This window comes from Podarcis vaucheri (genome assembly GCF_965113315.1).
Source record: "Podarcis vaucheri genome assembly, chromosome: 16".
NCBI lineage: Eukaryota > Metazoa > Chordata > Lepidosauria > Squamata > Lacertidae > Podarcis > Podarcis vaucheri.
Genome location: NC_138754.1, coordinates 11,097,040 through 11,168,066, shown reverse-complemented (window position 1 = coordinate 11,168,066; position 71,027 = coordinate 11,097,040). Strand labels below are relative to the sequence as shown.

Sequence of the window (71,027 nt, the reverse complement as noted above, 5' to 3'; positions counted from 1 at the left end):
TTCAAGTTTAATTCGCCTGTCACCTCAATGCATATGTGTATTTTTTTAAAACAAAATCTGTGGTGCTTTATGTTTTAACAGTGAATGCTGCTCAAATATTCTACAATACAGCTGTACAGTGGTACCTCGGGTTACATATGCTTCAGGTTACAGACGCTTCAGGTTACAGACTCCGCTAACCCAGAAATAGTGCTTCAGGTTAAGAACTTTGCTTCAGGATGAGAACAGAAATCGTGCAGCAGGAGGCTCCATTAGCTAAAGTGGTGCTTCAGGTTAAGAACAGTTTCAGGTTAAGAACGGACCTCCGGAACGAATTAAGTACTTAACCCCCGAGGTACCACTGGACAGGAAAATAAAAATAAAATATCTGCGCTTTTCCCACCTCATCTTCAGTGCCATTTGAGAACAAATGTGAACCCCCCTTTAAAAAAATAATAATAGTGTTTTGAAACAGGTTTTGGGCAGCCAGCTCTCACCTGTGCCTATTATTGTTCCTCTACAGAACTGGGAAGTCCGCTACCACAGAGATGTCCCCCTCACGCCTCGGCAGGACATCAACGCTCCAGACCTCTACATTCCTAGTGAGTGGAGGCCCTCTCTTGAACATAGGAGGGTTTCTTTATTTATTCCTTATTTTACCGTTAGTAACAACCCAAAAGTACAGTAGCACAGTGTTTCATTGTACCCTATTCAAAGCAAACAAGCAATCAGTAACAATAGAAAGAAATGGTAGCACACCAATATAAATCAGACCATCCTTATTTCCTGAGCTGGCGTGGAGGGTGAATGTTTAGCACTAGAGTACGAAGCACAGGAAATAAAATCTCACCTGATGACAAGAAAGCATTCTGGATCCACCGCCAGCTTTCTGTACCCCCAGAAACACAGTTTATTTTTTTCTGTGGTAGCCAAGGTCCACAAGTTTTTTTGGGTTGTTTTTTTTTACCACAAATGCATATTTTTTTCCAAGGTTTTCCATTACTGGGCTGCTGAAATCCTAGCTAATGTCCATGCCAAACTTTTTTTATAGTGTCAGAGTTTTATGTTGCCTGTCTACATACAGTGGTACCTCAGGTTACAGACACTTCAGGTTACAGACGCTTCAGGTTACAGACTCTGCTAACCCAGAAATAGTACCTTGGGTTAAGAACTTTGCTTCAGGATGAGAACAGAAATTGCGTGGCGGCAGCGGGAGGCTCCATTAGCTAAAGTGGTACCTCAGGTTAAGAACAGTTTCAGGTTAAGAACGGACCTCCAGAACGAATTAAGTTCTTAACCTGAGGTACCACTGTATTGATAGTTTTTGGGAAAACTGAACATGTGATTCATAGCAGTGTTTCTTGATGTTCACCTCCGCCCTGGCCTAATACCCAGGGTTTTTTTAGTTTTAAAAAGCACTTTCTAAAGCAGAGGAGGGGAGTGGTTTTCAGACTGAGGGCCACATTTCTATGTACGCAGCCTCCTGGGGGCCACATTCAATTTGTGGGCAGGGCCAGAGGAATAAGTGTATTAGGAGACATCACTATTCCTCTCACGGAGCTCCCAAAGTAGCTTAACAATGAATCCCTTTTCACAGGGAGCGCTGGATATTGCAGCTCTGTGAGGGGAAATTGGGGGCGGTGTCTTCTAACAGCTCTCAGTACCCTTTACAAACTAGGTTTTCCAGGATTTGCTGGGGGACTCCCATCACTGTTTAAAGTGCTGTGGTCCTGCGGAGCGGCCGCCGAGACCACATAACGCCGGTCTCGAAAGACCTACATTGGCTCCCAGGACGTTTCCGAGCACAATTCAGAGTGTTGGTGCTGACCTTTAAAGCCCTAAACGGCCTCGGTCCAGTATACCTGAAGGAGTGTCTCCACCCCTATCGTTCTACCTGGACACTGAGGTCCAGCACCGAGGGCCTTCTGGCGGTTCCCTCACTGCGAGAAGCCAAGTTACAGGGAACCAAGAGAATAGCAACTACCAGACTTTTAGAAGGCATCTGAAGGCAGCCCTGTTTAGGGAAGCTTTTAATGTTTGATGTATCTGAAGAAAGCTCATACCAAGAACTAACTTAGTTGGTCTTTAAGGTGCTACTGGAAGGAATTTTTTTATTTTGATGTATTACAGCATTTTAATATTTTTTTTGGGAAGCTGCCAAGAGTGGCTGGGGAAGCCCAGTCAGATGGGCGGGGTATAAACAACAACAACAACAACAACAATAATAATATATTGTTGTTGTTGTTGTTAAATGTGCAGCACAGATGGGACCCAGTTTCCAAAGCAACAGAGTTAAAGAAATCGTAGGTCTTGCTTCGAATTTTTAGTCTCTCTCTTAGAGCAGGGATGAGGAGACTGTCTCTCTGTGGCTGTCATTGGACTCCAGCCCCCATCATCCCAAACCTTTCGTCACCTGGGCTGATGAGAATTACAGGTTCCCTGTTCTTGTTTAAGAGTTAAGCTAGACAGGATAGCTAATTATAGTAGAAGCTAACTCTCCCCTTTCCATCCCTGCCACCCTGGAAAACTGCAGTTTGTTCCATCAAAGTGGCTAGTTCTCATGAGTGTGATTCTTATTCTTCCCCTCTCTCCAGGTATGGCTTTCATTACCTATATCTTACTTGCTGGGATGGCACTTGGTTTACAGAAAAGGTAAGCGACGAGGTTTCCTCCCCCCCAAAAAACCTCTTAATTCCCACATCTGGAGTCACAGATTCCTTATTCCTGCTTCATTTCATAAATTGCCCTCTGTAGTAATGGTGCTAAATAATCATAGAGTTGGGAGGGACTAGATGGCCCTTCCAACTCTATGATTACAAGTAGGCAGAGATGCTCTTGTAAAACTCGACTTCCTTCCTCCTCTTTCTGTGGTTCCTTACTTTTATTTTTATCATATCCTGCATATTACAATTTAACTTATTCTTTTCTTCATCTACTTTGAAACTGCATGTTATTGCAATAATCCTGCCAATGTCCGCATCTGTTTACAATTTGTTTTTTTAAATATTCAATAAACCATTTCCATGCTTTTATAAAAAGTTTGTTATCTTGATTTCTTATTTTTCCGGTAAGTTTCACCGTTTCTGCATAGTCCACAAGTTTTTGTATCCATTCTTCTTTCATTGGGACTTATTTCCATTTTCGGGTAGATAACATTCTTGCCGCTGAATAAATTTATATACTGTTTAGGTAGTTCTACCCCTATAATTCCCAGAAGAAAAGCTTCTGTTTTTTTTCTGGGGTTTTTTACAAATGTTATTTTAAACATCTTTTTCAGTTCATCATATATCATTTCCCAGGAAGCTTTAACCTTGCCACAAGACCACATAGGATAAAAAGTACCTTCCTTCTCTTTGCATTTCCAACACTTATTCGATTTTGATTTATACATTTTTGCCAGTTTACTTGGTGTTAGATACCATCGATATAACATTTCCATATAGTTTTCTCTTATTTTTTTTTATAATAATATTTATTAAAGTTTCACAGACAATAAAAAGTTTCAAAATTTAAACATAAGAAGAACTTCAAGAATAAAAGCATACAAGAACAAAACATATAAAGAAATACACAGTAAAAAACAATTAGCAAAAGAGAAGTTTCTTGACCTCCTCACACCTCCCATTTTGTATTCCAGTTCAAATATTAAATTCAGCAAATCCTTACCCTCTAGCATTTATCCTTTATCAATCCCCATTTACATTTTCTTAAAAATCTTTTTACCAATACCACTTCTTTTCAATCAGACATCATTTTAACATTCCTTAATTTTACAGTGCTTCTGCAAGTAGTCTTTAAATTTCTTCCAGTCTTCCTCCACCGACTCTTCTCCCTGGTCACGGATTCTGCCAGTCATTTCTGCCAATTCCATGTAGTCCATCACTTTCATCTGCCATTCTTCCAGTGTGGGTAGCTCCTGGGTCTTCCACTACTTCACGATGAGTAGTCTTGCTGCTGTTGTTGCATACATAAATAAAGTTCTATGCTTTTTTGGCACCAATTGGCCGACCATGCCCTCCATATAGTTTTCTCTTAAGCCATAGCATGCTGTGAATTTTATATCCGTATTCCACAATCGTTCCCACGCTTCCATATCTATATTATAACCAATATTTATTGCCCAATGTATCACTGAGGATTTTACTTGCTCCTCCTTTGTCTGACAATCCAGTAATATCTTAGACATTATAGACAGCACATCAAAATTGCATTCCAACAGCCAGACTCCTCTTGCATATTTATGTTGGTTCCTGACATTCATTCCGTTCTGCTCTTTCTGCCTTGTTCCTTCCTAGGTTTTCACCAGAGGTCCTCGGCATGTGTGCCAGCACGGCGTTCGTGTGGGTCGTGATTGAGGTTCTCGCCCTGTTGCTGGGCCTGTACCTTGTGACGGTCCAGAGCGACCTGGGCACCTTTGACCTGCTTGCTTACTGCGGCTACAAATACGTTGGGTAAGTAGGGCTCTCCCTTCTGCCTTGTGGCCGGTACAATGTTGGCCTAGCGTACTGGGAAGGAACCATAAGCCCTCTGAATATTGGATGGACTCCAGCTCCTATCAGCCCAAGCCAGCAAGGCCAGTGGTCAGGAATGACGGCGGCTGGGGTCCAGCAATATCAGGAGGGCCACATTTCTGGCCTAGCGGTCCTTGGGACCATAGGAGGCTGTGTTTACGTGAGGTCAGACTTCTTGTCACATGTTCATCCAACTTGGCTCTTCCACTTGGGGTCTTGAGTGGTGTTTAAACTGACGCTTGTATTTTCTTCGTTGCGGCTTTAATGTGGCTCAGGACCACAATACCTCAAGGATTGCCTCTCCTCACATAAACTGAATCAGACCCTGCAATCACTCTCTGAGGCTCTTCTCTGTGTGCCCCTCACTGGGATGTCCAGAGGGTAGCAACATGGGGACGGGCCTTTTTAGTGGTGGCTCCCTGCTTGTGGAATGCTGTCCCCAGCGAGGCTCACCTGGCACCCTCTTTATCTAGTTATAGGCACCAGGCAATAACTTTTATTTAGTGTGACTTTTGGCCCTTAATTAGAGTACCTGTGGCCTCTTTCAGTGGGGCTGGATCTGTAAGACCTGTCTTTTGTGTGTGTAGTTGTGTTTTTGGTTTGTGTTTTGAAGTGTTGTGTTTGCTGCAATTGTTTATAGTGTTTACCTTGTGTCTGTAAGTTGCTTTGGGTCACTTTTGTGAGGAATATACAGTGGTGCCTCGCAAGACGAAAATAATCCGTTCCGTGAGTCTCTTCGTCTAGCGGTTTTTTCGTCTTGCGAAGCAACCCTATTAGCGGATTAGCGCTATTAGCGGTTTAGCGGCTATTAAAGGCTTAGCGGCTAAAAGGCTATTAGCGGCTTAGCGGCTTAGAAAAAGGGGGGGAGCGAAAAAAATCGCAAGACTCGCAAGACGTTTTCATCTTGCGAAGCAAGCCCATAGGGAAATTCGTCTTGCGAAGCGCATCGAAAAACGGAAAACCCTTTCTTGCGAGGCATTCGTCTTGCGAGGCATTCGTCTTGCGGGGCACCACTGTACAGAGTATTATTATTATCCACCCCCCTTTTGCAATGACTTCGCCACACACCTCCATGCAGTGTTGTGATGGCATCTCAGTGAGGTGCAGCCCTCTGAATGTTATTGGACTCCAGCTCCCATCAGCCTTAGCCAGCAGTGATCAGGGATGATGGTAATTGTAGTCCAGCAACACCTGGAGCACCATCCACATTCCCCATCCATTCTAGGTCCTGCCACTCTCCAAAAATTCTCTATAATGTGCCTCTGGGCATTTGCCAAATACAGCCACATCCTAATGTCCCATCCATGTTCAGATGGGAAGCAAAGACTTCTGACTCAGAAGGTGAATGTACAGGCAGCCTTTTAAAAACACATGTGCACAGACATATTTATTTGGTTAAATTTGAAATTGTGATATACATTTAAATTTTATAACTGAAAAGATTGTTCTGGGGAAATATCCCAACACAGTAAGTTAACAAATATGTGATTGATATCTGCAGTATCTATCCAGAGGGTCTGTACAATTATGCTAGAGTTGCCACATTTCAAAAAGTGAAAATTAGGAGACAAGTTGTTGAGCTCAAAAAAAAAACCAACCCTGAAGTTTTTGAGCTGTTTTTAAGGAAAGTCGCCAAAATCTAGACTTCAGACATGGGTTTCCATACATGGGTTTTCCTGGACATTTAAGTGAATTCTGCCTGGACACTGTTTCTGACTGCTGACTTTTGGCAGCCCTAAATTATGCATACACATAAATGTCACATATAAGGAAACGGAGCAATGGATCCAAACTACAAGAAAGAAGATTCCACCTAAACATTAGGAAGAACTTCCTGACAGTAAGAGCTGTTCGACAGTGGAATTTGCTGCCAAGGAGTGTGGTGGAGTCTCCTACTTTGGAGGTCTTTAAGCAGAGGCTTGACAACCATATGTCAGGAGTGCTCTGATGGTGTTTCCTGCTTGGCAGGGGGTTGGACTCGATGGCCCTTGTGGTCTCTTCCAACTCTGATTCTATGATTCTAGTCCTGCAGTTACCTTGTTTAAAAACTACCGCCATCTGCTTTTACTAATAAACATAATTTTTGCCTCCCATAATGCTTCCAGTATTACTCCCCCAAAATTTTAAGTTGAACTTGTATGATTCCAGCGCCGAATATATTTATGCCAACAATTTTAAGAATCTCCCGCCCTCACGATTACATCATTTCCCCAAAGTTTCTTTTTAATATGCTCTGCGTAGGCACCTTTGTGTCCCGGCACCTCGTAAGCTTTTAAAAATTTCTATAAAGCTTTCAGTGCTGAGAACTGACATGCGTCTCGCCTGACTAAAAGGGGGTGATTGGCAGAGATCTTAACAACAGCTGTGAATCTCAGAATGCTGGGTGTGGATGACATCCTTGACAGGAGGGGATTTAACAGCCATTTCCTTCTCCTCCTCCAGGATGATCCTAGCTGTGGTGGGCGGCCTCGCATTTGGCAGCAATGGCTATTATATCGCCTTGGCTTGGGCTTCCTGTGCTCTTATGTATTTCATGGTGAGTACTGGGATCTGGGCCCTAGCACTCCCAGGGTGCTGTGGGGCAGGAAGTCTCGTCAGCAGGCCTTTCCCGGGGACGTACAGAGTTCCTGGTAGATCAGACCAAAGGGAATGAGGAGCCTGCGAGCTTCTGCATGCTGCTAGACGACAACGACACTCACTTTTAAAACATTTATGGCACCACTTAATAATAATAATTTATTATTTGTACCCCGCCCATCTGGCTTGGTTTCCCCAGCCACTCTGGGCGGCTTCCAACAAAGATTAAAAATACATTAGAATGTCACACATCAAAAACTTCCCTGAAGAGGGCTGCCTTCAGATGTCTTCTGAATGCTAGGTAGTTGTTTATTTCTTTGACATCTGGGGGAAGGGCATTCCACAGGGTGGGCGCCACTACCGAGAAGGCCCTCTGCCTGGTTCCCTGTAACTTGGCTCCTCCCTCGGCGCTGGACCTGAGTGTCCGGGCAGAACAATGGATGTGGAGACACTCCTTCAGGTATACTGGATTGAGGCCGCATATGCCTTTAAAGGTCAACACCAACACTTTGAATTGTGCTTGGAAATGTACTGGGAGCCAATGTAGGTCTTTCAAGACCGATGTTATGCGGTCTTGGCAGCCGCTCCCAGTCACCAGTCGCCCACTCTTGCTTTTACAATAAAGGAGGGTGGGGAGAGAGGCGAGTCTTCTTCCTTAACCTCTGATGTGGGGCATATTTCCTCTTTCTCAACCAGGTACGCTCTTTGCGGATGAAGATCCTTCCTTCAGTGGTACAGGAAGGGATAAGCCGGCCTAGCGGGAGGGCACAGATGTACGTCACCCTAGCAGCCGCCGCCTTCCAGCCTCTGATCCTCTATTGGCTGACTGCACAGCTGGTTCATTAGGCGACGTGGAGGAGAGGACCCGTCCGTGGCGGCCCCAACGTTTGCCTGGGGGGGGGGATGGCTTTGCAAGGACCCCTCTCTCTTCCTGCCCTCTTATTTCTCCCACCCACCACCCCCAAATTCCCTGAAGTACACACTCCACTTCTCCCTGGCCGTCCAAATCCTGGGCCTCGCAAAGGAGGACGGGGGCTCCGCTGACGCAAGGAATGATGCCGAATAAGGGAGGTGCCACGGCCTCTCGAGGGGCTCCCTGCCCCCCACAAAATCATGAGAGCGGAGGGGAAGTGAGGACTGTCTAAACTATCCAGGCTTGACACTGCCTGCCCGTCCACCCCCACTCGGCTTGACTCCCAAATCTGTGGCCTGTTCCATTTCCACTGGTCGTTGCAAACGTCTCCTTGCTTGGGGTGTTCATGGGGGCAGACTCAGATAGGGTGGGGCAGGGTTGTTCCAGACACTTCCCCCCAACCCCTTCGTGCTCCTGGGAGCACTTTTGCTATGCAAAGAATTTTTAAGAACATGACCTCTGGTGTATTATTATTGCCTTCTGGAGCAAAGCACCCTTTTCCCCTCTTCTGAAAATCAGCTGGTTTACTTTAAATGACTTCTCCTGCTTGCCCCCCACCTGGTGGTCTTTTGACCCCCAGCACTACCAGCTGAGTATTGACAGTGCACCCCCCCAAAAAAACCCCCACCCTCTGCTGTTGTGTTGTCAGAGAGCAGAGGCCCTCACCTCTCAAGGACTGTGTACTACTGGTCATAACACTTCAGATGCTGTATTGTTGAGATACTTTCAAACTATTCCCCATTTGTTTTCTTTATATATATATATATATTAATCTTTGCTGGGGTTTTTTAAAAATGTCTTTACTGCCACAGATACAAGCCAGCAAAGAGGTGGGTTTGGGGAGACAGGGAGGTGTGGGGGGAAATCTTAACGAAATCTGCAAAGCCGCTAAGTTGTGTCTTGTAGCCAACTTTCAGAGGAAAGACTTCGCATTTCAACTTTCCCCCCATCTGTTTATGGGAGAGTTCGTTCTTGGAAGCGACGATAAAAATGTGCTTGACAACTTGTGCGTGTGTTCACATTTCATCCGGCTGGGGGGGTGGCTGCCAACTTTCTCCCTCCCCCAGCAAAGCGCCTGTGCTTCTTTATTTTAAGAATGGTGTGTGACTAAATGAGCTTTGCTTGATCTAGTACCACCGCGAAAAGCAACCCCTCATGGTTTTCTCTTTGGGCACATTCATACCATAAAGGGGCATGATAACACTTTGAACTGTCATGGCATCCCCCAGAGGATTCTGGGAACTCTCATTTGTTAAGGGTGCTGTGAGGAGACTCCCCTTTTTGCTTCACAGAGCTACAATTTCCAGAGTCCGCTGGGAGGAGGGATATATTGTGTAGCCATTCTAGGAACTGTAGCCATGTGAGGAATAGGGGAGTGTTGTTAATAATAATAATAATAATAAATAAATAATAATATTATTTATTATTTATACCCCACACATCTCACTGGGTTGCCCCAGCCACTCTGGGTGGCCCTCAACAAAATACTAAAAACACAGTAAAACAATCATTAAAAACTTCCCCGAAGAGTGCTGAGTATTGTTCACAGACTACCTAGCACCTCACAGGGCCACAATTCCTAGAGTGATTTAATGGCCAGGGTTACTCTGAAAATGGTAGCTCTGTGAACGGGGAATAGGCAAGTCTATAACAACTCTCAGCACCCTTAACAAACTACATTTCCCAGGATTCTTTGGGTGACGTCACGGCTGTAAGTGGTACCCTAGTGCTTTTAAATGTGTGGAGTGAATGTGGGCCTTCACTTCCCTGCTATCCTCTTAGCTTAGAATAGTTCCTCACCTCTGACGCCAGGCGGCAGCAGACACATCACGGACCAGCTGCAGAGAGACTGGTTTGGTACTTGGCTGTATGTGGGATGTCTGTGTGCGTGCCTGTTTGTGTTTCAGTGGCTTGTCTGAAGGAGCGTTTATTGGAGTGAAGAAGAAAAAACATTTTGTTCACTGTTTGCAATTACGGGGGAACTTCTCAGAGGACCAGTTTTTTTGTTCCCAGGAGGGAGTTGAAGGAGACGTTCTCTGGCAGCTGCTGAGCATTGCCTGTTCTCCCTCTGGCTGTCAATTCACACAGGTGAGATTGAGAAAGGTGAGAGGCCAAAGCCCTCTGCTGCAGGGGGTCATGGTAGGACGCAGCTTTTAAGGAGATTTTCAGTGTTCACTCTTCTTATTTCTTTTCTTGTGTTGTCAGCATGTATAATAACTGCATAATGAGGACCAAGCCCCACAGAACTCTCTAGGACAGAGGTCTGCAACCTTTAAGACAAAAAGAGCCACTTGGACCCGTTTCCGAAGAAAAAAAACCTGGGAGCCGCAAAACCACTGCGACATTTAAAACAAATATATCTCCGGAGCTGCGATCTGACAGCGGGCGGGAAGGTGACGTCAGGACGGTGCGTGACTAACGCACGCACTGCCCCCATGCAACGTCACAGCCAGTACAGCACCCGCCACAGTGGGGAGTGTCGGGGCGCACAATGCGCCTCCTCCCCTCGCTAGTATCCGCCCCGGAGCCGCGGCAAAGGTGTAAAAGAGCCACATGCGGCTCCGGAGCCGTGGGTTGCAGACCCCTGCTCTAGGACATAATTTGTGTGTCGAGTGTATTCACTCCACAGCAGAAGTGGGGAACCTCAGGCCCTCCAAAGTCATTCTCTCATATATGCTTTCGTAGATTTTCACGGGTACAGGAATGCAGGTTTTGGTGTCTTCGGGTGTCTTCCCGTGTAAGAGTCGGGGTGTCTGGGCGACGTTTCGACGAGGTCTCACTCGTCATCTTCAGGCTGGTGCTTTCGGCTTCTTGTTACTTCTTGTTTCCAGTAACAAGAAGCCGAAAGCACCAGCCTGAAGATGACGAGTGAGACCTCGTCGAAACGTCGCCCAGACACCCCGACTCTTACACGGGAAGACACCCGAAGACACCAAAACCTGCATATATATATATATATATATATATATATATATATATATCTTGCTATGTAACAAAATTTCTATATCACTCAACTGTAATAAAAAACCTTATAGCGGTTTACAAAAAAAAGTTAAAACATCAAAATTATCCTTTGGAAAGAAGCTTGGCACATATTTGGAGACATTTAAAAGCTAAAGTCAACAATGCACGCAAAAAAACAATGCACACACAAAAATACTTGTCTGTGTTCTTCTACGTGCCTGGATATGTATACCTGCAAGGGCCTGTCTTTTCTTCAAAGTTGCCTTAGATGTCTGTGTGCCCATACGCAGCCCTTTGGAGGCTGCATAACTTGCAATGCGAAACTGCGGTGTAAGGATTTAATCTGCGCAAAGCCTCTTTTCCATACACTCCCTTCCATTCCGAACTCCCAGGCCCAGGGCTTCACCCTTTGCATCTCAAATGCCAGGTGCTCTGAGGCAGAAATTCAAAACCTCTTTAATTTTTGATTTCGCGCAGTGGCTGTTTCTTCGGTCCACGAGCGCAGAAAGCAACGGGGAGGGTGGGCACTGCTTGTGTGGGCAGAGGCGGCGCGTTTGTGGCATTGCTAATGAAGTCGGGAGAGAAGGCAGGGGTGCAACAGGCGTACAGACAGCCCTGCTGGAACTGTGGAAGGAGTTTGGTATGTTTAGCCTGGGGAAGAGAAAGCTGGGAGGTGACACGATAGCCATATTCAAATATCTAAAGGGCTGTCGCATTGGAAGATGGAGGAAGAGTGTTTCCTGCTGCTCCCTAGAGGGCAGGACCGGAACCAATGGATCCAAATCGCAAGAGAGTATCAGCAACTCTCTCCTCCTGTGGTTTCCAGCAACTGGTATTCATAGTAGTCCTTACTGATTGCATTTGTATTTTTCCCCTTATAGTTCTCTCTGCCATAAATACCTTGTGAAGTAGGTTAGGCTGAGAAACAGTGGCTGGCCCAAGGTCACACCCAGTGTGAGCTGCATTCGTGGCCGAGTGGGGGATTCGAACCCTGGTCTCTCCTAGTCCCAACACCAGGCATAGGCAAACTCGGCCCTCCAGATGTTTTGGGACTACAACTCCCATCATCCCTAGCTAACAGGACCAGTGGTCAGGGATGATGGGAATTGTAGTCTCAAAACATCTGGAGGGCCAAGTTTGCCTATACCTGCTCTAACCATTATACAGGCATACACTGGCTCCAGCCATGTTGTTGTTGTTGTTTAGTCATTTAGTCATGTCTGACTCTTCGTGACCCCATGGACCAGAGCATGCCAGGCACTTCTGTCTTCCATGGGGTCACTGTCTTCGTGACCCCATGGACCAGAGCATGCCAGGCACTTCTGTCTTCCACTGCCTCCCGCAGTTTGGTCAAACTCATGCTGGTAGCTTCGAGAACCCTGTCCCACCATCTCGCCTCTGTCGTCCCCTTCTCCTTGTGCCCTCCATCTTTCCCAACACCAGGGTCTTTTCCAGGGAGTCTTCTCTTCTCATGAGGTGGCCCAAAGTATTGGAGCCTCAGCTTCAGGATCTGTCCTTCCAGTGAGCACTCAGGGCTGATTTCCTTCAGAATGGATAGGTTTGATCTTCTTGCAGTCCATGGGACTTTCAAGAGTCTCCTCCAGCACCATAATTCAAAAGCATCAATTCTTCGGAGATCAGCCTTCTTTATGGTCCATCTCACACCCATACATCACTACTGGGAAAACCATAGCTTTTACTATATGGACCTTTGCTGGCAAGGTGATGTCTCTAGTTTTTAAGATGCTGTCTAGGTTTGTCATTGCTTTTCTCCCAAGAAGCAGGCGTCTTTTAATTTCGTGGCTGCTGTCACCATCTGAAGTGATCCTGGAGCCCAAGAAAGTAAAATCTCTCACTGCCTCCATTTCTTCCCCTTCTATTTGCCAGGAGGTGATGGGACCAGTGGGGCTCCAGCCATGGAATGGTCTAATCTTTTAAAGCCAACCAGTTTGGTGGCCATTGACTGCCCCCCCACTGCTCCCCAGTTCAGAACATCACCCCCTTCTCACAAAGGCACATCTGTCCCCAACATATGCAGGGGACGCAGAACGGTTAGCACGGCGTTTAAAATGAATCATGAAACCAAATCATGGAGCACAATTACACTTTTGGCTTGAGGCAGAAGAAGGGGAAAAAATCCTAAGCAACAAGAGGAGAAAGGAAGACTGAAAAGAACTGGCTATGTTTAGCCTCGCAAGCAGAAGGTTAAGGGGGAGAGGGAGGGGAAGTGTGGAAGGATGGAGAGATGGGTCTGCTGACAGCCTTCAAACGGCTTCAGATTACATTTTTTTGCAGCCTGCAAGTGGAGATCTGCACACATTCGTGGATGTGGGGGCGGCTGTTTGTGTGTGTAATAGCGTCTCTATGTGTCCTGTCTTCCCTCCCTCTCGCAGACACCCCATTCACAGTACTTCTTATAAACTGTGCCTATACAAAACACACATACGCATTTCACCCCTCTCCCCCAGAATATTCTCAGACGCAGTCTAACAGCTGACCCCACTCTGTGCTGGGTTTTGCAGGCCGACAGCAGCCTAGGATTCTTTCGATAAGAGGCAATGCTCGGGGACAGATCCTGCACCTTTACAAGCTTAGATCCTCGGGAGCCGTTGGTCATTTGCCCTCTTGTCACAGAATGCAGGTCACAAAAACCATATGTGTGTTTTCTTTTATTTAGGGAACGGTCTCTCAGTCAGTGAGCACAGGTTTGCTGTTTAAAAACAGGCTGAGGGCCACTCACCTCCCAACACAATAACTGCTGCTGCAAAACGACAGCGCAGCTCGCCATTAATTCTCCAATTGTTGCTGAATGCCAGGACCGTGGAACTAACAGAAAACCAATTCCTTCCCCCCTCTGTTCCGCATCCAGAGAGAGAGGCTGTTGCACACAAAAGGGCCCAGCTGCAGTCCTTCATTGTCGCTGCTAGTCACAGGAGACCAGGTGCACTTTTGGGCTGTGTGTATGGAACAGCGGGACTTATTCTGCCCTGGGGCAAAGCATCTGGGTTCCGTGAGCATGGGAGAAGAGGGACTCACCTGGCCGGACGGAATCAATTTGCGCATTAGTTTCAAATCAAGCAAGAGGCCTCTGCAGAAAAAGGAACAGCCAGGAGGCAGAGGATGTTTCCAGGTTGACTGGCTCCTCTGGGGAGGGAAATTCTGCCGGGACTGCCGCTTTTCGAGAAAGCGTTGCTATTTCAAGAGGAATCCAGCTGCGGATGGCTCAGGCTCCGTGGGATACATCTGTGAATTGCTCAGGTGAGAACAGTAACAGCTTCTGATGCCCTATAGCAGGGATGGGGTAGGGAGCGTGTGGCCTTCCAAGTCTTTGTGTACTCCAGCTCCCATCATCTGACCATTGGCCACACTGGCTAGGGTTGATGGGAGTTGGAGCTCAACAACTTGGAGGACCAGATCCATAGTGAATGAGGCCACCTCAAACAGGTGCTGGGACATCCTAAAGGACAGGTGAGGAACATTCGGCCCTCCTGTTGTTGGATCGCAGTTCCCACCAGCTGCAGCGAGTGTGGCCAATAGGAGATGATGGGAGTTGTAGTCCACCAACAGTTGGTGTGCTAAAGGATCCCTACCTCTGTCTCAAACAGCCTTAAATTCATCCGGCCTCTAACCAGGGTTGAATAGCAGAAGGAGGCGATTGCACTGAAGGTCCTCCCTGATGGTTTCCTTCTGGAGTTTCGGTCCACTATAGGAAGTGTGTTGCTGGATTAGAGAGGGAGGCCTTGTGGTCTGAGTCAGCAGGGCTCCGTCTTTCCCTCTTTGTTTTCTTCCAAATCGCTTCTCAAAACTCATTTTTTCCCCTATTAAGCCCTTTGCCTTCCCTCTGTAATCCTTTCTCCCAAACGAAACATAGCTTAAGCACATCTGAGCATTTAAGCACACTGGTTGGTGGTAAGGCACGATGCTTTGCATGCAGAAGGGAGAGGCTGATGCACTCGGCTTCCACTTATGGGCTTCCCATTGGTTGGCCACTGCGAGAACAGGATTCGGCCCCTTTTTCGCCTGGTCCAGCTTTTCCTTGTACAGGGAGGCACATTTGGCGTTGTGAGTTGGGACATAACTGCAGAGCAGCGATGGGCAACCTCTGACCCTTCAGCTGTTGCTTGGCTACAACTCGCAGCAGCCGTGCTCCCTGGGGACTGAGGGTTGCAGTTTCCCTCAGCCTGGATATAAAAGCTGGTTGCCGTGGAAAACTGATCAAGCGGGTGCTTTCACTACACACAAGCAGGCCTGGCTGGTCTTTTCCTGGTCAGTTGGCAAACCACTTTAGAGGAGGAAACAGTGTTTGAAATTAGCCAGGCACATTTTGCACTTGACCAATGGCCAGGATGGTGCCTGACATCTTCACCATCTGGAGGTGAAAGTCTGGGGATCCTTGAACTGCTTTCACACTAATACCCCGTCCTGTAGAATTCTATCAGTTATCTGCACAATTGAAATGAATTTCAGGAACCAAAATTCTTTTCCTGTGCAGCCTGAGCCAAGGGCAGTGAACAATGTGATAGTGAACTGTTGTCGCTTCACATACCCCATCCCACTGCCCTGCTCACAGTTGTGAAGAATATTCTTACATTGTGAATGGTTCATGTCACCATTAAGAAAAAGAGGTCGGAATAGGCTAATATATATTATTCCCTAGGTCAAGGAACTTTTCTTATTTTAAATTATCAAAGTTCTTAACTGAGCTCAAGATTGTCATCTGAACTAGCCAGATGTTTAACTGAGAATGCGCCAGTCCATCATTTGAAAAATAAGACTTTGGCGCCATCTTAAAAAGGTAAAGGGACCCCTGACCATTAGGTCCAGTCGTGGCCGACTCTGGGGTTGCGCCGCTCATCTCGCTTTATTGGCCGAGGGAGCCGGCGTACAGCTTCCGGGTCATGTGGCCACCATGACTAAGCCGCTTCTGGCAAACCAGAGCAGCGCACGGAAACGGCGTTTACCTCCCCCCTGGAGTGGTACCTATTTATCTACTTGCACTTTGACGTGCTTTCGAACTGCTAGGTTGGCAGGAGCAGGGACCGAGCAACGGGAGCTCACTCCGTCGTGAGGATTCGAACCGCCGACCTTCTGATCGGCAAGCCCTAGGCTCTGTGGTTTAACCCACAGCGCCACCCGCATCCCATCTTGCTTGCCCCCAAATGCCAACTAAACATTCCGCTTTGGCGACTGTAACCTTGGTTTAAGAATCTATTTGGCACCTAGCTTATATTTATGAGTTTCTAACCCTAGGAGGGAAATGTGGTGTGCCTGAGCGCCCCCGCCCCCCCCAATATATCAGGATAATGGGACTATTCACCAGCCACAGTCAAATCGTTTCTTTTTTTATTTCCAACAGAATTTCTTTATACAACAGTCCCCTGGGGAGGGGGGGGTCATCAGTTTTAAAAAAGAGCGCAAGGAAGGGAAGGGGCTTAGGAATCAATAGTACCACGGTGAGGTGACCGTTCCCACCACCACCACCCCAAATCCTCTAGGACCAGACTTTCCAGATTTCATTTGCGGTCTGTCCCATTTGTTTCTGTTTTGACCAACCCCTAAACGCTAGACGAAGAGAATCACAGAACAGATTCTTTTCGTCTTGCGAGGCACCACTGTACCGGTAAATGTCTCCCTTCATTAATGGTGGATGTACTTGAATTCTATACGTTGTATCTCTCATGATCTATATTTCAGGACCAAGATCTAGGATGGATTCAGTCCAAGCTTGGGGATCCGGCTCACTCCTGGACATAGTCTTCATCTCGGCTGAAGACTCCCTGGGCAGACTGAGATCTGCCTTTCCGGAAAATCTTACCAGAGGGAGGCCCAGTGTAAAAAAACAATGAATTCTCTTGATGTTTGGCCATGCAGAGAATTTTTAATCAGACTACAACAGTGGAGGGAAATTGAACGGGCTTTCTTAATGCTCAGCTCAATAGGGACACTTCTGGGAGAAAGATCCTTTTATCCTAATTTAGCCCACCCCAGGATATGTTGTTCACATAAATGAGCAAAGAAACTGTGGCTATTCCTTTAGAGATCTGCAAAAAGTGGGGAGTGGGATGGTTGTTTTGCATGAAGTTGAGGCATGTCCCTTAGCTAGAACTCAAAACTGTTGAAAATAGAGGTCTGTAATTGGAATATATGGGACGCGGGTGGCGCTGCGGGCTAAAGCCTCAGCGCCTAGGGCTTGCCGATCGAAAGGTCGGCGGTTCGAATCCCCGCGGCGGGGTGCGCTCCCGCTGCTCGGTCCCAGCGCCTGCCCACCTAGCAGTTCGAAAGCACCCCCGGGGGCAAGTAGATAAATAGGTACCGCTTACCAGCGGGAAGGTAAACGGCGTTCCGTGTGCGGCTCTGGCTCGCCAGAGCAGCGTTGTCACGCTGGCCACGTGACCCGGAAGTGTCTGCGGACAGCGCTGGCCCCCGGCCAATAGATGTGAGATGGGCGCACAAACCCCAGAGTCTGTCAAGACTGGCCCGTTCGGGCAGGGGTACCTTTACCTTTACCTTTTAAACTGGATGCATCATAAGCAGGCTGGATCCAGACAAAAACACTTCTCCCCTAACGAGCTAAGAGGACACCGTCAAGGCAAGAAAATCCAAATAGAAAGCAGGTTGTCATAGGGTGATATCACACACACAAAATTTAACCAGGTCCCGAGAAACATAATTAAGTGACAATTGCTCCGAAAACCCAACTTGAACTACAAATGTTAAGAAATGATAATACTCATCAACATGTTCTGGAACACACCCCCTGCTGGTTTCTGAAGGTCAAGCGTTTGATAAATAAATAAAAATCACAGGAGCAGGCCAGGTTGGGTTTGGATTTTGTTTTTTAAAAAGATTATTTTTTAAATAAAAAACTGCTGAATTGGCATCCCCTAAGCCCAGGACTTCCATCCAAGTTTCCGTGCGCTGTAAATACTGCCGGCAGGAGGAGCCTCTGAGAACGCACAGAGTGCCTTTCACAGCCTTCACTCTTTCTTTCTCTCTCTCTCTCTCTCTCTCACACACACACACACAGAGAGAGAGAGAGAGAGAGAGAGAGAGAGAGAGAGAGAGAGAAATTTATGTGGGATTTGATGGAGAGGGTATCCAGATCAGTAATCAAAACTCACACATAAATACATGGATTTGAAAGGGCGTTTCCGTCCCTACCAACTTTCTTGGGTTTACAGATCTACCGGGGGGGGGGGGCAGGGGAGGCTATTTCGGCAGTTCAGGAAATGACCTCTTGGGAGAGGGCTTGCTCTGTGACAGCTCCCTGAATGGCTGGGCCTCCCTCTGCACAGAGAGGGGTGTGTATATGGCATTGTCACTGCACAGCTTCTGCCGTATGCAGGAGAGGCACCTCTGTACCCCGACCTTTAGCAGTTAAAGGTATTTCGTTTTGTTGGATTTCTACTGTTCTGCTCTATTGGGAACAGTTTTGATTGTTAACTGCTTTATCTGTTTGTTTTTTACAACTGTGTTGCTGTAACCTGCCCCTGGGGCCTTACTGAGGGTGAAGGATGGGTAAGAAATTGAATCAATCCATCAAAATTACTCGCAAGGTAGCCTTGCCCCATATATGCCCACTTGACAGCTCCAAATGTGCCACATAATGCTCATTCCACATTTGTAAGAAGTCGGTATTTAAGTGTGCCAGCACCCAAGCTTTGGTATTCCCTGCCTATTAGCATCCAGGCACCCTTTTTGGTACCTGCTAAAAATGTGTAGAAATGCTGACCTTTAATCTGGTTTTTATCTCATTGTTGATTTTCAATAATTTGTTTGAAAATATTTTTATTGTTTTGCTAAGCATTTTATTGTTTTCTTCTTTCTCTAAACTGCTTTTGAGGTTTTGTTTTTTTAAAAACAATCAAGCGGTATATAATTTTTTAATGAAAAAAATAAATAAGATGGTGTATTGCAGTACCTCTGAGCTGGGCAACAAACTGGCCTGACAGACGATGTAACACCCAGCTTTGGTTCTGCTATTTTCACCTCTCGGTGATTACAAATATCATTACTTGTTTGAGGGAAAATATTTTCCATACGTGTGTGTGTGTGTGTACACACACCCACACACCATATATATTTTGTGCGTGAGCATCTTAGACTAAGAGGTAAGAGTAAGAATAATTACCATGTTCAGACCTCAATCCAGAAGAAATTATTTGTGTATAAATCTCAATAATTTCAGTAGTGCCTAAGGGTGACTATTTTTGGGGGGTGGGTGGGGAATTTTTAGGGTAGAAAAACAGCTTCAAGGACTAGGGTATTAAAAACCAGGAAAAAGCCTGGTTTAAATGATTATTCATTAAAAGTTTTAGATATTTTACAAAAAATAATACAGTGGTGCCCCGCAAGACGAATGCCTCGCAAGACGGAAAACCCGCTAGACGAAAGGGTTTTACCATTTTGGAGGTGCTTCGCAAAACAAATTTCCTATGGGCTTGCTTCGCAAGACAAAAATGTCTTGCGAGTTCCTGCAGGGTTTTTTTCCTCCCCCCCTTTTTCCCAAGCTGCTAAGCCGCTTATCAGCTGATCCGCTAAGCCGCTTCTCAGCTGATCCGCTAAGCCTGCTAAGCCGCTAATAGCACTAAGCCGCTAAGCCGCTAATAGGCTTGCTTCGCAAGACGAAAAAACTGCAAGACGAAGAGACTCGCGGAACGGATTCTTTTCGTCTTGCGAGGCACCACTGTATCTGGATATCATTGATCTTGCACACATTTCACTCTTTTTCGGGGGAGAAATTGTGTCGCAAAATCGCGCCAACCAAACCGGCTGCCACTTTCTCCAGATTAAAAAACTGGATGTCCCAGTTTTCCCCGGGACACTTGTGGGATATGTGAGTTTTGGCCCTATCAATAGGCAGCCCGCCCCCCTTTTTCACTTAAATAAGTGCTGAGGACTACTGGGCTGGTTTTTCTCTGCTGCTTACTGTTTATATTTTTCATTTAATTACACTTCTTTTAAACCGACTCCTAATAATCATCAGCATCATAACAATAACAATAATTTTATTATTTGTACCCAGCCACTTATCTGATTTTACTGCAGTGTCCCTTATGTGGATCAGTTAAGTTTTGGATGTGGATTTTACTGTCTGTAAGCCGTTTTTATTGCAAAGTGGACTCTTAAGCACAATCAACAAAAACAAACATTCAAAAGGCTTGTTTTAAAAAATGCCGAATTGATTTTCAATTCAAGACACAGTGAGGGCCTTTAGGAACAGAGGAAGCCGGACCATGGGTTCATCTTAGCTTAGTGTTGTCCACACTGACTGGCAGCAGCTGCCTCTGACAGGGGCCCTACCTGGAGCTGCCAGGACTCGAACCTGAGACTTTCTGCATGCAAAGCAGATGCTCTCCCACTGAGTTATGGTCCTTCCTGGCTCATGTGGGCTTTCTCTTCCGATGGCTTTTAGAAAAGGACGAGGCACATTCTTGAAGGGGGTGGGGGTATAAGTCTATCAACAGCTGTCAGCTAGGATAGGTAATGGAGCCTCCATGTTCAGGAGCAGTTAGCATAAACTGAGGGCAAGCAACATGAGAAGGCCCTTTCCTTTCTAGCCCTGCTTCCCATAAAGCATCTGGCTAGCCACTTTTTGGGATGCTGGATTAAGAAGAACATGGGGTCTGGCCCAGCAGGTCTATTTTTTTCTTATATAGGTTCTTATTTTGGATTTATCAACAACTGCCTTTAGGGGCAAGTGGTGGCAGAACCTTCTGGATGCAAGGCAGATGTTATGCCACTGAGTTCATACCCTCCAGCACCATGAAGTCAAAATCCAGGATGCCACCATTTTTTTTAATCACGAGAACATGGCAGCCATTGGGGTTGCTGTGATCTTGCACATATTTCGCACTGCGGTTCCACACTTTTTCAGGGGAGAAACTGTGTCGCAAAATCACGCCAACCGAAATGGCCGCCACTTTCTCGGCTTTTCCCAGGACACTTGTGGGATATGTGAGTTTTGGGACCTATCCCCTAAAATAAAGGAAGATTCCAGTCCTCATGGAAAGGCCTGGTTTTAAAAAAGACGCTGCCTTAGACTGAATCAGACCACCATCCATCTAGCTCAGTATTGTCAACACTGGCTTGCAGAAGCTCAAGCGTTTCAGGCAGGGAGTGATTTCTGGCCCTACCAAAAAATAAAAACAAAACCAGGGTCCGCCTCCCATGAAAGGGAGGCCTCTCACTCCCCTCCCAGAAAAGCCAGGAGTTGTACCAAAAAGGAAAAGCGCCAGCGGGGAAGACAGGCCCGCGAGTTGCCATGACAACAGAGTGCCTCCACGACTTCCAGTCACAGCATCCCTTCCCCATCTGACAACATTCAGCAGTTCAATTCAGAAGGAAATAAAGGAGAAGAAAAGGGAAACTGCGCTTGCTGAATAACCGCTTCCCATAGCAGACTGATTGCTCTTGTTGGAGCAAGAGGAGGGGAAACAAAAGCAGAAGAATTGGGGAGGGGGGCTTCCCCCTCCGAACCCCCTCCCCGAATCTCCTCCGCTAGCAAGGGTGACAAAATGGCCGCCCAACCTTGCCACCGCGGTTTTGCTGAGGCTTTCCCTCGCCTCTCCAGCCCTCCTCCTTCCTTCCACTGTGGAGAAGTTGTTACCGTCACCAAACCTACCAAAAAAAATAAGGCGGGGGGACGCGACATTCAACTATATCTCGAGGAACACCTCCCCAGGAGCTGGGGCCGTGGAAAAGAAGTTGGGGAGTGGGGTGAACCACACACACACCTTCTCCCCAGATTTATTTTTTTTTAATATATAAATATCCCAAAGCAGTAGAAGAACACACACATACACACAAAAGGTTCCCTGTCCAGCGAGAGCTGGAGATAAATGAAGCTGGAGAGAGACCCTAGTTCTGCTTTACACATAGTGCCCTGCACCCCAATACAGTCTGGAGCCCTCAACCGAAAACTCCATTCCGGCTGCGGCCCTCCCTCAATGAGCTCCTTGCAACGGGGAGGTCCATCAGCGGAGAGGCCGGCTCCAGCTTCCTTTTCCAAAATATAGAGCCGGCGGTCGTTATTTCTGGGGCTGGGGGGTTTGGTGGTGGTGGTGGTGGTGGTACGGCAGGCCCCCCTATCTGGTATGAGGCAGCAGAGTATCATTGTCCAAGGCAGCCAGGAAAAGGACAGTCTTGCAGCGTGAATTGGCTTCGGACATGGGAGTGGGGTGGGGGGCCCTCGGGCCTGGCATGGGTCCGTCCCACCCCGCCACACAGTCTTGGCACGTTAACTTCGTAGTCCAGGTGAGGTGGGCGTCCCCCACCCTGCAAAGGGTGTCTGTTAGAAACTCACCAGCGTATAAACCATACTGGAAAGCAGGAACGTGGAGCAAGAAAGGAAGGAAGAGAAGAAGCCGTCACCAAAGTCAGGACGAAGACAGCAAGGATCACAGGTGTCCCCCCCCCCACCAACCTCATAATAATAGTAGCTAAGAAACCATCTACACATTGGGATTAATAAGGAGCAAAAATTACCAAGCGTTAATATCGAGATGTGGAAAATATGGATAGAAGAAGGCGAAGCAGGACTAAGGTGTGGAGATATGCTCCAGAGATCCAGACTGTGGGGAGCCCCAAGAAATTAATAAATACCATTTGGACTATAAATTGATCTTTTTTATTTTAGTTTTTTATTATTTAATTGAAGTATTATGATTGGATATTTAATTGGATGTTTTTTATTGGAAAATCAATAAAAATGATTTTTTTAAAAAAAGGATTTATTAAGGAGCATGGAGCTACCTCGACCCTTTCCCATTTAGTAACAACATTTGGAGGGTCACGGGTTCCAGACGTCTGGTGCGTTATTTTATTGATTCATCTGTAAACTGCTTTGAGACTATTTATGGTGAAAAGTGGTCCATAAATACTAGAAATCAATTTTTAAAAACTGTATTTGTTCTACACTGGACTACTTCTTATACACAGCTGAACCAGTAACAATGACAATGCTTACAGTGACATAAAAATAATATGAGATTTCTGCCTAAAAATTATTTTTAGTAGCCGTGTTGTCCTCTTCAGGTAGCTGCGGACCTTGGAAGCAGTTTATTTCATCCCCAGTGGGAAAATTAGGCTTTTCTGAACTGTAAGTTAAAAGCTGGGGTGGAGCTTGTGGAAAAGGCTTTTGAAGCAGCGATTATCTGATGTATCCCTTCAAATGGACAGAGCAGCAACATCCATTTCTAAAATAGCAGCATTGTATAAGAACTCCTTTGGTGCTACCTTCTCATTTTAAGGATTTGCACAGAAATGGAGAGACAGGATTGCCTTTACTAAAGCCCAGTTAAATCTGCAGCCCCGGGCAAAGATTGTGCCCTAAAGATCCTCTATACAGCAGATTGTTACTGTGCATAGTGAGTCTGCAGCAACCCCCCCCCCCGTCAACTTCTCTCAAAAATCAGAGCTGACCACACGAAGCTCACCTGTACAGGTAATAGAAGAATGACACCAGGTAAAAGGCCAGTTTGCACCACGATTCTTTCTGACAGTAGTTTAAGATATCGGCATTCATGATGGAGACGGCGTCGTACATCACTTCTGAGCCATCTGCTGGGCGGTGGAAGTACCTGGAGGGCAGGTGGGGAGGAAAGAGGTGAGTGAAAATGTCCAATCTCTTCCCTAAATTTCCATCTCGTGGAGGTGGTGGTTGTCTTAAAGAAGATCTGCTACATTTGAGCCAATTCATTGCTTAGATTCATTTATTGAAAACCTCTTGATAAGACATATGCAAAAATGGTGTTCCCTGATCAGTTAGGCATTATTTATTACTACAATTAACCCTGCCTTTCCTCCAAGGCTAGGGGTGGGAAACCTGTCACCTTGTGGGATTCTCAACTGTTGGCCATGCTGGCTGGAGCTGATGGAAGTTGGAGTCCAACAACTTGGAGGGGCCCAAAGTAGATAATTGTGAGTTAGGGGGATTAATAGTCTGGGTATATGTCAGCTTCCTGTTTTCTCAGACCCAGAAACATGGCGCAGGTATGGTCTAATGATACAATTTAAATATTTCATTTCTGCTGGCAAAGGGCAATCTTCCTTCCCCTCCTGCTTCCTGCATCCTCCCTCCTGCACAAGTTTCTATAAGCATCAATTTCCTGGGCTGCAACTTCAAACCTACAGAGATGTACAGAAATAGACTATAATCTAACTATCCTTACAGGTTTGTCCCAGTGCAGGGAATGAGATGATCCCCTAAAGCTATTTATTTATGTTTTGCAAACAGGTCAAGTTTCACAGCTAACACAATTTAAAAACCTGTGTCAGGTTTTATGGTATATGTGTGTGTGTATTTTTGTTTTTAATTTCATCCAAACTTCAGTTCAGCACCCAACACAATAAATCCTGGAATCCAGGTGCTATATTTCAAAAAATGAATAAGCCAACTTTCCTTTCTTTTAACGTAAGTTATATATCGGCTACAGTTTCCATTTGTAATTAATTGCAATTCATCTTGTGTTGTCTGAAACTGCCAAAACCGTGGCTGTGGTTTGCTTGAAATAAGCCAGATTCAAATTATGATCTCTGAAGCTGGCTTGTTTCAAACAAGTCTAAGTTAAAAAAAATAACCACAGTTTACGGTTTGGATGTACAGTAACACTAAACTGTGGTTAATTGAAAACAGAAGTGAAAGATTTGAGTGTCTTCCTGGCAGCTGTAGAAATTGATTCTGGTGTTAAACTACTTCCCAGTGCTGTAAACCAGGGACGACGAACCTCCAGATATTGCCGGCCTCCAATTCCCGCCTCCCCCAGCCATGATGTCCAACGGCGAGGGCTGGAGGGAGTTGCAGTTCGACAACATGTGGAAGGCTACAATCTCCCTGTCGTGAACTGCAGCATGGAAGCACTGGGGTGTGCTTAGGCCGTGTTGGTGTTCAGCCTCACCTCCACAAGTGGTAGAAAAGCAGCGGGATATTAAGTCCCAAAGTCACCCATTCAGCTGCACAGAGAAACATCAGGCAGAAAAGGCCATGGATGGAATATTCGGGAACGACGAGCTGCAAGAGAAACCCTCTGGTCAAAAAGGGAGGCTATTTTGGGCACATGTTGCACTCAGTGCGACACACAGCAGATAAAAGAACCTATTAAAAACAGCCTCCCCCAAAACCTGGTGTCCCACAAATGTTGTTGGGACTACAACTCCCATCTTCCCGAGCCTGTGGGCCAATTCCCCCCACCCTGCCCACCAGATTTAGAGCCTAAGGACCTGCAAGCAGAGAAGTCCTTCGAACATAGAACTGGAAAGTAGGGCACCCGGTCACCCTTCTTTTGCTACAGCTCTTCTGGAAAGATGGGTGGGTTGTTAAACCGCTATGGGAAATGTAGCTCTAGGAAGGGTGTCCTAACAACTCTCAGCAGCCTTAACAAGCAACAGTGCCCAGGGTTCTTTGTGGGGAGGGCATGACTCTTAAAGGAGCATCTCCACCATCATCATTCTGCCCAGACACTGAGGTCCAGCACCAAGGGCCTTCTGGCGGTTCCCTCACTGTGAGAAGCCAAGTTACAGGGAACCAGGCAAAGGGCCTTCTTAGTAGTGGCACCCGCCCTGTAGAATGCACTCCCACCAGATGTCAAAGAGACTACCAGACTTCTAGAAGACATCTGAAGGCAGCCCTGTTTAGGGAGCCTTTTAATGTTTAATAGGTTATTGTATTTTAATATTCTGTTGGAAGCTGCCTAGAGCGGCTGGGGAAATCCAGCCAGATGGGCGGAGTATAAATAATAAAATAACAATTATTATTATTATTATTATTATTATTATTATTATTATTATTATTATTATGTGGTATCACAGTGCTTTAAATGGGTGTAGGTGTGCCCTTGGGCTTGACAAGTGAGAACTGCCCTCCCTATTCTAGATTCCCTAGTCACTACATTCTATTCTCCTTCCATGTCTTTTTTCTTTTCCACCTGCCCCCCATCAGTCAGCATTCTGTAGCCACTGAATATACTCAGTCCTCACTGGACAGTTTTGGGGGGCTCACCACCCCTTTAGAGTATTCTTCCTAACTTTTTTTTGTAATCCTGCAAAGCTCCAGCTTCTTCCCACATGTCTGCTGATAACCCCCTTGTTGCATGGGTGGGGCGGTTTTCACAGAGTCACAGAACTGTAGAGCTGGGACCACGAGGGTCACATACGAGGATGCCGTGCAATGAATGAATCTTCTGCCCAGTGTTTGTCTCAAACCCACAACCCTTTGATCAGGAGTCCCGTGCTCTACTGACTGAGCTATCCCGGTTTTGGATATGTAAACAGCAGAATGCACATCAAGAACATCAGAAAGAGGGGGGAGAATGGTAAAGTGGGAGCAATTAATAATAATAATAATAACAAAATTTTATTTATATCCCGCCCTCCCCAGCCGAAGCCGGGCTCAGAGCGGCTAACAACAGTAAAAAAATAATGCAACATTCTAAAATCAGTTCATTATAAAATCAGCTCAAATCAAATTAATGGCAACCATTTGGCTAGAGTTCTGTGAGGATTGCCAAAGGAGGGGGTCAGGCTGTGCCCTGGCCAAAGGCCTGGTGGAACAACTCTGTTTTGCAGGCCCCGGGGAAAGATGTCAAGTCCCGCAGGGCCCGAGTCTCTTGTGACAGAGCGTTCCACCAGATCAGAGCCACAGCCGAAAAAGCCCTTGCTCTGGTTGAGGCCAGCCTAACCTCCCTGTGGCCCAAGATCTCCAAGATGTTTTTATTTGAAGACCGTAAGGTCCTCCGTGGGACATACCAGGAGAGGCGGTCCCGTAGGTACGCAGGTCCTAAGCTGTACAGGGCTTTAAAAGTTAAAACCAGCACCTTGAACCTGATCCTGTACTCCACCGGGAGCCAGTGGAGCTGGTATAGCACCCGGTGAATGCGATCCCGCAGTGAGGACCCCATAAGGATTCTCACCGCAGCATTCTGCACCCGCTGGAGTTTCTGGATCATCTGTTATGGCTCCCTTGGGTGCTAGAGTTAAAGATGCTTTGGAGGATCATCCCAGAGTGTGACGGGGGTGGGGGTAGGAATTTGACTCTGTTTGCATTTAAAGTTGAATTGCACTAATTAATACTTCCCAATATTTTGTGGCCCAAAACACAGCCTTAGAAATTTGCACCTCTCCAAGGTCTGCCATGAATTTCTCTTAACAATGTGTAGAAAAATGCCAACAGTGGTTCCCAAATTGGGCAGTGGCGCCCTCTGGCAGGCGGTGGGATTACTTGGGGGAGGGTGCTCAGAGGCAAGGGGGTGGCAGAGGGGCACTGGAGGTGTGAATGACTTTGGAAAGCTGGTTATCACTGAATCCAGCCCATCCATTTTGTTGAATTAATTAAACTAAAGAGTTTTAATCACATTTTGAATAGCTGTGCAATTAATTGTTATTGTTTTGGATTTTATTGTGTTGTTATCTTCCTTAGTGGGTCATGCAAACTGCTAGTCTGAATAATGCTTTTTATAGGGTAAGGTAAGGGGTGCCGAAGGGACACGGGTGGCGCTGTGGGTTAAACCACAGAGCCTAGGACTTGCTGATCAGAAGGTCGGCAGTTTGAATCCCCACAACGGAGTGAGCTCCCGTTGCTCGGTCCCTGCTCCTGCCGGCCTAGCAGTTCGAAAACACGTCAAAGTGCAAGTAGATAAATAGGTACCGCTCCGGCGGGAAGGTAAACGGTGTTTCCATGCGCTGCTCTGGTTCGCCAGAAGCAGCTTAGTCCTGCTAGCCACATGACCCAGAAGCTGTACGCCGGCTCCCTTGGCCAATAAAGCGAAATAAGCGCCGCAACCCCAGAGTCGGTCACGACTGGACCTAATGGTCAGAGGTACCTTTACCTTTACCTTAAGGGGTGCTGAAAATGAGGTGTGTGTGTGTGTGTGTGTGTGTACATGAAAATAGCATACAAAATGCATTATATCTGGGGAAATACAAACATTATGGAAAACATGCTTTGCAAAAACATTTATAGTAGGCAAAAGTGCAAAAAACATGTGCATATAAATGCATATATTAATGAAACTAACGTAGAAAAATGGGCTGTTTTAGGGAGAACTGCTTGCAAGGGCATAGATATATTGAGCAAAATGGGACAGAAAAATGTGTGTATTAGAAGAAAAATTGCACTAAACTGCTGATGAATTTTCATGAAATTTGGGGGAGGGGGCGGGAATCACAAACTGATGTGGAGGACTGACCTTAACATCAGAAAGATGAGAAACCAAGGGGAACTGGAATTGACAGGTTTGCCCATCAGGGAGATGAGAGTGTCATAGGGTTCTCAAAGGGAAAAGGTTAAATGAGGGTGAAAGATACCAGCAGACAAAGAGGCAAAAAGGCACTCACCTTTCTCAAGAGGCAACAGATGCGTTCAATGTTTTTCAACCTCTCTCTCTAAGTACAGAAATAAAAAAATGAAATAAACACTAGTCAAACTGCTAGGGGAGCAACTGGGTAAGATGGAGGGAGGAGGGGGAGGATAGGGGGAGAGTCGATGGATCCTCAGGGATGTAACCAGAGAACATTAAATATCTCTGTAAGGATTTGTATAGGGCAGGGGTCTGCAACCCGCGGCTCCGGAGCCGCACGTGGCTCTTTTACACCTTTGCCGCGGCTCCGGGGCGGATACTAGCAAGGGGAGGAGGCGCATTGTGTGCCCCAACACTCCCCACTTTGGCGGGCGCTGTACTGGCTGTGACGTCGCATGGGGGCGGTGCGTGCATTAGTCCCGCCCGCCCACTACATTGTAAGGGGCATGTACGCTGGTCACTGCATTGAAAGGGGGCATGTACGCTGGTCACTGTTTTGAAGGGGAGTGAAGAACACACACACACAAAGAGGTAACTTGTTAATTTAACGTTTATTTCTATGAGGAGGAGTAATTCTGAGGGGTCAAACAAAGAAATAATAAAAAAGTTATTTTTATAATGACTAGTTTTGCGGCTCCCAGTTTTTTTTCCTTCGGAAATGGGTCCAAGTGGCTCTTTTTGTCTTAAAGGTTGCAGACCCCTGGTATAGGGAGAGGTTGGAGGGGGGGGGTCGAACAGCAACAGAATGTTGCAGCGCAAAGTCCTCCTATTGTGGGTGCCAGCTAACCGTTTCCTGGATACTCCATTCCGTTCCTCCTCCATTTCCATTCCCACCCCCCAACAGTCAGCATTCCACACCCAGTGAGCCCTGGTGATGAGTCCTTATTGGGCCTTGGGTCATTTCCTGTTCCCCATTCCTTTGGTCTTCCCACCCCCCTAAATGTTTTTGTGCTTCTGCTAAGATTGCCCTGCAAAAGCCTTCTGATGTGGGGAGTGGCTTTGCCTGCAGAAGGCCCCGGGTTCAACGCATGGAACTCTCCAAGTCAGGAGGCTGCCAGTCAGTGTCAACAAAACTGAATTAGAAGGACCAGTGGTCTGACCCAGTATAACACAGCTTCCTGGGCTCCTTTTTTAAACCAGCCCATCTAGAACCATGAGAAGGGGAATCTTCCTCTATTTTTAGGGGGTGGGCCATAACTCAGCGCCACAGCTTCTGCCTCACATGCAGAAGGTTGCAGGTTCAATCCCTGGCATCTCCAGGAATACTTTTAATATGAGCATTTTAGGGTGGTTTTATCCTTCCTTTTTATCTATTCTTTATCTTTGTTTTCCACAAGTTGCCTAGAGTTCATGGCGGGGGTGTAAAAAGTGACATTTTATATATATATATATATATATATATAATATATATGTTGGTCTTACTCAGAGTAGACTCCTATCGCTAGGTCTACTGAGAGTAGGGGATATATATATACAGTGGTACCTCGGGTTACAGACGCTTCAGGTTACAGACTCTGCTAACCCAGAAGTAGTACCTTGAGTTAAGAACTTTGCTTCAGGATGAGAACAGAAATTGTGCTCCGGCAGCGTGGTGGCAGCAGGAGACCCCATTAGCTAAAGTGGTACCTCAGGTTAAGAACAGTTTCATGTTAAGAACAGACCTCCAGAACGAATTAAGTTCTTAACCTGAGGTACCACTGTACACACACACTTATATCCCACCTTTTTTCTCCAAGGATCTCAAAGAGGGTTACGTGGGTCTCTTCCTCCTCATTTAATCCCCACAACAGCCCTCTAAGGTATGCTAGGCTGCCAAGGTGATCCCATGAGCTTCATGGCCACGTGGGACTCTGAACCCTGGTCTCCCAGGTCCTAGTCTGACACTCTGACCACAGGGATTATATTTTTTTGCTGCCTTCACTCCCAAAGGAATTTAGAACAACATACAACTATCCTTTTCACTTTCTAAATACAGTGGTACCTCGGGTTACAGACGCTTCAGGTTACAGACTCCGCTAACCCAGAAATATTACCTCAGGTTAGGAACTTTGAGTCAGGATGAGAACAGAAATTGCGCAGCAGCGGCACGGTGGCAGCAGGAGGCCCCATTAGCTAAAGTGGTACCTCAGGTTACAGGCGCTTCAGGTTACAGACTCCGCTAACCCAGAAATAGTACCTCAGGTTAAGAACTTTGCTTCAGGAAGAGAACAGGATGCAGTGGCAGTGGGATGCCCCATTAGCTAAAGTGGTACCTCAGGTTAAGAACAGTTTCAGGTTAAGAACGGACCTCCAGAGCGAATTAAGTTATTAACCCGAGGTACCACTATACAAGAAGCCCTAAAGCAACTAGGGGGGGGGGCTAACCAACATGCACAAAATATTTTTTTTCAAACCAAAGCAGGCATTTTTAAAATAAAAAAAGAAGAAGAGAGTCGGATCCAGCTATTTATTCCTTGCCACTGCCAGAGCGAAAGATGCAAAGTTCTCCATGCTACATAGGAATCTGACAAGGCTGCTGACCCTCAGAGGCCGAATCCTGGCACCAGCACCGCAATCTGAACCGGAAGTGTGAACAGGCAGCCCATCGGGTTGCTTTTCTCAAAACGCAACACACCGTGTAATCCTCTGGGCGCGTGGGGAATAAATCTGTCAGCGAACGGGGATAATGAACCGTTCAAAAATCGCATTTATCCAGCGCTCTGTCCTTATCTGGTTTGCAGCCCCTTAATCCCAAAATTGTATTTTTTAACTAATTGGTGGTAATTATTTTGTAAGCCCTGGCGGCAGCCCTTCAAATCCTGACCCGCATCGTTTGGGAGGTCAAGAGCAGTGACTCCACGCAGAGACACCCTTCGGCGCTGACCCATGAACCCTGCCAATCTCCTTGGAGCCTGAAGCCCCTTTTCCGATCTAGCCAGCCAGTTCTGTTCCTGCCGTCTTGTGCTTTGAAAGGGGCTCTGCCGAGACTGATAGTCGGGCCTTGCAGAGGCCTTTTCAAAAAGCCCTCTTGCGCAGAGTTTTGCAGGTGCCACCAATCAGCTCATTGCCAGTACCAGCAAACCCTGTCTAGGCCGAGCCATTGTTTTACCTGCCCCACAGGTGATTGTGGGGTGCTTTGCTGAGCCAAACTCTCAAACAGTGTACCTTCCAAATGTCAGGTAATTCACATGTGAAGGTCGTGGCCCCCATCCCAAAATATTGGCTGGGTGTCCCACTTGCAAGTGGTTCTGCCGAGCCCCGACAGTCACTTGAGGCACAAAAACTGAACCCGGTGTCATTGTGACGTCAGGAATGATTGGCAGTTGGCCGTCCCCACCCACCTGTCCAAATTAGCTCATGAGGCCATTTTGTCCACTTGCCAAAATTTCCCTCCCCTTAGGCCACATGGTGAATCCCAAGAGAGATATGGGACAGGGGACGGGAGATTAACCTTGGCCTGCGCTGTGAGTTCCTCTCCTGGTGCCTGTGACACGTGGAGAGAAATTGAGGTCAAACAAAACTATTTATACTTGCAGGAGGGGAGGGGAGGGGACAACCCGAAGACGTGCCACCTTCCTGGCACTGCGCCAGCGCTCTCTCTCTTTCTCTCGTGTTTGAAAGTTATCAGGGACAGCCCAGGAGCTAACTTAATAGTTCCTTCCCTTGTTCGAAAACTTCCACTTTTGTTACCAAGCTGTCCTTGATCTTTGCACATCCATTTCATAGAATTGTACAGTTGGAAGGGACCACGAGGATCATCCAATCCAACCCTCTGCTATGCAGGAATCTTTCACCCAATGTGGGACTCGAACCCACAACCCTAAGGTGAAGAGTCTCACGGTCTACCGACTTGAACTATGCTATGAAGTGGATAGCTCAGAGGATAGTGGACTTCACTTATATAATGCCATCTCCCGGCCTACTAGGAACCACTGTCGGTGCCAATTAAACGTGGGCCAAAAATGACCTGCAGAACCTTTGTACCAGGGATGGGGAGGGGCAGGGGCTGCGGCCTTCCAGGTACTGTTGGACTACGGCTCCCATCAATCCAGGCCACTGGACAAAGCTGGCTGGGGCCATGGGCGTAGCCAGGAATTTTGTTGGGGGGCAGAACCGACGTGATTGGTCAGTTAGTTAAGTATTTCTATTGTTTTACTTGATGAGGGGCAGCTGCCCCCACTGGCGGAGGAAGAGAGGTGATCCCGCCCCCAGAAAGCGCCCCCCCCCGGCCCCTGGATGCGTGCCAGCCCTGCCCCCGCCTGCTCTCTGCCCCCCCCCCCCCGTGCCAGAGCATGAAACTCCACCACTGCTGCCCCCCTGCCCTCCCTTGGCTATGCCCATGGCTGGGGCTGATGGGAGCTGGAGTCTGACAATAGAGAACTCTATCGCCCTCTTTCGTAGGACAATCCTTGCATCGTACTATCCTGTCCTCGCAGAGAGACGCACAGGAGTTTGAAGTGTGCAAAGCTCCCATTCTGAAAACGTTAAGTCAGCCTTGGGGAATGGTTTTCAGCCCCATGGGCCGCACTGCAACATTCTGGGGGCCACATGCCAATTGTGGTCGGGGCCAGAGGCAAAAAGCAATTAGGTGAAGCAATGGATATAATGTTTACTTTTGTACAGTAGGCAAGTTTCCTAGAGTTCCCATGGAAGAAAGATTCATTCATTTATTTTTTTAAGAGTTTCCCACCACTGTACCTCCACCGGCACTATACATTTAAAAAAGCACCATAACACTTTGAACAATCATGGCTTCCCCCAAAGGATTATGGGAGCTGTAGCACACTGAGAGTTGTTGGGAGGGCCCAATTCACCCCACAGAGCTACAACTCCCAGAGTTCCCTGGGAAGAAGGCTTCATTTTCAAACCACTGTGGAATGTGTAGCTCTGTGAGGGGAACAGGGGCCTCCTAACCATACTCTTCGCGAACTACAGTTCCCAGCATCCTCTGGGGGGAAACATGACTTTTAAAGCTGCTGAGAGTAGTTAGGAGACCCCTGTTCCCCTCACACAGAGCTATATACAGTGGTACCTCGGGTTAAGTACTTAATTCGTTCCGGAGGTCCGTTCTTAACCTGAAACTCTTCTTAACCTGAAGCACCACTTTAGCTAATGGGGACTCCTGCTGTTGCCACGCCGCCAGAGCACGATTTCTGTTCTCATCCTGAAGCAAAGTTCTTAACCCGAGGTACTATTTCTGGGTTAGCGGAGTCTGTAACCTGAAGCGTACGTAACCTGAAGCGTATGTAACTTGAGGTACCATTGTATTCCACAGTGGTTTAAAAACTAAGCCCTTTTCCCAGGGGACTCTGGGAACTGTAGCTCTGCGAGGGGAGGAAGCGTCTGCTCCTAACAACTCTCAGCACCCTTGACAAACAACACTTCCCAGAATCCTCTGGGGCTGTTTAAAGTGGTGTGACGCTGCTTTAGATGGAGAGCGCCAATGGAGCCAGATCTGTTGCTGCCATGCCAATGTCCCGCTTGTCCGACTCCCATCCACATCTGGTTGGGGGACACGAGATGCTAGACTGGAAGGGCCTTTGGTCTGAGAACCTCCTGATATCTTCCCTCATCTGATATTTATCTCTGAATGAACAGCGCCGGCACATCCATCAGCCTGTCTGCGGCAGCGCGAGCGGGGGAGGCAGCGCAGCGCTGGGGAGGGGGCAGTGGCTTCCCCCTGCTTCTGCGGGGAGGCTGCTGAGCGACACTTTCAGGGCGGGATTTCAAAGGGTTTCCTATGGCTGAATGTTCCCGACTCCTGCCATTCCTTTGTGCTCTTTCAGCGGCGGATGAAAGCCACCTTTTATCCTCCCAATTGCAGTACAACAGCCCTGCCAGCTTTCAAAAACAGCTCTTTCCTCACCACCCACCCACCCCATCTTCCCCCTCCGCTGCCTCCTTCTCCGGAGGGTCCAATGTCTCTGCTCTGAGAGTTCACCCTACAGACCCAGATTGGAGGGTGGGGGTTATCGAACAAATATATCCTTGCGGGGAGGAGGAGATTTGATGATGCTTTAAACTGCACAGCTGCTATTTTTTGCTTCACGGTGGCCTTTCCTATTATTTATTTGAGCGTTTCAGACAGGAGGTCATAGAGTCATAGAATTGCAGGGTTGGGAGGGACCCTAGAGGGCAATCTAGTCCAACCCCCCGCAATGCAGAAATCTAAACTTAAGCATCCATGGCAGATACCCAGTCTCCCCCAGCTCTGCTAGGAGATGCCAGGGCCTGAATCTGGAGCCTTTTCCAGGCATCTCAGCTTTCCTATCCATCCACCAAGATAAAGAATCATAGAACTATAAGGTGGGAAAGGACCCAAGGGTCATTTGTCTAGTCCCCTGCAATACAGAAATCACAGCTAAAGGACTCCTGGCGGTGGCCGTCCAACCTCTGCTCAGAAACCTAAAATCAAGGAGAGTCCACCACTTCCTGGGGGAGTCCGTTCCACTGCCTTGGAACTCATACCATCAGAAAGTTCTTGCTAACGTTTAGTCAGAATCTCCTTTCCTGCAGTTGAATCCTCCCCTCCGGGGTAGTGGGATGTGGGTGGCGCTGTGGGTTAAACCACAGAGCCTAGGGCTTGCCGATCAGAAGGTCGGCAGTTCGAATCCCCGTGACGGGGTGAGCTCCCGTTGCTCGGTCCCTGCTCCTGCCAACCTAGCAGCTTGAAAGCACGTCAAAGTGCAAGTAGATAAATAGGTACTGCTCTGGCGGGAAGGTAAACGGCGTTTCCGTGCGCTGCTCTGGTTCTCCAGAAGCAGCTTAGTCATGCTGGCCACATGATCAGCTGTATACCGGCTCCCTCAGCCAATAAAGCGAGATGAGTGCCGCAACCCCAGAGTCTGCCATGACATGGTCATGGGTCCATTTACCTTTACCTCCGGGGCAGCAGAAAAGCAAGCTTGCTCCCTTTCTATGAGGTAGCCCTCCAGATATTCAAAGATGGCTATCCTACTGCCTCCACTCACCCCCAAACTTTCCAGTGGATTTGCTTTTACTTATTTTTTACATTTATTTCCCACGACTCTTATCCACTTTCCCTATTGTCCTCACAACCACCCTGTGAGGTGGGTTAGGCCGAGTTTCATGAATTGAGAGGGGATTCGAACCACTGTCTCTCCCCGTGCTCTAATCATTACACAACACTTTCCCCTGTCACTTTCCTAACTGCAAAAAGTCCCGGATTCCCCTTGGGGACAACCACCTAGGGGCCACATGGCAATGGCAGCCATTGCCAGTGAGGAAAGTGGGCAGGACAACCCATGTGACTCTCTGTACTCTGTGTGCGCTTATTTCCCTCAGAGGATATTCCAGGTCCTCCATGAATCTTCATCTGTCGCTTCAAATGAAAGACAGTCTTGTCCTACCCCCACAGTTTAAAACCCCAGATTGCAACCTTTTTCTTCAGTCCCTTAGAACCTGAGTTCAAATCCTCCGTTCAACCACAAAGCTCACAAGGTGGCTGTGAGGATAACACAGAGAAAGTGAGTACGCCATCCTGAGGTCCGTGGAGGGAAGGTGGGATATAAAAAGTGAAAATAAATCACAATAAATTTGAAGTAGAGAGGCCGGCGAGTAAGCTTGGGACCTTCTGAATGCCGAGCTTTACCACTGAGATGCGAGAAAGGACACTCCTAGAGAGGGACCGTCCCCTGCTTCCCCTGCAGATGCTTCCTGCCCGTCACAATGCCTTGCATTTCGCTGGTTTCTGAATGTAAACCAGGTCTGGGTCTGCACAACAAGGGAAAGAGGAAGACTGCCGAAGGATGGGACTGGAGGCAGGGAAAGGCGAACGAATGGGACACAGAGACACCTCTGACACGACATGTATAGACTTACTGCCCTGGCTGGGTTGCCCTGGTCAATTGGGTTCTTGAAGTCCATGTGCAATTCGTCAAAGGCAATTATCTAAATGGGGGGGGGGGAGAGAGAGAGAGAGAGAGAGAGAGAGAGAGAGAGAGAGAGAGAGATATTATTGAGAGGACCTGTCAAGCCATGAGAAGCAAACATCAAACTGTAGCATCAGCAAGCGCCAACGCAGGTGTTTATGTAAATCAAGGATACGTTCCTGTCGTTTATTGAATGGCTTCGCTTATATCCAGGGCTCTGCTTTTCTTCTGCTGCTGTTTCCTTGCGCAAAGGAGTTTTTCAATGCGAGTGGAAAGAGGAGATGGAGCAAAGAAGGAAGGACGCAGCTCCCACCAGTTACACATCTGGAGGCTGGGAACCTGCTCAGTCCTTCTCTTTTGAAAATAAAACAAATGTGCCTTTTTTTTCAGTTTTGCACTTGCCAGTAGCTTTATTCTCCAGATGCATTTATCTGCCACAGATTTCACTCTCTTTATTTATTTTTATTCTTCAGCTCTGGCATTTTGCGGAATTAGCACTGTTCCAGGTGTTGCATAATACTTGTTCTGCATTGATAAGAATTCAATCTTTTATAGCGTGGCAGAACCCAAAACTTCGGAACTCCCAGCCTATTGACAACCTTTGCTGCACTCTATTCAGTGCTTGCTTAAAACATTTTTGTTTAGGCAACCCTCTCCAGACTGGTAGAAAACTGATGTGCTTTAAATCGGGATTTTAGTTTATTGTTAACTTAAATTATTATTTGAATGTGTTAGACAAAAGTTTTTTACTGATGATTTTATTGTTTTATTCTTCTTGTAAACTGCTTTGAAGTTTTATTGCAACCAAGTGGTAGATAAATCACGTGAAATAAATGCATTAATAAATAAATTTTATGAGCTTGTGAACCGCCCATTGCCTTCTGAGCAATACAGAAAGGTAGATAACAAATAGATGCATTTTGGATGTTACATTTTAAAAACAACCACAATGGCCACCTGGACATTCAGCTGCAAGAAACGTGCATGGACCTGAACTGCCCATAACATTATCATTGTTTTAAAAATCAGCATGTTTTTAACATCACTTTTTTTTATTAACAGTTTTAATACGTATGTTACATTCTTTGCAAACTGCTTAAACTTTTTATTGTTTACAGATAAAGCGGGCTGCAAATTTTGTTAAATAAATATTTAATTAATAAGGCAACATTAACATCTGTGTCATAGAACAGGGGTGTGGCCTAAATGTGGCCCTCTAGACCTTTCTATCAGGCCCTTGGGACTCTCCCCAGGCCACAACCCCTGTCCGGTCTTGCTTTTCACCCTCGGGTGTTCTTTGCCTGGCTGGAATGTGTCCTTGAACTCTGATCATGCCTCTCGCTTGCCTGAATGCAGGACAGAAGGGGCTGTGTGTGCATGTGTGCAGAAACTAGCCTCTGCGAGAGGTCCATCCAGAGGGTGGCAAGACAAGAACAGGGCCTTTTCTGCAGTGGCTCCCTGCTTGCGGAATGTTCTCCCCAGGGAGGCTCACCTGGCGCCTTCGTAACACATACTCTTCTCCCAGACCTTTGGCTACTTAAACATTCTATGGGCTTTTATACTGGGGGCGGGGCAGTGTTACTGTTTTTGTTTGTTACTATGTCGTGCATTTTTTCTTTTTATATTGTAAACTGCCCAATGATCCTCGGATGAAGGGTGGTATAGAAATGTTGTTGTTGTTATTGCTGCTGATGATGATGCCATTGTTGTTATCAGCCAAAGGGGAAATTTGCTTCCGTTGCTCTGCCTGCTTTTTCTCTGACTCTTTCCATCACTAGCTTTTGGCCCCAGGAAAGTGGCCCAGAAGGGGGATCCAGTCCCCAGAATGAAAAAGATCAAAGGGAGATTTAGGGGAGCATGACCTGTTCACCTGCATGGGGTGCTGAGGCGAGAGGATGCTGCAGCAGTGATGTAGAACGGAAGCCAAGAGGTGTGGGAGCACCAAATTTTGGTATCACACAGGACGCCATTGAAATTTGAAATCCAAAAGTCCAACAATGCAATTTCCCACCCTCATCAAAGACAGATTAGTTTCTACTCAGTCATTTGCGAACTCTGAAGCACACATGAATCAGCTAGGGCCAGATCAAAGGGTGGAGGCTTCCGTGTTAATCTCGCATCTAAAAAGCACCCTGTTAAAATCTGCGTCCATAATCACACACTGCACACTGTAGTTGTTTTGGAAATTTCTATTTATTACTTCCATTGTCTCTAAAGACTGTGTTTTTCTGCACAATTGTTCACAACTGGGGGCTGGGTGGAGACTCAATAAAAAAGAAAATTTAAAAAATGTTTAAGAATAGCTCATAAAAATATCAACACTTGAACATGCAACCCGCAGGTAGATTGCCACACATTAACAGCACATTTGTAATTTTCAAGTCCATCATGTACCTTTAGGGAAACGTCAATAATCAGTAAGATGCATATGTGATTTGCACATTGTTATCTACACAGAGAAATAGCTGTGCTCTTTTTTTATCAGCACCATTCTTTTAATTAAAAAATAAATAACATTAAATTGCTTCTCTCAAATTTCCAGTCACCGGTTCCTATCCTGGCCTCTGGAGCGAAGGAGAACAGTGAGCCCCATATTCCACATGACAGTTCTTGCTGATATTTGGGGGCGGCTGTTGGGTCTCCCCTGAATCTCAACATTGGAATTTATAACTACAAAGTCCATCACGCTTAGCCTTGTCTACACCAGGTGTGAGGAACCTTTGGCCCTCCAGATGTTGCTGAACCACAACCGCCACCATCCCAGGCCACTAGTTGGATGGGAGCTGTAGCTCTGCAACATCTGGAAGAATTTGATATTTAAAACAAAAACATGCAAGTAGTCATCGAGGAGAAAACCAGAACTTTGTTAGACTTCCTTACACTCTGCACTCTTCCCCATTTTCCTGCTTTTTAAAAATTACAGTGGTACCTCAGGTTACAGACGCTTCAGGTTACAGACGCTTCAGGTTAGAGACTCCGCTAACCCAGAAACAGTACCTCGGGTTAAGAACTTTGCTTTAGGATGAGAACAGAAATTGTGTGGCGGTGGCGAGGCAGCAGCGGGAGGCCACATTAGCTAAATCTGGGTAACCGGGTTCGCGTCTCCGCTCCTCCACATGCAGCTGCTGGGTGACCTTGGGCCAGTCACACTTCTTTGAAGTCTCTCAGCCCCACTCACCTCACAGAGTGTTTGTTGTGGGGGAGGAAGGGAAAGGAGAATGTTAGCCGCTTTGAGACTCCTGAAGGGGAGTGAAAGGCGGGATATCAAATCCAAACTCTTCTTCTTCTTCTTCTAAAGTGGTACCTTAGGTTAAGAACAGTTTCAGGTTAAGAACGGACCTCCAGAACGAATTAAGTTCTTAACCCAAGGTACCACTGTACTTATTCCCACCTAAACTAGTCAAAATAAAGAAATTCCTTCCAGTAGCACCTTAAAGACCAACTAAGTTAGTTCTTGGTATGAGCTTTCGTGTGCATGCACACTTCTTCAGATACATGCACACGAAAGCTCATACCAAGAACTAACTTAGTTGGTCTTTAAGGTGCTACTGGAAGGAAATTCTTTATTTTGACTATGGCAGACCAATACGGTTACCTATCTGTAACTGGAACCACCTAAACTAGGACAGAGATTTTCAACCTTTTTGAGTCCACGGCTCCCTCAACCAACTACATTCTTCCTGTGGCACCCCTGTGGGGCTCAGAGCCCAGTTATGTCACCCCTTGCCTGCAGAGCAACAGCAAGGGCTGGAGGACTGGCTGGCTGGGTTCCCTCGTCCACTTGCTTGCTTACTCCGAGGTCGCCTCACCTTCTGGCAACCAGCACCCCCTGGCCAGCCCCAGAGGGACCATTCACCTGGGCAGCTTGTAGCCAGGGCCGCTGCAACAAACAGCTGTGCAGGCCTTTGGGAGGCAGAGACACAAGAAGGAATCAGTGGAGGGAGGGAAGGAAAGAGGGACAGAGGCCAGTGTTGCCCGCGGCACCTCTGACCAACATTTAAGGCACCCCAGGGTGCCACGGCACACTGGTTGAAAACCACTGAACTAGGGGGTGCCCTACTAATGGAGGTTGAAATAATGCAACAAAATCAGATGCTGGATTGTTGCAATACATGTTTTATTATTATTGATGGATTCCATGCCCTTAGCTCAGCCAGAAGAGCAGAAGACTCTTAATCTCAGGGTTGTGGGCCTGGGCCCATCAAGCAAAAGATTCCTGCATTGCAGCGAACTGGACTACATGACCCTCGTGGTCCCTTCCAACTAATTATATCCCAACTGATTCTAATTATATATCTCTACCTAGCTATCAATATTCAGTATATGAAAAACCCTCACAGGAGAACAAAGTGCCAGGACACACTTGAGTCACTGTCCCTCCTTTGCATGAAGCAGACGGGCTTCTTTGAGTCAGCTTCAAACTTACCGTACTTTTTGCTCTATAAGACTCACCTTTTCCCTCCTAAAAAGTAAGGGGAAATGTGTGTGCGTCTTATGGAGCGAATGCAGGCTGCGCAGCTATCCCAGAAGCCAGAACAGCAAGAGGGATTGCTGCTTTCACTGCGCAGCGATCCTTCTTGCTGTTCTGGCTTCTGAGATTCAGAATATATTTTTTCTTGTTTTCCTCCTCCAAAAACTCTGGTGCGTCTTATAGAGCGAAAAATACGGTATTTAGAATTTTGCAGTCAGAAAACTGAGAAAGGAGGTACAGTGGTACCTCGGATTACAAACACTTCAGGTTACAAACACTTCGGGTTACAGACTCTGCTAACCCGGAAGTAGTACCTCAGGTTAAGAACTTCACCTCAGGATGAGAACAGAAATCGTGCCCCGGTGGCGCGGGAGACCCCATTAGCTAAAGTGGTACCTCAGGTTAAGAACGGTTTCAGGTTAAGAACCGACCTCCGGAAGGAATTAAGTTCGTAACCAGAGGTACCACTGTATTTCAATTTGGGCATGCCTGTAAGTTTCATGTCGCTTCACCACAAAAAAATGTTGTTTTATGGTTTAGCATTGGTTTTATTTTGAATTATATCTGGGTTGGGGGCGGCGGCACCATAATCTCCTCAGTGCTTAGGGCCTCTAAAGATCTTAATCAAACTCTGAGAAAGAGGGCGGTTTTTTCTTTCCATCCGAAGGCCTCATTCTCATCTGTGCTGCCATAACTCAGGATTCTCTGGTTGCCCAGTTCACCCCTCGCTTCCCACTATGCGTAACTCCCCGCCCTTCAAAATCACAAGATCCTCTGCTCCGATGTTTCTTTTCCAGCATTTTGGAGGAAATTTCCAGACGTCATGCCTCTTTCACAGAGCTCAGGGGGCGGATTTAATTACCCAGAAGGTTCCCTTAACGTGCCGACCCCTGGTGCCTCCATTCCTCTCTTCAGCACCATATGGTCTCCTACCCAAAGCAGTTTCTCAGGAACAAGGAGGCCTACAGGAAGCAGCCAAACCGGGTGAGTCATCCCAGATCTTCAGAGTGACAAAGTCTCCAGAGCAGAGATGGGGAAGTGGGGGGGAGGATGTTGGCTCAGAGCCCCCAGGGCTCGGTTGGCATGTGCCGAAGCCGCCCATGGGGCTAGGTGTCTCCTCCCCATCATCACTAGCTGAGCGGCAGAGCCTTTCGATCGAGGGTCTCTGCCCACCACATAAAAAGCACCCTGGGAGCTGAGGTTCTTATGCAATAGCAACATCCCCTGGGACTCATTGCCACAGGAGGTGAGTGGCTGGTGGCTGCTAGCTTAAGACAGGGTTGCCGTATTTCAAAAAGTAAAAACCAGGACACCCCAAAAGTTGTTGAGCTAACAAAATGCATTTTTTAGGGCAGCCTTTCAAAAAACTCCCCCCCCCCCCGGATGTCAATTCCGCCTTTAAAATCCCAGTTATGTCCAGGGAATTCTAGATGTATGGCAGCCTAGCTTTAGAGGGCTTTTAGAAGGGGGGTATACAAAGTCAAGACAGCTATTAGCTTCTTGAGAATCTGAATTTTAAAAACGCGAGGTAACACTGAAGACGTCTGCCTGTATTATCAGTGCTCTCAAAAGCCAGAGGGCTTGCTGAACAATGAGTTCCAGTGATTGGGGAACAGGAACAGAGTCCCAACACCACACAATGCATTAATCCGTCATTTACCACTCTTAAAAATTCATTATTGTTCTTTGAAACGTTTGGCACGGCCAACTGCTTAGTCTTCCACTTGAAACTCTGCCAGAGTCCACATAAATGATAAGTGCACGTCCTTCCCCTGGTTACCCTCGCCTCTGTTGTCATCAGATTTTTGATTGTAATCTCCTCAGGAGCAGGGACTTGCCTTCTGATCCTTTGTAAAGGCGTTGTGCACTTTGTAGAGTGGCCCATTAGGCAGTGGCGTAGCGTGGGTTGTCAGCACCCGGGGCAAGGCAGGTAATTTGTGCCCCCTAACCCGTGGATTTGCGCCCCCTAACCCTAACCCCCAGATGTTGCGCCCGGTGCGGCCGGCCCCCCCCTGCACCCCCCACGCTACGCCACTGCCATTAGGGACCTCAGGCAGCCTCTACCTGCCTGCCTTCTTACTTACTCCAGGGAGTTGGCCCAGCTGGTCAGCTTCCTCCTCCTTAATCTCATTGTTGAACTGTTAATTATGACAGCCCCCTTGAGAGTTCTCCTGGCAGTCTGGGCAAAGGAGCCCAACAAAAGCTTTTAGGTTATTTTTAATAACCTAAAGAGGAGGAGGATGGGGATAAAACTAGAATTAGCCAGCTCTGCCTGTCATTGGCCCTGGAGCAACCTGCTGTTGGGCTCCCTGCATTCTGTCCAATGGTCGCCAGCCAACACTGGCGAAAATAATATAATAATAATAATTTATTATTTATACCCCGCCCATCTGGCTGGGCCTCCCCAGCCACTCTGGGCGGCTTCCATAAAAACCAAAAATACAGTAAAATATCACACGTTAAAAACTTCCCTGAACAGGGCTGCCTTAAGATGTCTTCTGAATGTCAGGTAGTTGTTTATCGCTTTGACATCTGCTGGAAGGGCGTTCCACAGGGCGGGCACCACTACCGAGAAGGCCCTCTGCCCTCTGCGATGGAATCAAACATTTATACATGGAATGAGGGCTGCAGGAAAACCTGGGGAGGGGGCTGCCTGTGTGAGCTCTGTCTTCTTGGAGGAGCTGTAGCTCAGCGGAAGACCACCTGCCCAATCCCAAGCATCTCCAGGTAGGCCCAAGAAAGTAGTACCAATGCTAAACCATGGTTTGTTAAACTGTGATTTAAGAAACCATGGCTTATTGTTCTGTGTGAACCCAGCCCACCATCTTAACTAAGGTTTATTAATTATGGTTAAAAGCAGCTTGTTAACCGAGGTTTTCTAGTTGGCTTATCAACCATACTTAAGGTTAGCCATGGCTTAGCAATACGTGGGATCATAGACCGTGACCTCGTTAGCTATGGCTAAGGAGCCATCAATGCCCCAAATCTACAGAGCTGTGAGAAAAGGGAGGCAAAAGTTCAGATGTCTCTCAAGGCTTGGTTGCTGTCAATTTTAAACTATTCTGTGACACAATGAACCAAAGTTTAGGTAATCGTCTGCCAGATGCCTCACCTTTAACCATGGTTTACATTAACCATGGTTTAGTGATAGGTGCAAACTGGACAATATTAAGCTACAGGTATGGATCGTTCAGCTTGGTATAAAGTCACAGCCTATGCTCTTTCCTATAACTAGCGGGGGAATATGGGTTGTATCCAGTGTTAGTCCTACCCAGAGTAGACCTATTGAAAGTAATGGAGATGACTAATGTACAGTGCCAGATTAAACCCTGTGGAGGCCCCTAGAAATCTTGGGGGGCCCTTTGCAAATTATCTCCTAATACATTTTTTATTTTCTTTCAAGAGCAAATCAGTATTATTTTGATCCATTGTGGCAGGGCCTCTAAAAGGCAGGAGGTCCATAGGCCGATGCCTACTCTGTCTGTTTGGTAATCTGGCACTGCTAACGTAGGTCCATTAACTTTAATAGGTCTACTCTGGGTAAAACTTTGATGAATACCCCCCACATACACACACAAATTATACCACATGCAAACAAATGTGGCTGTATAGAGCAGTGTTTCCCAACATTGGGCCTCCAGCTGTTTTCGAACTACAATTCCCATCATCCCTGACCACTGGTCTTGCTAGCTGAGGATTATGGGAGTTGTAGTCCAAAAACAACTGGAGGCCCAAGGTTGAGAAATGCTGGTATAGAGGATGATACAGGTTTTCCTGCTCACAAACACGAAGGTGCAGAAAACCAACCCTTATCTGCATCTGAATTGACATGCTTGCCTCGTGCAGCTCACAATTAAGTGGGGCAGCAGCCATGGGGCAGAGTGGCATGGGCCCCTCCCGAGAACAAGCCTGGCCTGCCATCTTTCTCTGGAGTGGAGAGGGTTGGGTTTGGGCCGAGAGGGGCTCCCCTGAGCTCCTTCAAGGGCTCCTTCGCCTCGCTCTGAAACTTGTCCTTGCAGCTGCCGGGTGCGTTAAATGGATTCCTCCTGCTGGGTCAGCTAATGCAATTTGCAAGTAAGTGGGGCAGCTGTGTTGTGGTGCTGGTGCCAGGACTCTCCAGAGACCAGGCCCAGTACAAGCGCCTCACCTGTACCCTCCTTGATGGCAGCCCTGAGCTGCCATCCAGAACAGCGTCCAGCCTCCTTTCTCGCTAGCTTTATGCCAGGAAGCTTTAACTAACTCTCATACAGTGGTACCTCAGGTTACATACGCTTCAGGTTACATACGCTTCAGGTTACAGAGTCCGCTAAGCCAGAAATAGTGCTTCAGGTTAAGAACTTTGTTTCAGGATGAGAACAAAAATCGTGCAGCGGCAGCAGGAGGCCCCATTAGCTAAAGTGGTTCTTCAGGTTAAGAACAGTTTCAGGTTAAGAACGGACCTCCAGAACAAATTAAGTACTTAACCCGAGGTACCACTGTATATACAAACCAATTGCTCTCTCAGTTTGCCTTACCCAAACATATAAACCCCTTTACACCTTATATGTCCACTCTGAAGAACTAGCCCTGTTCCAGGTGCTGCATAATACTCATTCTGCATTTATAAGAAGCCAATCTTTTATTGTGTGGCAGCACCCAGCACTTTGAAACTCCCTGCCTATTGACATTTAGAAAGGCACCTTTGTTGTACTGCTTTCGGACCCTGCCAAAGGCATTTTTTTTAAGGCAAGCCTACTAGGCATATAGAACATTGCATGTATTTTAATCTGGTTCTTATCATCGTTGATTTCCATTACCTTTGGAATGTTCAAATGGTTGTTTTTAACTATTTAACAGATTATTTCATTGGTATTATTATTATTTGTTTATTGAATTTATATATATATTTGTTCTGTATCCTTTTTGTAAACTGCTTTGAAGTTTCTTCTTCTTCTTCTTACAGTCAAATGCAATATGCAATTTTAAGGATGAAACACACAAATAACTATCTGAGCGCTAGTCCTTAGGCAGTCAAAATGTTCTGGGGGTGCTGCTGCTGCTATTTTATCCTGCTTCCGTTGCACTGCAGCGCAAGAGAGCTCCCTCCAGATGGTAATCATAGAACTGCAGAGTTGGATGGGACCCCGAGGGTCATCTAGTCCAGCCCCCTGCAATGCGGGTAACATTGCGGGAAGCACCACAGAACAACTCCAATGGCAGCATAGTGGATAGAGCAGGGGTAGGAAACCTAAGGCCCGTGGGCCGGATGCGGCCCAATTGCCTTCTCAATCCGGCCCGCAGACGGTCCAGGACTCAGCGTGTTTTTACATGAGTAGAATGTGTCCTTTGATTTAAAACGCATCTCTATGTTATTTGTGGGGCATAGGAATTTGTTCATTATTTTTTTCAAAATATAGTCCGGCCCACTGCATGGTCTGAGGGACGATGGACCGGCTCACGGCTGGAAAAGGTTGCAGACCCCTGGGATAGAGTGTCGGGCTAGCAGCTGGGAGAGACACCAAGGTTCAAATCCACAACGTTCACCGGGGTGGCCTTGGGCCAGTCTCTGGCTCTCAGCCTAATCTACCTCAGAGGGTCGTTGTGTGGATAAAACAAGGAGGGGGAGAACCACTAATGCCACCTTGAGCTCCTTTGGGGGGGGGGAGAGTAGCAATATAAACACCATCGATAAAATGGAACAATCTGCAAAAATCCTCCCCTAGAAGAGGAAGAAGAAGAGTTTGGATTTGATATCCCGCTTTATCACTACCCGAAGGCGTCTCAAAGCGGCTAACATTCTCCTTTCCCTTCCTCCCCCACAACAAACACTCTGTGAGGTGAGTGGGGCTGAGAGACTTCAGAGAAGTGTGACTGGCCCAAGGTCACCCAGCAGCTGCATGTGGAGGAGCGGAGACGCGAACCCAGTTCACCAGATTACAAATCCACCGCTCTGAACCACTACACCACACTGACTCCCCTATTGCACTATGAGTGTGCCAATCGCATTGTTGCAGAATACACACACAAAGCCCACCGCCAGTCTGGAGGGACCATCTGAATAGGCCATTCCACTTTGCAGTGGTTTTCCAGAGTCCAGCTGATGTTCTAAGCTCTGGCCAACCGTGATCCCCGCACACCTACGGGCCAAGGAGAGAGAACGCCTCCCTGCTTCACTAAGGCCTCCCTCTTCCCTTTTCCCTTCCTCTGACAGCCACGACTGAACCGGCACTCGTCACCTGTCAAAGGCACACCGTGCGCTACAGGCGCCTGTAGTGGGTTGCCTAGCGACACTCGCACGCTGCGTTCTCCTCCGTTCGGAACAGGAGAACATTCCATGGCCCTGGGTTCCTTCGCTTCCTACCCCAACCTCCTCTCCCAGCTTCCTAACCACCTCTGCTTCCTTCACTGGCCACCAAATACCCCAAAATATGGCCGGGGGACAGGGCAGGGCGGGGAAGGGAGGGCGAGATTTCTGAGATCATCAGCCTAGACCTTGAAAGGAAATGTTATAAAAAAGCAGTATTAAGGAGAGCAAATAAGTCAAATGCAGGATCTTGTCCCACCCCCCACAAATCTTAAGTTCTCCACATTTCCACATCAATTTGCACTGGGGGAGGGAGGGGAAGAGTCCTAATGAAAATTCACCGGCATTTTCGTGTGAATTTTCTCTCAGTGTGCACACTTCTGCAACGCCTCAATGTACACATTTGTGCAAGCAATCGTCTCTAGAGCATTTATTTATTTATGCCATGCCTTTCAACCTACAGTCTTGTTTTCTATATGTCATTTTCATTAATGTATGGATTTATAGGCACAAGTTACCCTAATATGTGTGCTTTCATACGCGTCGCATGCCTGGAGGACATACAGCTGCAGAATTTGGAGATGTGCAAATCCCAAAGGACGGCTGTTCTCCGGTTCGTTTATTGTTTCAGAAATTAGGAAGGACCGCCTGCTAAATGCAAGCTGAATCAGATCCACCCCCCATCCCAATCCCTAGATAAGGGTAAGCAAGAGATTGGGGTGGGTTTCTTTTTTTAAAAAATAATAATAGTGGAAGATTTTTGCTGTATAGTTTGGGGGGGATTTAAGAGGATGAGGTGGTCAAAGTCCTGGGGACAGGGCTGCAGTTAAAAAGATGTACAGTGGTACCTCGGGTTACAGATGCTTCAGGTTACAGACGCTTCAGGTTACAGACTCCGCTTTCCCTGAAATAGTACCTCGGGTTAAGAACTTTACCTCAGGATGAGAACAGAAATCGCGCGGCGGCAGTGGGAGGCCCCATTAGCTAAAGTGGTACCTCAGGTTAAGAACAGTTTCAGGTTAAGAACGGACCTCCAGAACGAATTAAGTTCTTAACCTGAGGTACCACTGTATTTGGATGGCAGGAAGACAGAAGAAGGGTTGTGGCTCAGTGGGTGAGCATCTGCCCTGCATGTAGAAGTTCCGGGTTCAATCCCCAGCATCTCTGGGGAGGGTTTGGAGAGTCCCCTGCCTGAAGTCCTGACTAGCTGTTGCCAGTCAGTGTGGGCAACACTGAGATAGGTGGGCCAATGGCCTGGGGCTCTGTATAATAAGGCTATAGCCGTGTCTGAGTAAACATGTTTGTCTAAAAGGCAGCGGCAAGAGGAGGATGTACGCAATGCACACCCCTTGCATTGAGTGTGGAGGAATGTGAGAATCGGGAGGGTAGATTAAATCAGGGAACCTGTGGCCCTCCCAGAGAGTGTGGGACTCCAGCTCCCATCATCCCTGACCACTGGGTGTGCTGGCTGGGGCTGATGGGCGCTGAAGTCCAACAGCTTCTGAAGGTTCCCCCAAATTTCCCCATCCCTCAATTAAAGAATCCACAAGCCAGAAGGGATGCCAATTAGCATAATGCAGTGGTGCCTCGCAAGACAAAAAGAATCCGTTCTGTGATTCTCTTCGTCTAGCGGTTTTTTCGTCTTGTGAAGCAAGCCCATTGACGGATTAGCGGATTAGCGGCTTATCTGCTGATCGGATCAGCTGATAAGCGGCTTAGCGGCTTAGAAAAAGGGGGGGGAAGGAAAAAAACCAGCAGGAACTCGCAAGACATTGTCGTCTTGCGAAGCAAGCCCATTGGAAATTCGTTTTGCGAAGCACCTCCAAAACGGAAAACTCTTTCGTCTAGCGAGTTTTCCGTCTTGCGAGGCATTCGTCTTGCGGGGCACCACTGTATTAGATTGTGTGTCAATATGTTCTATGGCTGGGAGCAACCAATTGTGTTTCTAATCGAAACTTGAATTTTGACCCCCAAATTGCCACAAAACCCAAATATGTTTATCTAAAAGGTTTAATCCTTGGTGGTGGTTTTGGAAATGGTTATCGATCTTATCATTGCTGCTGGGAACACGAGAGTGACAAGCTTTAGGAGTGTGGAACATGGCACAAAATTATTTGTTTTTTTTTTAAAAAATACAGACTACAGCTACCTAAATTGGCATACTACGAAAGCAGGTCTAAAGATCAACAGCCAAACGAGTTTAGAGAGCGATGGAGTATTTTTCTGATGTTGCAGAACGATAAATCCCAAGACAATATTCAACCCTATAGTTCTTTTGCCTTTTTGTCATTGAAATAAAATAAATTTTGTGTTGTGTTCTTGTATTTTCCCTATCCTGGTCCCTTAACGTCGGATGCTTCTTATGTTATTCATAAGTTATTTTTTAAATATCTGTCTATCTGTTTATTTATCCTATCTCCCAAAAAGAACCCAGGATGGCAAACAAACCTAACAATAGGGGAGTGATAAAAAAAGAAAGAATAACAATAAAATAACTGAAATGTTTAAAAAAACTGTTTAAAAAAAACATTTGAAACAAATTGAAAAACAGATGTAACCAAATCACATGTTTGGATAGACTCCGCTGAAATAGAAACATTTCCCACAAAAGTCTAAATGGAGATGGGGTCAATCAGCAGTGAGTTCCAACGAACAGGCCACACTTAAGAAAAAACTTAAGAAAAAACTCCATATAAACATGGAATGATCATTGCACGAAGAAGGGCAAAGTCTGCAGATGGAAGTGATCACATACGGGATCGAATCGTAGAATTGCAGAGTGGGAAGGGGAACCCAAGGGCCATCTAGTCCAACCCCCAAAAAACAGGGATAAGGCACTCCTCTCAAGCAAATACGTTTTATGTTTGCTCAGAAGCCCCATAAAAATAAAAAACCTCCAAAAGCTAAAAAAATAAAATAAAAGTATAGTTCCAGCCACAGGAGAACAGTGATAAAAATATATGGTTTATACTGATTACCGGTAGATTTCCACTATCATTCATTTTGATATGGGGGATTTAAGAATAATCACATTGCATCTGTAATATTAGAAGCAGGTTTTTTTGTTTTGTTTTTAAGGATTTATTCCTAAAAGAAGAATATTTTCCCCAAGACCTCATCAGCTGAAGAATTTCGTTTGGCGCTATTGCCATGCATTCTTGATCCTATTTTCTATTTTTATTTTTTTGATATGGTATACTATTCTTAATGAGATAGGTTTTCTTAAGCTGCAGAGTTTAGAAGGAGAAATCAATTGGGTGCGATGAGACGCTTAAAGGGGGAGCCTTCACTTCATCGACGCCTTCTAATAAGACGACATTTTCGGTTTTGAATTTAATGGAATATTTTTAACAAACAATTTGCAAGAGACAGAGAGAGCCCCACGGGCATGCAGGCGTCAAAAAGGAGCAGCGGTGGTGCAGGCAGAACCTTTAAGCGGCTCTCTGCACTCCAGAGAGAAGGAGCAGCGTGGGGCAATGGTCAGAGCGTCGGATTCAGAGTTTCCCGGCACACTCGCCATTTCTGTGATTCACTCGCACCATTTTCTCTCAGACAGCTCCCTCCTCGCCAGCCACAACACTGTCTCCTCACGTTCACACACAGAATTGTGGAGCCCAACCCTACAGAGAGGCAGGAATCTTTTGCCCAAGTTGGGGCCCAACCCCTTCAGTCTCATGCTCTGCCGAATGAGCTACTCCAACTGTTTTTACACAAGTGGGACCGGGCACACCAAAATGGAGGTGCCCTGGCCTCCCGTTCTCCTCCTTTTCCTTCACATTTGCACCCCATATAATTCTTACACGCACACACACCTCTCTTTTCCTCTTTCTCACCCCAACCCGTGTCTGTTCACACACACTGCCTTTCCCTGCACCTATCTGAAGAAGTGACGGTAGTGTGTCTCTCAGTGAAAGAAATAACAGTATGCATACATACACACAAACACACCATATTTTTTCGTGTATAACATGCCCCAAAAGATGCCCCCTCTTTTTGGGACTCCAATTTGAGAAAATGGGGGGGGGGTTGTCCAGACTTGTTGAGCTTTTTTTGAGGAGGCACCAGCAGGGTCGCCACAGCCAATCGCACAATCGATTGCAGCAGCAACCGGACCTTGACGTACCCGCCAACTGCCTGCAAAAACAGTGTTGACAATCTCCTGCTCACAGCAGCCACCAATCGCCCATCCCACCTCTCCACTATCCGTGTATAAGATGATCCCAAATTTTTAGCATAATTTTTTAAGAATAAAACCTTGTCTTATACAGAGAAAAATATGGCATGTGTGTGTCATACCTCGGGTTGCAGAAGCTTCGGATTGCACGATTTCAGGTTGCACACCGCGTCAAACCTGGAAGTACCAGAACGGGTTACTTCCGGGTTTTGGCGCTTGGGGATGTGCAAAAGCGCTGAATCACAACCCGTGCGAGCGTCCTGTGTGTGTGTGTGTGTGTGTGTGTGTGTGTGTGTGTGTATGAGAGACAGAGACGCACAGCAAGGAAACTTTGAATAGGAGGGTGTTGACTGCAAATATGTGTGAGAGAGAAAACACAGTTATGGATTTGGATGGGGAAAAGAAGTGTTAGGTGTGAGGAGAGACCAGGCGCATCATAACGCACAAACACATTCCTCTCTCTCACATACACATTTCCCTTTCATTCCTTCTGCCTAAATCCACTCTCAGACCTCTGCTTGTGCAACATAAACCTCCCTTCCTCTCCCCTGAACATTCCCTCTCCTCAAGACCTGCTCCAGAGGGGCTGGAGGATCCTGGGTGCAGATCTTGACAGTGTGTGGGGAGAGGAACTCCTGTTGCAGGACTGGGAAACTGGTACACACAGGACTGGATGCAATCACTCGGTTCAAATAGGCAGTCACAAAGCTGGTGGCCTTGGGCCAGTTACTATTGCTCAGCCTCGCCTACCTCAAAGGGTTGTTGTGGGATAAAAGCAGGGACCACGGCTGTAAAGGAAAAGCAGGAGGTAATTCTTTATTTCTCATACCCCGTTAAGGTGTTTACACGGTGAGCCACTCTGAGTCCACCTGGTGCAAAAAGGCAGGACGTACGCTTTGAAAGACAAAACCAATCAATCCAATAAAATAAATTAGCTCTTGCATAAAAAATATATAAGCTACAGATTATAACAGGTTCTCCAGTGAACACAGTTTAGCAGTTTTGAATGCTGGGTTCGGGCACAGAAGGCCGTATCCAGTCTAACTCATACTCAAAGTAGACCTATTGAAATTAATAAACAGAGCTACGTCCATTAATTTCAATGGGTCTACTCGAAAGTAGAACTCGGCTGGAGACAACCCAGAGGATGCAAATCTAAATCCCTGCTCAGGGACAAAAGCTCACCAGCACTTTGGCTGAATTGGTTTCTCTCCACTGAAGCCAACCTCAAAGGTTGTTGTCAGGATAATTTGATAGGAGCCCCCTTCGCCATCACACACAGAGTCACCGACATTATTGGAGGGAGAAGACAGAAATGCAGCAAACCAAGAAACCCAGACAGACAAATGATGGTCTGAGACAAGCAGACAGCAGAAGTCAGCAGAGAAATGCTGATCCCACAAAAATGGAATAGCTCTGGTGCATCCAGAAATCAGAGCAGGATGCCAAAAGGAAGCTCTCTCTCTCTCTTCCCCCCGCCCCGGACTCCAGGGAAAGCAGGGCATCAGTCAACCCCACACACAAATCATTATGTAGTCACTGGCCCATTTTAACACTGACTACATGCTAAATCAGGGGCGCGGGTCACGCTGTGGTTTAAACCACAGAGCCTAGGGCTTGCTGATCGGAAGGTCGGCGGTTCGAATCCCCACGACGGGGTGAGCTCCCGTTGCTCGGTCCCTGCTCCTGCCAACCTAGCAGTTCGAAAGCACCTCAAAGTGCAAGTAGATAAATAGGTACCGCTCTGGCGGGAAGGTAAACGGCGTTTCTGCTCTGGTTCGCCAGAAGCGGCTTAGTCATGGTGGTCACATGACCCGGAAGCTGCACGCCGGCTCCCTCGGCCAATAAAGCGAGATGAGCACCGCAACCCCAGAGTCGGCCACGACTGGACCTAAAAGTAAGGGGTCCCTTTACCTTTACCTTTACATGCTACATAGTTCAGTCCATTGAGCACGGGACTCTGAATCTCAGGATCATGGGTTTGAGCCCCACATTGGGCAAAAAGATTGCTGCTTTTCAGGGGGTTGGACTAGATGACCGCCCTGAGACCCCTAGGTACAGGGTGGTATATAAATTAAATAAATAACAAATAAATAAATGACCCCTTCCAATTCTACAATTCTATGTTCAGATTAAATGGGTTGTATCCATGTTAGTCCTACTCAGAGTAGACCCACTGAAATTAATCAAGATGACTGACTTAGGTGCATTACTTCCAAGGGGTCTACTCTGAGTAGAATTTAGCTGGAAACCACCCACTGATTTTATGTCGTCTTCTACCTCCATCGGAGGATGAACGAAGAGCAGGAAATCACTTGAGCTCTGGCTCCATCTGAACATTCAGGACTATGGACAGCTCCCCAGTCTGTTACCGGAATGGGAGAACGCTCAGAAGCTGCCTTAGGAGACCAGGCTACGGCGTCACCTAGCTCAGAATTGTTATGAATCATAAATTTATTGCCTCCCCTTCTCCAGCAGGTCCCAGGGCAGGTTAACAAACAATTTAAGATTCACTATTAAAAACAGCCAAAACAAATGACAGAGGAGGCAACCAAAAGGTAAACATTTAATTGGTGACTTATTAGTGGCAGCAAGAATAGTATCGACAGCAAGCAATTGGAAAGACGCAAAGGGTTTAAATGTACAAAAAGTACAAAAAATGGTATAATGTAATTTGGGACATAGCACTTCCCGGAAAACGGATGCAAAAAACTTTGTGTAGCTAGAAACCCCTGAGAGACTGTCCATTCATTTAGCACGCACAGAGACGCTACAAGACAAACTGTACATGCCTCATTCCGTAATATATGGTTTTGCTAACGTTTTCCTTTGTATCAATATTAACAACTTTTGGACCCTTTGCATGCCCGTTCCTTTGTAAACTATTGGTATTTCTCTTTAGAGCTGAGCAATGTTTTCAGACTGGGGTGGGTGGGAAAGAGTGGGGTGTTTATGTATTTCGTAAAATTTATATACTGTTTGATTTTGGGGGAGAAACCTCCTTAGCTTGTCATTCCTCCCCCCCCCCCGTTCAACATGCAGCCATTATTATTTAATAAAGGTTATTTCAAAAACAAGAACAGTTGGCAGTCACTGGAGCAGGGTGGGTCCTGTGAACAGAGGTAGCATTCACCCAAATTTGTACTGTGAGGGTGCCAGGCGAGGGAATCCCACAGCTTAGAGGGCTGTTCTCTGTGGTAGCCCACCCCAAACCTCCGAGAGCCCCCTCTCTGCTGTGTACTATCAGTTCTGACAGAGGGCCCCTCCACATTGGGGTTTTATTGCAGGTATAATTCTGTTGACACAACAACATACTAAAGGTAAAGGTAAAGGTAAAGAGACCTCTGACCATTAGGTCCAGTCGTGGCCGACTCTGGGGTTGCGGCGCTCATCTTGCTTTATTGACCAAGAGAGCCGGCGTACAGCTTCCGGGTCATGTGGCCAGCATGACTAAGCCTCTTCTGGCGAACCAGAGCAGCACACAGAAACGCTGTTTACCTTCCCGCCGGAGCGGTACCTATTTATCTACTTGCACTTTGACGTGCTTTCAAACTGCTAGGTTGGCAGGAGCAGGGACTGAGCAATAGGAGCTCAACAACACACTAGTGGTTGATTTATTCCATTTGTTGTTCTGTGGCAGTTCCTCAACGCTACCACAACACTGTTGTCTAGAGAGGCTACTACCGCACAACAAAAGTAGGGCAAAGAAACACAACCTGCAGAACATTTGCGGTGCAGAAAGTTACAGGATAGACACTGATTTTAAACTGAAAAACTCAGACACCCAAAACTTCCGCAGGGAGAAATGTTGTTTTGTAATAGTCTTTATTTATAAAGCCTCTGCAATAAAGACAGATAAACCGCCTGGCTCAAAAGAACCTCCTATTCCCCATTCATTCCCTGTGCAGATATGTATCATTCGCACAGAGGTGATTTATTTAACAAATCACGCGTAAAAATTGAGATCAATCACAGGCATTAGGTAATGTCACGTTCATTGTCTCAGTAGATTACTCTGGAGATTTCCGGGAGTTGACGGAGGTGCCCTTGTCCAAGACACAAATACTGTGGAAATGTGGCTTATAACTGCCCTGATACAATCAGGAGCACAAACCATCATGAATGAAAAATAAGAATGGATGCCTGGAATGGGCCTGGCAGTGCAGAGAAAGGTGCTTGCCATCACCTGATACCTTATGGGAAGGGCCATAGCTTACTGGCAGACCATCTTTGCATGCAGAAGGTCCCTGGTTCGATGCTGGCATCTCCAGGAACGGCTGAAAAAGACCCCTTGCCTGAAACCCCGGAAAGCCACTGTCCGTCAGTGTAGGAAGCACTGAACTAGTTAGACCCACGGTCTCACTCAGCAGAAGGAATTTTCCTATGTTCTACAAATAGCTCAGGGTGCGAAACCTGCTTCCCAGGAGCCAGATATGGTTTGTGGCTTCCCTCCCTGTGCAACAATTAGGCTCCCCCCCTCCAAAAAAAAAGCCAGAAGGTTCTATAGATGCCCATGAAACTTTTCCACAAGCCTAATAGGCATTCTCCCTTGGGAGAAAAGCGATGGCAAACCTAGACAGCCTCTTAAAAAGCAGAGACATCACCTTGCCAACAAAGGCCCATACAGTTAAAGCTATGGTTTTCCCAGTAGTGATGTATGGAAGTGAGAGCTGGACCATAAAGAAGGCTGATCGCTGAAGAATTGATGCTTTTGAATTATGGTGCTGGAGGAGACTCTTGAGAGTCCCATGGACTGCAAGAAGATTAAACCTCTCCATTCTGAAGGAAATCAGCCCTGAGTGCTCACTGGACGGACAGATCCTGAAGCTGAGGCTCCAATACTTTGGCCACCTCATGAGAAGAGAAGACTCCCTGGAAAAGACCCTGATGTTGGGAAAGAAGGGGAGAAGGGGACGACAGAGGACGAGATGGTTGGACAGTGTTCTCGAAGCTACCAGCATGAGTTTGACCAAACTGCGGGAGGCAGTGGAAGACAGGAGTACCTGGCGCGCTCTGGTACATAGGGTCATGAAGAGTCGGACACGACTAAACGACTAAACAACAACAACAATAGGCAATCCAGGGATGGGGTGTCAAAATTCATTCAAAATTCACCAGGCACATTTTGTAACTTGCTATCAGTCAAGTGAAGATGCCCGTGAGCCAGGATGGCAACTGACTTCTCCACTATCTGGAGTTTCCTGCCTGGGGATCCTTGGATCTGGACTGCTTTCACACACTACAGCAACACATCCTGCAGAATTCTGTCAGTTATATTTTATCTGCACAATTGGAATGAATTTCAGGAACCAAGAAGTCACATTGAAAAATATGACTCTTGAGCCGTCTGGCCCCCAAATGGCAACTAGGCATTCCGTTTTGGTGATTGCAACCCTGGGTTTAAGGAGCCATTTGGCACCTAGCTTATATATCCAAAAGGACGCAGGTGGCGCTGTGGGTTAAACCACAGAGCCTAGGACTTGCCGATCAGAAGGTCAGCGGTTCGAATCCCCGTGACGGGGTGAGCTCCCGTTGCTCAGTCCCTGCTCCTGCCAACCTAGCAGTTTGAAAGCACGTCAAAGTGCAAGTAGATGAATGGGTACCGCTCCGGCAGGAAAGTAAATGGCATTTCCGTGCGCTGCTCTGGTTCGCCAGAAGCGGCTTAGTCATGCTGGCCACACGACCCAGAAGCTGTACGCCGGCTCCTTCGGCCAATAAAGCAAGATGAGCGCCGCAACCCCAGAGTCGGCCACGACTGGACTGGTAAGGGGTCCCTTTACCTTTATATATCCAAATTTCTAACACTGGGTGTCAGTGGGAAGTCACATCTGGGGAGGGGAGGGTTAATTAACGCAGCCGCCTTCCTCTCCTGCTTGCTATAGGTGGTTGATCCCAACATCTGGTAAATCTGGCAACCTGGAGAGGCAGGAATATTATCTCCATCACACCTCTGAAGGTGAGGAGGGGCTCAATTCTCCTCTAATCACTGCCAAAAGCAGTTGATTCTGCAAAGTTGTCCAAGTCCTTTTTAAAAGGCCATCTCAGGTCGCTGCACTTCATGGACAACAAAGTCCCAGAGCTCATAAAGCATGATTATTTCACATGCTTCAGGAACTTGCATTAAAAGGGAGGGGGAGAAAACCAAACCCAGACCTTGAAGAGAATGCCCATGAGCCCTCACTCAAACGAAGCCCTGGGCAGAAATTATCTTATTTTTCCTCCCCTTTCCTCTGCAGCTAAGCTAAGCATATTCGCTCAGTTGTGCAGACTAATCAGGATTCCATAACAAACTCTGAAACACGTCACCAGACTCCCCACTGTGCACCACCCCCAATATCGGAAGACCAGTCGCTGCGAATCGCAAGGTGCGAGAGAGCGGCTGCCGTGCTCAGGGGTCCTGCCTGCAAGCTTCCTGGTGGAGCATCTGGTCGGACACTGTGAGAGCAGGACGTTGGGTGAAATGGGCCTGATCCAGCTGCCAGACACTTACGGCTTCTTAGGCCACCCACCCTACAAAGATGGCTCATGCCACGTCAGAAAACTGGCTCATCTAGCTCAATACCGTCAATGTGTGCATTTGAAGTATGCATTTAAAGCAACACTTTGAACAGCAATGGCCTTCCGCACCCCCCCAATAATCGGGGGGCTGTTGGGAGACCCCTCTGCCCCTCACAGAGCTGTAGTTTAACAACTGGGAAGCGAATAGGGGGCAGCTCTCAACACCCTCAAAATCCCAGGATTCTCTGGGAGAAGCCATGGTTGTTTAAAGTGCCATGGTTCTGCTTCAAATGCATAGTGCAGAAGGGGCCTGAGAGGTGGGGGACATCTTGTCAGGCCAAGACCTGCATTGCCTCGTGGGGCATCCCCCCCCCCGGGGCTGCCCGTCAGTGAGGGGCAGAGCAACAGGTGCTACGCTTTCCTTTTTTATAGCAGGCTAAAGCTGCAGCCACTGGGACGCAGGTGGTGCTGTGGGTTAAACCACAGAGCCTAGGGCTTGCTAATCGGAAGGTCAGCGGTTCGAATCCCCGCGATAGGGTGAGCTCCCCTTGCTCAGTCCCTGCTCCTGCCAACCTAGCACTTCAAAAGCACATCAAAGTGCAAGTAGATAAATAGCTACTGCTCCGGCGGGAAGGTAAATGGCATTTCCATGCGCTGTTCCGGTTCGCCAGAAGCAGCTTAGTCATGCTGGTCACATGACCCGGAAGCTGTACGCCGGCTCCCTTGGCCAATAAAGCGAGATGAGCGCTGCAACCCCAGAGTCGGTCACGACTGGACCTAATGGTCAGGGGTCCCTTTACCTTTACCTTTTAAGCTGCAGCCAGGGGAAAACCAGTGGTTTCTAAACACTCTCACCCACTGCTCTTCATCCAGGCAAGCAGGACGTTTTATTACAGTTCAAGGACACAGCCCTCAAAGAGGGTACAAAGCAGGGCTGGAAAGGTTTTGCAGAGGCAAAGTGGGGGGTGCCCTGGGCGCACGTTTTTTAGGGGGTGCCTTCACGACAGGCACAGAGCCCTGGCAGCTGAGGCAGCAGGAGGGTTGGTCTAGTGAGCAGGTGGATGGAGGCAGTGGGCAAGGAGCTTGTTGGAAGTCGGCACTGTTCCCCCTCCCTGGCGTGTGCCCCTACCCCGGCTGCCCAGTCCACTGGGGGGGGGCACAACACTTGCCCCGCCCCGGATGCCAGCAACCCATGCTACACCACTGAGGCGTTGTGACTTGGGAAGAGTCCAGAGTGCTAGACAGAGAGGCTGGGAGGACAGAACGTGGCCCTTGGTCTTTAAGTTCCCCGCCCCTGGTCAACACTGGCTGGCAGCTGCTCTCCAAGGCTTCAGGCAGGGGTCTCTGCCAGTCCTACCTGGAGATGCTGGAGAGTGAACTTAGCCTTCTGCTATGGCTGTTCTTGACCTCTCAGCCTGACCTACCTCACAAGGGTGATATTAAGATAGAATTATTTTGCAGGGGAGAGACAGCCATGGACACCACCCAGAGCTCTTTTGTGAAGGCAAGTGTGTCCGACTAAACATTAGGAAAAACTTCCTGGTGGTTAGAACTGTTTGACAGGGAATGGACCCCCTCAGAAGATGGTGGACTCTCCTTCCTTGGAGATTTCTAAGCAGAGGTTGGGCAGCCACCTGCCAGGAATCGTTGAGCTGCGATACCTGCACTGCAGGGGGTTGGACTAGATGACCACAGGGATCTCTTCCGACTCTACAGTTCCATGAATAAAATTGACGCAAACAACCCATGGATGACCTCACACTTTCATGAGCAGTTCTACGCACGATTCCCCTTTCGCATACGACGACCCCGGGAGCGAGTTTTATTATGAATCTCTTGAGCCAGCCATTCCACCTCCTGCCTCTCCGGGCTGCCAAAGTTGCACAACCCCAAACCCCTTTTGCATTTCTTTCTTGAAAAGATGTCCCCCGTCATCTCTGCCGCTGGTTTTTCAGCATCCGGGCACACAAATTTGCCTAGATACCTGGCATTTCCCCCCCCCCCCACAAGCCCTTGCTCTTTCCTCGCAAAGAAACCTCTCTGTCTCTGTCGTCCCCCTATCACCTCGCCGCTGAGAAATCTGGAGCCAAAGCGACCAAAACCGGGGGCGACGTGTGCCCCACGTATCATTACTTTCAGACTAAGCTGTTCCTCTCCCCCCCCCCCGCCCCACAGTGGGAACGGATATCAAAGGCCTGGGAGCTTGGTTTCTGTTCTACTTCCATCCGCCCCCGTAGAAGCACAGCTCCCCCCTGTTCCCACTGAGACAAGAACCTGCCCCCAATGGGGAAGGAGGGGGGAAGATGATGGAGGAGGGGATGGGGGGGGAATAAATACAGCCGAGTCTTTTTCACCTCAACTGCACAGACCTGGGAGGTACGGTTGGTTGCCAGGGCAACAACAGCTGCCAATTGAGGGGACCCAGCGAGTTAAAACCATACCCAGCGGGCAAGGAACTCTCCAAGGGCACGTTCACAAGATCATTCCAACATCGATTTGCTACCCATCGCGCAAGCACACACACACAGAGAGAGGCTCTATTTTAAAACACCCTTTCGACAAAGCAGGCCCTTCTGTCAAGTGAGATGGGGCAGCTGTTTACATAGCCTGGCACGTAGGGTGGCAAAGCAAGAGGCTGGCATGGGGCTGACCCACTGCCCCCAACCGCCGCAGGAAATTATCCCACATGGGAAAAGCCCCCAAGTGAGAGCCGACAGAGGGCCTGCCGTCATGTGTTTAGAACTAGGTTTGCGCGTTTTGGTTTTTCAAGATTTACTGGTTTTTCAAAACGACAAATAAACAAATCCCACCAGATTGTTCCCCCCCCCTCCGTGGAACAGAGATTAATAATACATTGGGATTTCCAGCGGAGAACGGTACCCAAAAAAAGGGTACCAAGTTTCAAAGAAATTGACAGAGTCTTGCTTGCCAGCCAGAGCTCTTATTGTGTTCAAGCATACACACTTTGAACACCCTTTGTGCGTTTAGGTCTTGCGACTGCTGGCTTTCTAAAACCCTATTTTTCAAACTGCTGCTGGTGGCGCTAAATATGCTGTATGTTTTTAGTTGCACCTGAGCACAGATGATAATTTATGTTATTAGACAACTTGCGTTTCGCGGGGGCCACGTTGCGGAGTTTATCACTGGGCTGGCCTGACGCGTGGCTTGGCGCAGCTGCTTATAGATGAATTGCTTATGGTGAATTGTATTGGCGTATTGTTTTTTAAACGTTGTTTTACGGACATTATGCTGCGTACGTGACATTATGTTGTTTACTATGCTACTGTGCCGTAAACGGAATGGGGGGCTTTGCAGGGTGGGGGGGGCGGCCAATAAATTTCTGGAATAAATAGGGAGTCTCGTTTTAAAATGTGAACAAGAGCTGTTCTGGAGGTTCTGGGTACATGCAAGGGGCAAAATGGGTCCAGGACAGTTAAATGGGAGACAGGAGAGAAACCCTACACACCACATACCATGCAGAACACCTTCGTAGAAGATGAGAACACAGGATAAACAGGGCTTCCTGTGTTCCTGAATCAGACCACGGCTCCATCTAGCTCAGAACTGTCTCTAAGGCTAGCTGTGGTTCTCCAGGGTTTCGTACAAGAGGCATTCCCATGCCTACCTGGAGATGCCGAGGTTCGAACCCAGGACCTTCTGTATGCAAAGCAAGTGCTCCACCCCTGAGCCACGCATAGCCCTTCCCCAACAGAACACAGGAAGCTGTCTTATACTGACTCAGGCTGTCGGTTCCACCGCAATGGGCATCCCCAGACCTACCTGGACTCTCCTTCTGTGGAGGTTTTTAAGCAGAGGTTGGGTGGCCATCTACCAGGGATGCTTTAGCTGAGATTCTTGCATTGAAGTGGGTTGGACTAGATGACCCTCGGGACCCCTTCCAGCTTTGCCATTCTGTGACTCTATGTGTTGAAACCGGATACCTTGGAACCATGGCTAGCTTGTGTATTGTTTCAGGTGCAGACATCTTGCACAAACCAGGGTCTGCCACCAAGGATCTGCTTATGTTACGTTTTTATTCACCCCCACTTTTGATCCAAGGGTTGCACACACACAGTTTGCCCTTCTTCTTTTTAAAAAATTCTTCCAACCACCCTGTGAGGTTGATGATGAGAGAGATCTAGCCGCAAGGTTATCCAGCATGGTTCATGGCTGAAGACAGATTTGTACTTGGGCTTCCAAGTCCTAGAGACACACTCCTAACAGTCCACCACACCCCGTTTGACGTTGTTCCATTACAAGCATACCTGCACGCGATAGATGGGCCTGCAAAACTGTACTTACCACATTCACTAACAAATAATTTTGGTGCCTGCTTAAAGCAGTTTTGCTTAAGCCTATCCAGACAGGCAGCTGATGACCTGTTTTAATCTCCTTTACTTCTAATTATTTTTCACTGCTTTTCACTGTTTTTTATTGATAATTTCAACACCGCTTGCGACCCATTTGGAGGTTTTACTACAATCAAGTAATGTATAAAGGATGTTAAATAAAATAAAAACAAACATTTCACTCTTCCTTTCATTTTTCTTTCTACACCCAAGAAGAGAAGGTTTTTAAAAAAATCTGCAGAACTGAGACATAAGAGGGAGAGATATCAGCGCGCTCGAGGGAACCTTGAGGGCTGAAGGAATGAAAAGAAATATTTAAACAAAGGGGGCAACCCGTCCTCAAAACACCCCAATGAAGAATTGAGCACCCTCATCACTCACAGAATTGGGGGGGGGGGGTAGAAGACTGAAAACTTTGGAGGCGGGGGAAACATGTTGGACTAGGACCCGGGAGTCCCGAGTTCCAGTTTCCACACATCCAAACGATCTTAGGCCAATTGCCATCTCTCAATCTAACCTCTAAGGTCGCTCTAAGGATAAGTAGGAGCGGTGAGAACCATATCTATCACCTTGAGGTCCTTGAGGGAAAGGTGAGATACAAATATTGTAATAACAAAAATGTTTGAGCTTATAGCATCCTGCAGGCAGCGGAGGCCGGTCCGTTCAGTCTGCCCTGGGCCAGCCCCCACCTGCCTGCCCCCTTGGAATCACAGAATGGGAGAGTTGGAAGGGGCACCCCTGCCCCACAATGCAAGAATCTTTTGCCCCATTTACATCCCTTCCAGAGGGTGGGCACTGTCTGTCACCTTCCTCTTCCTCAGTGTTGCCCCTTGAAGAACTCAACAGGGAGGGGGAGAATAGGAGGGACTCCGCCTGTCACTAGCTCTGGCTCCGACCCCTTTTGGGCTCCCCTGCCCTCTGCCCCACCAGCCCCAATGGGCACCAGCAGCAACGAGGCTTGGCAGGAACCCCGAGCAGAGAGGCTCTTTCTAGGAGGAGAGAACACACCTCAATCATCTTCCGCAGGCAATGTAAAAAATGGAAATAAAGAAAACAGGGGTTGATGGGGGAAGAAGCAGATTAGTGAGATACCTGCACACCTGCAAAAACCCTTAAATATTCCGGCAATGACTGCAGAGTGCAGGCTTCAAAGCTACCCAAATAAGGAAGACGTTTAAAGCACATCTTTCGCCCACCCAAGAATCATGGGAACTGTAGTTTGCATCCCTCGCAGAGCTCCAGTTCCCAGCACCGCCTTAACAAACTCCAGTTCCCAGGGTCCTTTGGGGGGAAAGGCTAGGGCAGGATGTGCTCCAAATGCATGATGTGTATTCGAAACGTAAGGATTTCCCCTACCTCATGAGAACTAGAAGCTTAGGGAGGCTTCGAACGCTACTAGGCAGCCATTACTGCTTCCGTGGCTTAAAAGTTCAACGTGTGAATGAAGGAAGCAAGTGTTTTTGAAGTGGCAAAGGTATGTACACACGCCCGATGTGTGTGGGGGTACCAATTGGATTGAGGAGGGGGTGTCTTGTCCATAAGCAGATATCCTTCCCCCACCTTTGTTGCCTTATCTGGCCTGCGAAGCAGCCCTCGCTTTCTGTTTCAGAAGCTGAAATTCGGCTTTTCTCGGAGTGAACCAGAGGGGGTGAGTCGACTTGCCTGACCCTGTGGCTTGCGGTGAGCCGACTCGCTTGACTCCCCGGGCTCGCAAATCCCGAGAGGCAGCCCATGCTGATTTTGCAAGGATGGAGAGGGAAAGGAGAGCCCCCACAGCCTGGTAAGGAGGACACTTGCTCTCACCATCAAGCCGGCTGAGCACATGGCTTTTTCGTTTCTCCCCCTGCAACATCCACCAAGCCTCCCCCTTACCGGTGGGTCTAAGGCAAATGTATTGTAAAGAAGCAGGCAGAGGGCTGCGCCCACCACCACTGCCGCCACCGCTTTATAATTCATTCCCAGACCACGGCACAGATTGCCGCAACTGGCGTGTCACCGCGACCCGATGCTCCTGAAAATGAGAAACGGCGGACTTCAAACCCAGCCTCGCACATCATGTACTCTGAGATGGAGTCCCTCCACAGTAATCACAGATGGGTGGAAAGAGATAGACGCACATAGGAGAGGCAGACCAGCAGTTCCACTGATCCCAGCGTTCAGAGGTCCTTTTTCTATTTTTCTTAACGGAGACGGCAGGTCGTCAGCCTCAAAGTCTTTGCATGCCCAGCTAGCTGTCATCCCTGGCTTCACACATGAGGCTCCAAGCAGTTCCTGCTTCAACGGGGGGTCGCAGGAGAGTGGGATAGTCTGGCCTGGGGAATCTGTGGCCATCCAGACGTGGCTGGACTTGAACCCGCACCAGCCTCAAGCAGCACAGCCAATGGTCAGGGATGAGAGCCGGTGCACTGTTAGTGGGTAGAGTGTGGGGTCAGGGCCTGGGAGGCCAGGGTTCGAATCTCCCACTCAGCCATGAATGAAACTCACGGGGCGACCTTGGAGTCAAGTACTGGCTATCAGCCTAATCTACCTCGCAGGGCTGTTGTGGGGATTAGAGGAGGAGAACCATGCAAGCCAGCCCTGTGCTCCATGCAGAACTGGGGAAGGGGGCGTATATTAAATGAATAAATGTCCCAGGAATAAATTGGTCAGAAGACTCGCTTGCGTTGCAACCCCACACACCCAACACACCTTCTACTTTCAGTTCTGCGAAAACAATTGATTTGGCTTACACTAATCACACAAGGCATGAAGTTTGAAAAGCCCTTTAAGTCTCATTGGCAAACACAGGATGGAACACAAGGTGTGTCTTATATACAAGGTTAGATTCTGTGACCTTTCAGCCCCCTGTTGCCTATTAGGAACGAAGCATTAGTATTGTTTGATTAGAAATGCAGGAAGTTGCCTTAAGGCATCAGGCTATTGAGCAGCCTCTGTTGCTTCATCTAGTCCAGTACTGCCAACTCTGGCTGGCAGCGGCTCTCTAAGGCAGAGGGGGGGGGTCTTCTTTGTCATCTTTCCACTGGAAAGGCCAGTGACTGAATCTGGGATGTTCTGCATGGAGGGCAGTTCTGCTCCCTCCCCCTTAGCAACAGAGGGAGATGCTTTATAAGGAGCCAAAACACCGGTCCGTCTAGCTCAGTACTGTTTACACTGACTGGCAGCAGCTCTCCAGGGTTTCAGGCAGCTCTAGCTGGAGAGGCCGTGGCTTGAACCTGGGAACTGAAAGTAGATGCTCTACTGCTGCACTATGGGCCTTCCCTCGGTGGAAAAAGTAAATGCACTCTGCACATGCTCAATTACCCTTGAACATCCTGCACAGAAAATATTCTATGGCACAGTTCTGAGTTAAGCTCCCTCTCCAAACATCCTCAGTGGGGGGAACAGACCAAAGGTGCTCTGCACATGCTTGATTGTACTTTTGCCTTTCAAATTAAGCCTGGCTATGACTTTAAAGCCATGCCAATCAGCTGTGCATATTATACCTGAGCGTAGGAGGCAGAGACAGAGAGGAGGGCGGGCTGGGATGCCATATTGGGGACGGCACACCTGATGCACATGGTGTAATTTCATCTGAGAGAACCCGGTGCTGTCTGGGAAGGCCTTCTCAAATGCAGCGGGGGGGTGGGGGGTGGGCTGGCTTACCACATTCTGAAGTGTATTAAATAACCCCCACTTTCATCTAAGGAGAACACCAAGCCTCTTACAAGAACATTTAGTCCAGAATCTGAAATCGCCTAACGACATCACTGCCCACCCACCACACAATTCCACGCACACAAGCACAGAACAAAATCCTCACCACCTATAAGCAGCCCCTAACATGACGGAACAGGACTCAGGTAGCGCTGTGGGTTAAACCATAGAGCCTAGGACTTGCCGATCAGAAGGTCAGGGGTTCGAATCCCCGCAACGGGGTGAGCTCCCTTTGCTCGGTCCCTGCTCCTGCCAACCTAGCAGTTCGAAAGCACCTCAAAGTGCAAGTAAATAAGTAGGTACTGCTCCGGTGGGAAGGTAAACGGTGTTTCTGTGCGCTGCTCTGGTTCGCCAGAAGCGGCTTAGTCATGCTGGCCACATGGCCCAGAAGCTGTACGCCAGCTCCCCTTGGCCAATAAAACGAGATGAGCGCAGCAACCCCAGAGTCGGTCACGACTGGACCTAACGGCCAGGGGTCCCCTTTACCTTTAACATGCCGGAAGGGAGGCTATTCTGGTAGGGCGAATGGGGGCAAAGCCCCAACCCCTGTACGAACATAGGAATTTGCCTTATTATGTACCATGCCAACCATTGGTCCATATAGCTCAGGATTGCCTACACTGACTGGCAGCAGCTGTCCTGAGTTTCGGGCAGGGACACTCCCATTCCTACCTGGAGAGGTGGGAAATCAAACCTTTGATTCTGCATGCACAACAGGTGCTCTACCACTAAGCTATGGCCCTTTCCTTTCCCCTCCCATTTTAATGTTTATTAATCCCCCCAAAGCAGCTATGGCCCTTTCCTGAGCCTGCTCTCAACCTACCTTCTTACTTACAGCCAGTCCAGAGGGTGGCCTGGACTCAGCGTTGCCCCTTGTACATTATTCAGCAGGAAGGAGGAGGGTGGGGGGCAAAACTAGACTCAGCTGGCTCTGCCTGCCATTGGCTCTGGCGCCACCTGCTGGCGGGCTCCCTGCCTGCTGCCCAATCAGCCCCAACGGCAAGCAGACACCCCTGGGGGCTGCCTCCATCCCCAGGCCACTCTGGTAGGGCATAAGATGACTGATGAGGCTTGAAGCTCCTGACAGAGGTAACCGGACTGTGCTATGTGGTCTTATGCACCAGAGCTGTGGAAGGGTTTGTGCAGGGCACTCTGTTCTAAACCGCACGTATCAGGATTCCTTGCCACAGCTTGTCATTTTTGAGTCTCATTTCCCAAACTATTCCCTAACCTTTCAGCGTATTGTTAATAATAAACAACCCCCACCCCGACTTATCAATGCCAACGAAGGTGTGTTTGTGTGGGGGTGTGCATGCCTGGGTGTGTGGGTGGGGGAAGAACGCATCCAACGAGCAGAAGAAGGGAGAGGGAGACACAGGGCTGCAGCAGCCAAGGGGTTAAAAGACAGTAGCATCCGGATTATTAGTAGGGAGCATCATTTTGTAAACATATGTAGTTTCCATGGCAACCAGAGCCAGGTTCCTTGGTTACGGATGGAGGGTGGGGAGGGGGGGAGAGAGAAGGGAAAGCAAAATTAGGAGGGGATGGATGGAACAGAGGGAGGAAAATGTGTGTGTGTGTGTGTGTGTGTGTGTGTGTGTGTGTGTTCCTCTCCCCCCCCCCTTTTCTTTTCTGGGATTCCTGGAAGCGTCACCGAAAAGGAAGGAAGGAAGGAACAAAAAAAAGGGGGGGTAGAAAGAGGACAGAGAGTCAGGTCGTCCCAGAAAAAGGCACATGAGGAATACAAACGGATAGATAACCAAAGCTATTTTAATACGAACCTCCCCTATTTTCTGTCCGACTCTTCAGGCAAAGAAAAATGCAATAATAGGGAGAATGTGTGGGGAGGGGGTGGTGGAGAGGATTTTGAGCCCCACAAGAAAAAAAAAGTGCATATTCCACCACTGCCACCCCAAAAAATTCTTCTACCCTCCTCACCACTGTCTTTCTTCTTCCTCTTTAACAAAAAAATAACGGAATGGGCAGAATTGAGAGGAAGGGTGTTAAATATCAAGTCAGAGGTGCAGTCCTGTGTGAGGTACAGTTCTCCCCAGCCACAAAAACCCCCACATACCTTAATAACTATAGGGAGAGCAAAGAAGATGAAGGAAGGGGAAAGAAACAGCAGGTAGTGGCTGGATTGAGCGAAAGTAGGATCTGCTGGCTTCTGAAATCCTCTCCCACTGTCCCCCTAAATGAGATTCTTTGCCCGGTAACAGCACCCCCCCCAAAAAAAAAGAGTATCAATTTCCTCCAATAGGCCCCGAAATAATGCTGGATTTTGTAGCACAGAAACACTGGTTCCTGGTATACAAGATGCAGACTGCCCGACTCTTCCTAACCCAAACCCATGAAAATCTCTAGTGCCATGTTTACGGACCCCCAAACGCAGAGGGATCTCTACCTACCACACCTTGTCCCCACCCATCCAAATAAATCCCCCCCCACTGTTCGGTTTTCTCACCCACATGCTCCCCTCTTTTCAGAAACCCACCTGCGTTCCAGCAGGGAGCAAGAAAGAAACCCCACAAACCGTCCCGCAAACCCACAAACCAGATTTGCAGATAAGACAGCTGCTCACAGTGCCCCACATTTGGAGGGCTGTTTCTTTAGCTTTTAAACACATTGCCGAGGACCCCTTGCTATTGCCCCCCTGAACCATCTACCCCCCCTTGCTTAGTGACCCCAGCACCCACTATTTGAGATCAAGCAATTGCCGCCACCCCCATCCCAAAACCCTCATGCCCTCTACCACTGGGCAACAGCCTTCCTTCCAGACGGCAGACGGCTGGCTCAGGGTTCAAGGGACTGGGGAAGAAGACATGCAGCCGAGCAGGAATTGGGTGAAAACATCACTGCCCCGCCACCAACCCTTTTGGAGATGAGCGCTCCCAACTTCCCCATCACTAAACCTCTCTGTGGGGTTTCCTCCAGCCCCATCTTCACCTTCTCCAATCTCCCCCCACTGCCATCTATCCCCCCCAACACACTGCCTGCCTGTGCTCCCCCCATTCCATTCCCTAGCCCCCCACTGCTTATCCCTTTTAATTGCCCCAGCTTGACCCCTCTCTCACCCCAATTGCCTCCCTACTCTCCCACCCCACTGCCTGCCCCATTGGAAAACTCTGCCGTCTCATATCACCCCCCAACACACTTTGGCAGCTGCTGCCCCCTTTTCTTTGAGTCCCACTGAGGAGTCCCCTGCCCCCACCTCCCTAATCCCATTTAGTCCCTCAATGCCCCCCTCCAGTTTCCTGATCTCTCCACCCCTATTTCCCCCATTTTTGACAACATCCCAACCAACCGCTCATTCGGCACTCGCAGCCCCACTGCAATCTTGCCCTCCCCAGAGACCCTGCTCTCTTTCTCCCCCCCGGGGTACCCCAGATGTTCCCCTCCATGAACCCCCAGCCCGTCACAGAGCCCCCCCCCTGCTTGGATCTGCCTCAGCCCCCAGGTGCATTTAAATGCACCCTTTGCTGCCCTACTTGTAACCTCCCACCCCATTCCTGTTGCCTATAAATGCCCCCCACCCCATCCTGCCCCGCTTGGAACATCCCCCCACCCCACAGCCCTCCCCACACACCCAGCCCAGCTCTTCACCCCCCCCACCCCACATGTCCCCCCTTCCAGGGTGGGGGGAAGCCGACGACTCACATGCCAGATGACGAAGAAGATGAGCGAAGCGCAGAGGACTAGGGTGAGCATGTAGCAGAAGGCGGCAAAGGTGAAGGCCATGGCGGGGCGGAGGGGGCGCGCCGTCGGTGGTGGTCCCAGTAGCGGCGGTGCTGTCGAGGGAGGGGGCGGCCCGCGACCTCCCCCCCACTTTGGCAACCTCCTCTTCCTCCTCCTCCCTCCCCCACCCCCCGCCCCGAAGGCAGCAAAGGCGGGCGCGCAGCTACTCCGCCATGGGGCAGAGCGGCAGGCGAGGAAGGTGCGAGGAGGCGGCTAGAGGAGCTGCTGCTGCGAGGTCCGCGACGACGCCCCCTTCATCCTGCTCCTTCGCCGCCGTCTGCCGGGAGAGGGAGAGCGAGGCGCCCTCGCCGCCACCGAGGAGGAGGAGCTGCAAGCGGCGGCGGGAAGGGAGCGGGGCGGCGCCACCGAGGAGAGTTTCCTTGGCGGGGCTGCTTCTACCTGGAGGAGCTGCTGCTGCTGGAGAAAGAGGGCGGGCGGGGAGGAGGGAGTCGCCCCAGGAAGGGTGCGCGCCCCGCTCTCCCCCCCCCGGGGGGTGGGGTGGGGGTAAGAGGGAGAGTCCCCTGCTCGGCTCCCAGGGAAGGAGGAGCACGTGGCGGGCCTGCGCTGGTGGGGGAAGGCGCCCGGAGAGGAGGAGGAGCGAGGGAGGGAGCCTCGTGGGGCTCCAGTGGGAATAAGGCAGCGGTGGTGCAGTGGTTAGAGCATAGGAGCCAACTCCTAGTGGCCGAGGTCTCCCCAATAAAATAGTTGAGCACTGTCATTCAAGTGGCGCGCGTGTGTGTCGTGTGGTTGATGGTGGGGGACAGGGCTTACTTGCCCCCCCCCCCAGATTTTCGTGGCACTAGAGCATTGCGGGAGGACCGCGGAGAGAACAGGGTTGGGGTCCCCGCCCTCCTCGGCCACGAAGCTTTCATCTTGAACCCTGCCCTGCCCTCCTACCTCACAGGGCTGTTGTGGGGATTAAATGAGATGGAGGGGCGGAATGGGAGAGGAACCACGTGCCAAGCCAGCCTTGAGAACCTTGGAGGGGTGGGGTGGGGAAAGGAAGGTAGGATATGCAATCAATCAATCAATCAAATGAGATCTGTAATATGGGATCTACAGTGCAATCCTAGCGGTGTCTACTCGGAAGTTAAGTCCCAGGGGATTTGAATCCTGGTCTCCGGCGTCCCAGCCCAGCTCCTTAACCACTACACCTTTACACTGGGGGTAAAGGATTTCATACAGTAGCGTGGAGGTATTAAAGGGGTCTTTCCCTTGCCCTTCGACACTATACATGCATGGAGAGAGATATACAGTATAGGACCCGCTTTTCAAAGTTCTTTTAATGTTGTGTTTTATACCGTAACCCGCCCTGGGACCTTGGGTCATAATAATAAATGATGCGTAAAAGGAGATGTTATGGCTGCGGTGCTGCGTTCAAAGGGGGGCGAGCCTGCAGAGTGTGCGCGCGTGTGAAAAGGGGGCGTGGCTGTCGGCGCTCGTGGGCGTCAAATGTGAGTCGGAGGAGGCGTGGCTCTGGATGTCTGAAAGGGGGCGTGGCTTAGCGTGCGCTTCATACAGGCGCGTGTGAAAACATCGAAGGGAATGTGGTTGCGCGCCAGTGTGTGGAAGCGAGTGTGAAAGAGGTCGTGGTTGTCCATATGGAGGGGGGGGGCATGATACCGTACACACATGCATACATTGAGCAGAAGCCCATCATGTTACATCTACTTAAGTGTAGCCACTTTGGAATAAAAGCACACTGCTCATTTAGG

At 48.1% G+C, this 71,027-nt stretch overlaps 2 protein-coding genes across 3 annotated transcripts in view; one reads left to right on the top strand and one right to left on the bottom strand.

Moving 5' to 3' along the window:
- The window catches only part of YIF1A (Yip1 interacting factor homolog A, membrane trafficking protein), a 14,932-nt gene extending 5,949 nt beyond the window's left edge, over positions 1 to 8,983 (top strand). Inside the window, exons 4-8 of the mRNA XM_082202509.1 lie at positions 503 to 581; positions 2,574 to 2,631; positions 4,275 to 4,430; positions 6,933 to 7,026; positions 7,764 to 8,983. Coding sequence (XP_082058635.1) covers positions 503 to 581; positions 2,574 to 2,631; positions 4,275 to 4,430; positions 6,933 to 7,026; positions 7,764 to 7,913 — 537 coding nt within the window. The 3' untranslated portion in view covers positions 7,914 to 8,983. The remainder of the gene's footprint in view (positions 1 to 502; positions 582 to 2,573; positions 2,632 to 4,274; positions 4,431 to 6,932; positions 7,027 to 7,763) is intronic.
- Positions 8,984 to 19,639: 10,656 nt separating this feature from the next.
- On the bottom strand, positions 19,640 to 69,649 carry CNIH2 (cornichon family AMPA receptor auxiliary protein 2). Of its 2 annotated transcripts, XR_014214278.1 has the most exons (7): positions 69,235 to 69,649; positions 36,060 to 36,128; positions 28,276 to 28,323; positions 24,843 to 24,955; positions 23,382 to 23,525; positions 20,916 to 22,265; positions 19,640 to 19,793 (listed from the first exon to the last, which is right to left on the bottom strand). XR_014214278.1 is itself a non-coding variant. In XM_082202624.1 (6 exons), exons 1-6 carry the CDS (start codon positions 69,313 to 69,315, stop codon positions 22,238 to 22,240), a joined length of 483 nt encoding a protein of 160 aa, XP_082058750.1. In that variant the 5' UTR covers positions 69,316 to 69,649; the 3' UTR covers positions 19,640 to 22,237. The 2 variants fall into 2 exon arrangements, 1 of the variants encoding a protein (XP_082058750.1); XM_082202624.1 differs by having other exon boundaries at positions 19,640 to 22,265.
- Between the last annotated feature and the right edge of the window lie 1,378 nt (positions 69,650 to 71,027).

Coding starts and splice junctions, on each gene's coding strand:
- CNIH2 (XM_082202624.1), bottom strand. CDS start 69,315: ATGGCCTTCACCTTTGCCGCCTTCTGCTACATGCTCACCCTAGTCCTC. Junction 28,324..36,059: donor AGGGCAACCCAGCCAGGGCA/GTAAGTCTATAC, acceptor TTCTGTACTTAG/AGAGAGAGGTTGAAAAACAT. Junction 22,266..23,381: donor TTCTTCTATTACCTGTACAG/GTGAGCTTCGTG, acceptor CCTGCTTTCCAG/TATGGTTTATACGCTGGTGA.